The following is a 72,089-nucleotide window of genomic DNA, read 5'->3' on the forward strand; positions in this document are numbered from 1 at the left end:
CTTTAGTCCTCCTGCTATTCTAATATTCCCCACCGAAGTAAAAGTGAAATGTAAAAACCCCTGTGAGTCACATTTCACATGTATTACTGAATTTGCTGTTGTAATTTAACCAATTTTATTCACCGTTGGGTAGTTAAATCTGTAAAAGTGCATCATAATTTATAATCCCATCATGTTTTATGAATAAAAGTAACTAGTCACTCATTAACGCAGCGGTGTAAAAGGTACAATATTGTCTTTTCAACTGTAACAGAGAAGAAATACAAAGCAGCATGAAATGGAAAGACTATGTACAAGTACTTAGCCTTCTTGTAATAGTTAAGTAAATGTTCTTAGTTGCATTCAACAACTTTCTATCCCATTAAAAAATAATGCTGGGTCAGTGGTCAACAGCCTGCAAAGCAATTTCCACATAGTTCAGAAATTAATGGAAACCAATGGCTACCTAGAACTGCAAGAAACCCCCCCACTCTCCAGCCTGAAACTGCACAGCCTGGTTCACAACATGGTTAGCTATGATGTAGAATAAGTGATTAAAACTCAAGCTCATGCTGATCCCAAGGCCAAGAACGAAGCTCCATGCTCAGTAAATGCTTTGTGTATCGGAAATGGATTCGAACGTGTAAAACCCCCGGCATGGTGCTTTAAAAACAGGTTTCTGGAAAACAACGGGCCATTTAACGCTTCACACTTTGTTGTTCTCCCTCCAGAGAAGCATTTCCACTGTTCACCTGAAAGCAGACCAAGCGGTCTCATATTTTTTCTGCTAAAAGCGATAACAAAACCTGATCTGAACATGCCTGGCGAGGCTGCACGCTGAGAGTCGTTTGACTAAAAACAGACCTCGTTCAGAGGTTGACGCCTCCGATGTTCAGCCACAGGGCAGCTACTTGTTTGTGGGAGACAAAGTGTCAGAGTGCATCATGTCCAAGGTCCTGGGGAGAGGGGGATACATCAGACACCCACTGTAATGGCCTGTAATTAGAGTGCTGATTAGTAGAACTAATGACCCAATAAATGATCCTTCTCTCATATCTCAAATGTCTTTGGAATGAGGCTGGAGCAGGAGATAGGGGACAAACAGCGTAGCTGGACGACGAGGACAGCCCCGCTCTCGTTAACTTAATTAACATCTCCACAGGTGAATAAGTGATGATGGAGGATGATGGGGCAGTCTGGAGGTGTTTGCGGAATTTCAGGTAACAGCCAGGTAGCTCCTGTTGTCATTTTTGATATTATATTTTGCACAAGGGGACCAAGATCCACATCTTCCTTTTTTTCTTTTTTGGTATTAAAGCCTCTGCACTCCCTCCTTGCCGAGTGAAGATTTCGGGCCGTCACAAACACAGATCCCCGACTCTCTGTATTCAGCAGAGAGTGCTGCAGGCCACGGGGTAATGGGCTGCTCGGGGCACATCAGATGGGGAATAACAGTGGTGATTATCTTCTCTACCTCCTTGAAGTAATAGATGAAAGCATCGCCATCATGTAATAGGCTACTTAAGCCTGTCAAGGCGGGAGAAATTTTTACCCCGTCCTTATTTGCCTGGCTTCTTTCTTCCCTCTTTTGTGGTTAAATACACTTTGTCTGAATGCCCCTGATGAATAGCACAAGGCCTTTCTTCCCTGACATGATAATAAAAAACCACACGCGATGTGCTTTTAGTCCCCTCCGGGCTAAATCCCTGCAATCAAGAGTCATTTAAGATATGACACATCCAGGCGCTAGAGAGCAGTCTGGCCAGGCAGGAATAATCACACTGTTATCCGTACTTTGACATCATTAATGAGGTGGAAGAGAGGGACAAACCCTGAGGTGAGGAGGAGTAGAACAAGGCAGATAAATGGACTTATTTTTCAGGGGGATCATATACAGGATGTTTTTGCGTGATCATATCACTTAGCCCATGCGGCTGTCTCAGCAGGAGCTTTTGTTTAGCTGCTCTGGAAGTGACTGGGCTGGTTGTTAGCAACAAGCGACGACACCTTCAGTATCTCTGCAGCATTGATCTGATAGAGCATGTTATCTTGTTAAAAGCTCACCTCTAATGGCTGCTGTTGTCTCAGAGTTGGCTTTTAATTTGCATCAAGCTTCACTCACCCATATGGTAATCCTACAGCACCTGCTATATCTTTGCATAATTCTGCATAAAATCCTTATCTACCTCCTTCACAAGAAGTGGAAATGTCCTTTAATGTTCTTACTGGGAAGACAACCCGAACGCACAGGAATCAACTTTGCAGAGCAGATAAAACTATCTAAATGCAAATAAACAGCATAATCGTGTCGCACTTGTTTCAGAGTTCATCATGCCACAGCTCCTGCAGAGCACAGTGGTTTAAATCAGACATCCTCCTTTGCTTGTATGATCAAATCCTATTCTTCCATCTTTGTTTTTTTTTTTACACAGCACCATGCATGGTCAGTCCCAAGATGTAGCGTTTTAATGTGTCTTAGTGTCTGCAACTTTCTTTGGCTGTACTTTCTCAGCTGCTCTAATAAAATCGCTAATATCACAGTAAACTGGGATGCAAAAGTTATTAATTAATTAAGCTCAACAGCGACAGGCCAGTCTCTCAGTCTGGTCACCCGTAGGCAGACCTCCAACCAATCATGGACAAAAGCTTTAAGTTTGCTCTTCTTTTGGAGAAATCATACCGTTCAGTTTGTTTCATACTGGTGTGATAGCAGATCAATAGAATAAACATCTTGGTTGTTCATGAAAATGCCTCAGTGGTGCTCCTCAGAACAGTCATCGTCTCAAACCCGGCCCATATTAGATAAAAAAGTTGGTAAGAAGGGGAACCAGACGCATTTGCTGAAGTTCCCAGGTTTTAATGAATGAATAATAAGTTCACTGTGGTAAGAATATAAGCAGAGAAGAAGTGTTAATAGAATATTAAATGTGTGACATGATAATAATGGGGGAACATGATGGTTTCGTTTGTTTGTTCAAAGTGAATTCTCTGTCATTCCTGATGATAGAGATTGAAATTGTGACATTAAAGAGAACCAGATCAGTTTAGTTTAAGTTTAAGACTTCACTGTTTCCAGGCTGATGTGCGTCTTTATTGGAAAATAAATCTAAATCTAGATCGACTTAGACGTGACAGCGCTTCAGCTGACTCACTCACTTTTATTAACTGAACCATTACACCTTACATCAAAGACTTCATATCCACAGAAGCAGATTTACAAAAATTCAATCACAAAAGCACAAACAGGAATTGTTTGCAGTAGAAGTCACAAAGGTCCAGAAGACAATCGTAGCTATGGGGGCGGTCTCAGGTCAGTGTTGGTCTCAGGTGTACACAAGCTTTGCAGTGACAGCCGAGTGAAGCTTTCCTGCTGGCTTCTGTCAGGATCAGGTCAGATTCTCACCAGCACCATCTCAGTTGGTGTGATCAGATCTAAAGACAGTGTTTTCCAATGCTGTGTTGGCGTTATAGAGCTCAGCTCATAATTATTTATTTATTCAGAGCATCTCTGAAGGGAAGCGGCTTTAAAAACATACTGAAGCGCGACACATTCAGACAGCAGGGATTGGAAAATAAAGGCACAGACCTGAAATGGGTGAGAAGCTAATGTAACTGGCAGCGTTGTATTGTTTTCATGCACACAGAGATCTTTCCCTCACAATGGCCCTCCACATGTGGCCGAGGGAGCTCATCAGCAAGAAGTGACAGCATTAATTACCTGAATAAAGGCAGCCGGTGTGGCACCTTTTAAAAACGCACCTTTTTTCAATCTACTTGTGGAGATGAGAGAGAGAAAAGAAAGGATCTCAACGCTTACAGAGGAGGGAGCAATTTTACATAGCCTATAAAAGTTATTATTCTCCTCATAGTTGACAGAATTGCAAAATGATATGATTGAAAGAAGGAGACGGTGCTTCTTTCAACAATAACAGTTCCCAGTTTATTTCACCTAAATTACCTTTTAGCAATGCAAAGAAAATTTCCCTTGTTGCACTACTGAGGGGCAATTTTCAGTTGTTGCACATCATATTTATGCATTCTGACTTCATCACTTGTTCATAAGAGCTGCTTCTTGCTTCCTCCTGTTTATGACTTCTAGTGAAATTGGTTTTGCAGTGTTGCATAAAGTTTGTGTTCCAGAAGAATATAAAAGTTTTCATTCCAAAACGATCATCTGTTGAAGAAAAAAAAAAAAAAGGATATAAACTTAATTACAGATTTCATAAAAGGAATACGGCTGTAAGAAATAACTATTTTTCACCTTCACTTGCTTCAGATAGAGGATATCAACAGTGAGCTGTAGGAACAAAGCTCGTCCTGTTTTCCCAATTAGAGGAAGGACAACAGTGTCAACCCCCTACAACAATCCCCAACCCGTGCTGCATGCTGCTGTGTGAAATAAAGCGTACATCTCTGTCATGCTACTTTCTGTCCCGCTGTGTTGTGTAACCAATCATTACACGGCCTGGGTTTTGACAGGTACCTGTGGACAAGTCACGCTGCTGCGAGTGTGTGTCTTCAGAAGGGAAAAGTCACGGGCTTGTAATGGTGACAAATCTGGGAGAACACTGCTGCCTTTACACACGGCGGCTGCTACTTTAATAAAGTACATTTGAAAGTGGCAAAAAAATGGCCTTATATTGTCTTGACCATAAGTTCTTCAACGGTGTATTGTACTTAGTAGTTATGTTTAAAGCTCTGTGCTGTAGCCTACAGACAGCAGCTTAAGTGGAAGTGTTTTTTTTTCCATTTCCAAGACGAACCTCTCATCAAACATGGTGTTAGAAAAACCTTCTGACCGGTTAATGTCTGGCCTGGTGCCACGGATAATAACATAATATTGCGGTGGTGGAATATACAATTGAAAGTCTGCACGGCGGGTTTTATTTTGGAACCGATGAGGTTTAAAGGATGGACTAGAGTGGGCGCGACCAGCTCCGGCAGACACGACGCAGTGGGTTTTAGCCTTTATCCATAATGAGAATGATCATTAGGTGCAATCAAATACAAAATAGTTCAAAATGAGCTTCACCTCAACCAACTCCAACATTGAAAACCTGCTTTTACATGGGTGAATAATGATCTACTGATAGAATATATAATGGTACAACAGTCACTGGGGACTTTTCTCCTGATTGTACTTACGTTCATTTAAGTAAAATGTTCAATACATGCAATGCATTAGTACTTTAACTTAAGTGGGTCTAAATACTTCCTCCGCAAATCTGTCTGCTGCCTGATAAAAGATTTTTTGATCAGCTTATGTTATGCCCCCATCCATTTAATTTAGTTAATTATTTTGTTAATTTGTTTGTTTTTACAGAGAGTAAAGAAATGTCACTTCTGCCCAGCTGCACCAGGAATTATGGTCGCAACTTCAGAAGCAGATAAATAAGATAAGATCAGATAAAATGGACTTTATTGATCCGCCATCGGGGGAAATTTACATGTTACAGCAGCAACAAAGGCAGAAGGCAAGATAAGCAATAGTAGAAAAGTTATGCAGGACAAAAATACAACAACAATATTGATAACTATAATTATCATTTACACTAAGTAGCCCTTTAAAACAAAGACATTACCACAAAAAGACAGAATAAGAAAAATACAGTAGTAATATTTATAATAATAATAAATATTGGAAATGTTTGTTTGCATTGTTCACGCAATAAATAACTCGTTTCTATCTTACATTGTTGTTTGGATTAGAAGAAGAAGGTGCACTTTAGAAAGTGGTTTAAAAGACATCATATTAAACATTACAATGCTGCTTGCTGCTGAATAACTCGTAGAAGACTATTTTATGGGTCCAAAGCTATTAGCCGTCTTCAAAGTTCCTGTATCTTAGTTGAAGAGGAACTGTCCATTAGCCAAGCATACACGAAGCTGCTATGATACATGGTTTGCTTGTCGTTTTCCAAAGATATGGGATACTAACAGGGCACTGAACTAGACAACAGCGATGAGAGCGTGAATCATCCCAACTTCCTGTCACAGGCAGACTGGCATTAAAGCCTTGTTAGTGTCCATGTCATTACTCTGCATGTGCAATTAGGAGCGTTAAACGTAGTTAGCACAAGGATTGTTATTTTAGACGATGTTTGTGGTATTTTATAATTATATATATATGTGAAACCTATGTTATGTATGAAAAGGAGAGATCAGTGGAGCATGGACGTGACAAGTTAGGGTGATTAAACGGTGAGCGGGAGGCAGGCGGCTGCAGCGAGCCTACAATAAGGACTGTTGGGTTAAAAACAGATTGCTCCTGTTGCCCACTGGGAATCCAGATATTCTTACAAGACGTAGGACTTCATGAGACAGTGTGAGGGAGAGAGACAGTGCACAGCAGGAAAAAAGGTTATAGTCTCAAGTAAAGGTGGTGGACTATGAACTATGTTATACTACTCAGCACAATAAATTTGTAGTTAACAACCAGGCCAAACTCACCAATCTGAGAAAGTGTAGAAAAAAGTAAATCTCACACTCCAGTTGCTTCTACTTTTTTCCTCGTAAGATACTTAATTAAACTAAACACTTGGAGATGTTTGGCATTGAATGCTTAAGTGCATTTTGTTCAATGGCTGTTTGCCAACTGCCAGTGAAGAATAAAATAAGAAGAAGATGAAGAAGAAGAAGATTTGTGACATTTCACAAGATAGATTGAATCCGCTGGAGTCACTAGGACACTTAAACAAGGACGCAGAGGAGCGAGCTCTCAGGCGGAGACACAGGCCGTATGAGAAGTGACAATGGAGAGTCCTGTGATAAGTAAGTTGATGAGGAGACAAGCCAAGCGATGTTCTCTTCAGTCTGTGATCAACACACTTCGGATGCCAACAGGAGAACTTGTTGACATGCACGGTAGCCTATAGTGGAGCTGTGGTTTAAACTCAGTTTGAGGGATATTGGATTGCGTCCTAAAGACTTTTAATGTCACAGGAAGTGTTAACTTTCACTGAAAGAAGCTTGCCACTAAACAGAAATGACAACACAGAGCAGATTGGAATTAATCAGTGATTCAGAGCAGCGTTTCTGTTTTGAAAAAGGTTACTCCGAGAGTGTGGTGTTGGTTATGCCGCTGGTTAAAATTGTATCCTGAATTCATCAAGACCACAGGCAAACATTTATATTTGTATTAATATTAAACAGCTGTTAAAACATGGAGGTGTCTCACAAAAATACAATAAAACACATCTATAAAAATAAAATCCTAATCTAATATCTGTTCTAATAAATAACGGCCTCTGCAGCTGAAGTAAGTGGAGGCTTCCTCCATTGTTTGAGTATTTATTGAAACCTCAGTCTTAGAAAATGCATTCAAACAGCTACAGTGCAGCAACTGACTGAAAATCAGGGGTGAATTAATGCTTATTAAAGTTCCTTTGCAAACCCTGCAGACTCTCTAATGAGCCAGTAAACTTCAGATCAAGCTGAAGAACCACAGTCAAATGAGCATTCAGTGCAGGTCAAAGTCTAACTCAGTCTCAAGTGAGTTTGAGGCAGAAATCAGGCTTTAGTGGCAGCCTGTGTCCTCCCAATTCCAGTAATCAAAGCTCTGAAAATTACAATGGCTTGGGGGATAAACTGTTTTGAAACCTTGCCATGGATCAAATGGGCAATCTTGATTCAAGCCAACTACAAAATTAGCCAGCCAGTTTCTTTTTTTTGTTGTTTTTTTTTTCTTTTTTCTTTGTTTTTTTTTGTTCTTTCAAGAGAGGCGTCCAATTCAATTTCACCCCACGTGCACAGAGGGGTTGCTCAGACAGTGCGATCAATTGATAATAAGAATGTGGGCCAAGCAGGATAGAAGTTTCATTATTTTAATTCCTTTTGTAGCAGCCCTGAAGCACAGATTCCCATGAATTTATTTGTGGCCATATGAGAGGATTAGTGTATTGATTACAAACATGATTAAATGTAGCAACACTTATAATGAGGTCTTCTGGGAATCACAAATAACGTAACCTACAAAGTGAAACTTACTTCATGATGTCATCTATTTGGCCTCATATGAAATTTAATTGCCGGGTTTTGTCGTCCCGTTGTTTGTTTTTTACTTTCTCACTTTTATTGATATACAAGACCAATAAAAACCCACTGAAATGTATCTGTTTAGAATACATAAGCATACTGTAAGTTACTTATTTTATACTGTATGGTGATGATAACAAATCAGCAGTACACATTTTATCATCTAGTTCCCATATGAGTTCAAACTTTGTTTAAATGTGTAGCGACTTCCTGCAGGCTGATCTGTGTCATTTTAAAAATGCTGTAATGTACTGATGAGCGGCACGATTCCCTTTTGTTTCTTCAAAATTTGATCAGTGGTGTGATGAGAGAGAAAACAATCTAGTGCATTGATATGAGTTTTCCCCCCACTGGACAACAGGGGAAATAGATCGTCCCCGATGAAAACTAGTTTATATTAGCTTGTATCTTTATGAGGACGTTAGTGCGTCTTTGCCTTTAGCTCGCTTGATCAAGTTTAAACTCAACACCAACCAATTTCAGCGCTGCGCCGCCCTTCATCTGAAAAATAAAAGATAAGAAAAATAAAATCATCTTATATACTATATAGAGGGGAACATCAAGGCTAACAGCTGGCATCAGAATCAGCCAACTTGCTGATGTGATGAAGTTTACCAGATTCATTTTCTTAATGTGTTGGCATTCCTATCAGCAGTTAGTCATAAAACAAAGTTCTGGACGAATAAGAATTTTGATCTGATGATTGAGCAAATAGGATTGAGCACAATAGGAAATGTCATCAAAATCATAATGAATCATCATCTGGGGACGATGAATGTCTGTATAGAATTGTATTGCAGTCCATCTGATAGTTCCATACAGAGATGCTGTGGTGTGAGACACTGAAGTATATTTAAAAGGTGCACGTCTTTAGTATCACTCCAAATCTATACAAAGGTGATAGAGGTAGTAAGTTACCCTGATAAACATCATAGCTGAAAGTGTGTGGATCCATAAATATTCCAGAAACACTCATGCGATTGTTAAACTGAAACATCATATTTCAAAATGGACTAAAATAGCCTGCACTATTCTGGGAAGGCTTTCCACCACATTTTGGATTCTGGCTGCAGGAACTCTGCAGGGAAGGCTGCAGTTCGGGCGCTAAGGGAGTCAGTCATTAATGGTAGGGTCAAAGTATCCTTGAGCAAGACACTGAACTCTAAATTGCTTCCAAAGTGTGTGTGTGTGTGTGTGTGTGTGTGTGTGTGTGTGTGTGTGTGTGTGGAGGCAAAAATGCAAAACTTTAATTTAACACTTGAATGTGATGCTGTGTCATGTAATGGCTGCCGGTCAGCGTTCCAGCTCACTTCCTGATGGGGTCAGGGTCAGAGCACCGTGCAGGTCAGTCAAACTCTTCCACGCCAAACTAGGAAAACCTTCTGTACTTTCTGTACCATATAGAGTGTGTGTGTGATGCAGGCACATGTAATGCAAAGTAAAGTTAGCTCTCCTACTGCGAGGATGCTAACCATTTTAGCTTAAAGAAAATAAAGTTTTTTAACTGCAAACACTTTGACGCAATGCAGACATGACCACATTAAAAAAAAGTCACACATCAAAATGACTTTCAGCTTCTGGTGACCTTCGTTGTCGTCTGCAAAGCCTTTAACGGCAGCAGACTTTCTTCTGTTCTGCTCTCCTTTATATACCTTGTCCTAACAGCAAGCGAGCGTGTGATGGACGTATCGCGCTGCGTGACATCTCTGTCCACACTCAGTCTGTCAAATGAGCTCTTCTGCTGTTGTCATGTAAACAAACTACGTATCTACCAGCTTTGCACTCAAGATCAGACTGGACATGTTTGTACATTTTAATTTAAAACACACAATTCATATTTAACAATAATCATTTAGGCTGTTACTACCGTTATCATCAGCTCTCTGCCCATCAACACTCAGTCAGCTGCCGCCTTGTTTAGGTTTTTGGAGTGAAATGAGGACGTATCATCAAAGCGACTCTAACTTGGTGTTAGGACACGTTAGAGGTCAACATCCCAGTTCTGTAGAAGAAATCCCCTGCACTGTAATGTGCCACAGGTATTATGTCTGATGATAAAAAGCTAAGTGAAAGGAAATCTGTGGAAATGTTTCACTGTTTACACGGAGCCCAAATGTGAGGTGAAATAAAACCTTTTGCAGGCTGTTGAAATACTACAGGTATGACAGAATAAGAGTTTTCACTTGTTTTCCCCTTTAATAGGTTAAATTGAGAGATTTAAGAACACACACACACTCACACACACACACACACACACACACTTTGCTGTCTCAGACTGACAGCACTGGTGTAAACACTGCAGGTTACGGCTGAATTGTTTTTCAATCAACTCTTTTATGTGATATACCACCAGTGTTGGTATTTATTCCAAGTTGACTATATCTCTGATGTTGCTTTTGTTTTTAACTATGTTTTTTCTGTGAATAGTTTCCAATGTGTATTTACAATCGTGAAGAAGTAGATCTGATCACACTGACTGTGAAAAGGCTTCAAACATTACTTCAGGTACAGTTAAAACACTCATACGTTCAGTGGTATTTTCCCTGGCCAGAAAAGCTGTGCATTCCAGACGAACACGACTGAAGGGCATTCGGTTATTTTCATAATCCCACAAAGAGGCTGCAAAAGCTGTTTTAGGAGTGCTATTAATATTCCCATGAGACAGGTCCAAGTGTCTCTATAACCTGTGCATTAAATAACATAAAAGTCCTGACGAAAACAGAACCACAGCAAATGAATCTTTCAAATACTCCCTACCTCATGTTCCTATATTTTTACAAACTTCTTCTTAGTGTGAGGTTTTCGCAGTCATCACCGAGCACTTAAGCTGTTCATTTAGGCTGTTGTCAAATCCATCTCGGACCATTCAGACACAAGACAAGAAGGATACGAGACAAAATGAAGACCACACATAATTGTAAGTCAGCTAAAATTACTCTCACTTAGCAAAATGACTTTGTCACCCAATTTCACCCTGCTGGAAAACAGCCAGGGAACACTGAGGAATTAGTAGATGAAAAAGCATTAATGAAAGACAGTTATCATTTTCTGACTAATGTCACAATGAATACATTCGTCTAGAGACAGCAGCTAATCCGGGACTAACTTCATTACCACATAAAGTCTGCAGCCTCCAAGCACGTGATTTAAAAAGCCAGGTAACTCTGCTTTGTCTAAAATTGCATTGAATTGTCCCACAAGCAGCATCTTTCTGATATCAAGTGCAGTTCATTTCACAGGACAATGAGACTCAATCTTTGTATCAGAAAATGTATTGTGTGTGTGTCAGAGCTGGAGGGGATGACAACTCGGTGCAACAGGCTCGCGTGTAGTAACCAGTTTGGTATTGATTTTGTCTTTACATCATTTCAGAACGTATCAAAATATGCTTTTAGACTGACGTTTGTTAACAAACAGCGTACAGTGGAGGGTTCTTAACTGAGTTACTGATGGAGCTGCGCTCAATTGAGTTCTGTTGGGAAGTTAGGAACGGGGCTGCAGTAGCTTCAGGCTGTCAGTATGATATCATACATTAGTTCATGTTTTTTTCCACTATATGGATCATGTTAGTATTCTTTTTATATTCAATATATCTCACTGACAATTTAGAGGAGAAAAAGCTGTGGGCTACAAGTTTTTAGACAGCAGAGATAACAGCTGAAATGGTTTTTAAATGAGCTTTAGTGATGAATATCGATGAAACTTAATATGCTATAGTGACCTAAATACAACTAGATTTAGACGTTGATACTTTTATATTTTGTTGATTTGTCTGTGCTTACAAGGCAAAACTTTGAATGTACTAAAGGATCAGGATTATTCCACACCAACACTAAGCTCTAACGTCATCCCACCAGAGGGAGAAGGAAGTAAACTGTCCAAATCTTCATAAGTACTTTCCAACGCTGCAGTGGCACCATGTGACCCTCTCAAGTCCAATTCCATGGAGAGCCCCTTTAGGAGAATCAGACTCCGAGGTCACCTAAGACGCTAAGCTTGATGTTCATTGGCCATGCAAGAAGTGTTCGTCCCCAGAGAGCCTCCACCATCTTTGTTAATTACCCCTCGGCTTCCTTTTACATTCGAGAAGGCTCCCATCTCCTCAAGTCAAGATGAGGAGGGAGCAGTGCACACCTTTAAGTGGGTAATTATTCCTCACATTGTTCAAGCTTCAGCTACAGTCAGCTGAGGAAGAACAGAGGCTGAACTTAAAGTGACTACAGCAAAGTTGTTTGTTGTAGCTGTATTGGTTTTGCACTCAGTAAAGACTCTTGATCACTAAGTGCAGGAGCCGATTTCATACATCTGTTCTGGCTTTTGTATAGATCTTAATGAAAAGAGGTGTTCATTTGGACATTTATTAGATGTCTTCATAAGAGCTAATTGACTAAGTCAGTATCTAAAAGTTGATCAACACCAGTATGGACAGATAGCTGTTCAACCGTTCACTGCAAAACTGACCACTCCGAGAGATCAATTATTCAAATCTCAAAATGTTTTTATTAAACTTAAACATGTGTTGTGTGCGTATAAACTAAAAGGCAGTAAGCTCCCAAATGAAGACTATAAAACTGTTTGTAAAAAGAGCTGAAATGAAGAGTAAAAACAGCAGTGTGGCTTCTGCCAAGGCCCGGAGCAAGCTGTACCACCACTCTTCTGAGGGCACGTTTGAAATGGTCAGCACCTCCTCTTGTGATTTAGCCGTCTGTTGCAGACACATCCCATTTCATAGCAAAATGTAGAATGAATGAATACAGATGCCACTGTTAAGGCTCAGTTTGCATGAGACATGGAAATGAGTTATAGATGTAAATCAAGTCGCATTACATCAAGCCTAACATTTACCAACTTCCTGGTACATTCCCTTCCCTTCATGTTAATAAAGAGTGTCATTGATTTGTGAAGGGCTTAATCCAAGAGAAATCCAAAAAAAAGAAAAGATACTTCAGAGATTTGATCTCTCAGACTCAAAATGCAAACAAATTGGTGACACTAGACGATTAAAGCAGAGCTAGCCCACCATGATCAACTGTTCGGCTCCAATGGCCAAAGATTTGTTTGTCTTGTGAAGTATTATGAGTGAAGTGACAGACAAACAAGTTTTTTCATTGAATACAGCTGTGAACATGTCATAGTCAGGCTCAGCTGACACCTGACACGTCTCCTAGAAACACTAGAAACACAACTTTTCTGATACAACTAGCTAAAAACAGTTGGTGGCGTCTTGTTCACATTTACCAAACAAATAAAAAAGCGTTCTCTGTGCTAGGAGTGGGTCACCTCAAACAGATTAGAAGATATCTCTGGTCACGGCACGTGTAAAAGGATGAAAAATGTAACAAGAAAATGGCAAAAACGCTTGAATTACTCTTATTACTTGTCAATATTGGCAACGTTGGCAAACACAATGAATAAGAGCGCAAAGGCACAATTTCCCTCGTCCTTGATCCTGGACCATGGAGCGACCAAGAAGGCCATACTTAGATGACCTGAGGGGGTCACGGGATTGCAGAGGAGCTCTGACAGATAAACAGATGCTAAGCCACTTAAGGCTTTCAAAACAGACAGTAGAGTTTTAAAATTGATTCTGAAGTGCATGGGGAACCAGTGACGAGAGGCCAGATGGTCAGAAGCCTGGCAGCTGGGTTTTGGACTAGTAGTAATCGTGACATGGAAGATTTACTAATATCAAGGCAGTTACAGTAATAAGACAAAATAAAAGTATGGATGACTTTTTCAAGATCACAGAATGATATAAATTGTTTGATTTTGGCAATGTTTCTGAGACTTGTGGACGACAATATAAAATATAGGTAGCTGGGTTTAGTCTAGACACTACGTAGTACTCTATAATCGTCATTAATCCCAAACTAATCAACATTATACTCAGGAGTGCCGGATAGGTCATCATTTCATCTCTCCATTTGATTATCTTTGGTGGGACAAGAAAGGGGGTCTATTTTAGGATTTACATCTAAAGAACTTTCCATACACAGTCAATAAAAGCCACGAGTAACTTGTTTGTATCTCCATGTCTCTCTTCATTCTCCGCCTCGGCAATCATCTCCCCAAAATTATCAATTTCTTAGAATATTTAAACTTACATTTCAATTGCAACAACATGAATTCATTTCTTTTAATTAGTCCTCCACAGAAGATGTTACCTTGAACAAAATCATCTAATGTTCACTGATCTCATCTTCAGCCTTGTACTTCCTCAGCATCGCTGATTTGATCGTGTTTATCTCAGCCACAGACAATTGCTGCAAACACAGATTTCTTTTCACCAATGTAATGATTTTGAAAACAATATGTGAGCCTTGTCTTTGGTGACCTTACTGTAAATCTATGCATCCATCAGGGATGATCCACTCTGTTTCTTGTCTGTTTTCCCTCCAAACTGTATGACCTGCAACGAGATGGACATAGAAAATATCAAGTATGATGATTCAGGGGCGCAACGTATTAATCGTCATGGTCACTGATTTACACGAATATGAAATATAAACATTACATTTAAGCAAACATGGATAGCTTGCCAACCTTCGACATGCGTATGAACATGAACATGAATGTTTGTCACACAAAGGCAACAATATTGTATGTTCAAATGAGCTTCCATTCTTGATCTGGCATTATGACATGATAACTTTATGGTTTCCGGTGATATTGCAAGAACAGACAAGGAAAAATCCAACCACATCCCCTCTCTATATTTTTTTGTCTTTGCTGTTTTTATGAAACATGCTGGGATGGGCAAGACTTGCAGGAGGTGATTTCATCGATTCATACACCAACAGAAAGGAGGAACCAACGAACAAACCTAAAAAACCCATCACATTTCACTGCCCAGTTGTGCACTGGTGAAGTGAAGCTAACATAACAAGTAAAGAAAAGTCAGGGGATCACCAAAGTCAGATTCTGGAGAGTATGACTGTCTGCAAAATGATGATGTTTGATATGCAAATGAAACATGGAAACATACAGGGAGGATGTTTCCTAGAGCCTGTGTTGCCACTAACTCAGGTGTCTTTAATCTACAATGTGGCAACAACAATATTCCCAAAGTGCAAAGGCACTTACAATCACTTATACTGACTTCAGAACAATTATGTAACAGAAAAGGTTTAAGATATAATAAAAACCATGTTGTTAACACTCAACAGTTGGACACCAATTTGCTTAATGCATTGTTTGATTGCCTTGGGCGCAGTGTTTAATTGCATTTTTATTATTTTACACACCAACATTGAAAGTGACATAAGTCCACTATCAAATATAAAACTAAGCAAGCATTCCTCTTTGACGTCCACAGGAAAATACTAATTGTCAAAGTAATACGATTTTGCTGTTACAAATGTAGGAAACGCCACCTACAGCTGCTTTGTAGTTTGTTCAAGCTGCCTGACGTTAAACTGACAGCTGTGAAAATATGACAAATTCTTTCACATTTTGACTTATAAACAACACAAGTGTGACTCTCACACACACTTTAGTGTTAGTGTGGATGAGCAAACATCAGGATTTATTATAGTTTCCATATTACCGAACTTTGTGACAAATCACACTGCAGTTATTAACCACACTGTGTAAACACACACAAGTCCTGAGCCACGAGAGTCAGGAAGTAACTGCTTTGCTGGCATCATCGCTCATGCTTAAAGGTTTCCTCCAGACATTAGTTTTCCTTAAATGAGACATTTACTGGTCTCCATTTTGACCTCTGTTTTATTCAGGTCAATCGTTTTGTGATTCATTTTGTCAGCATACTGCTTACAATCCTACATAGTGGGGGCAGAGCTATCAAAATTAAATGCATGTTACAGTAGTTTAAATGATTGTTGCATGGCCGTCAGGAGCAACAAGAAACTCTTCTCACTCTCGTGAGGGCAAATCGATCTAAACTGCAGCTCCACACATAATACTCCAACAGAGTTTTGTTATGCTAACCCACCTTGAACATAAATGATTCTCTGAAATGGATACGAGGCGAATGATTACTTTGGGTTTTAAGGAACTTTAGATGAAAAAGATCTGCAGATGTCTGCACTGTGAATACTTAGCTTGAGCCAACAGTTCAATAGCATACCTTAGAGCAGTGTTTCCCCACCCTGGTCCTGACCTGCATGTTTTAGTTGTTTCCTATACACCTGATTCAAACGAATGGCTCGTTAACAGGCTTTTGCAGAGCTTGATGACAAGCTGATCATCTACACCAGGTATGTTGGAGCAGGGGAACATCTAAACATGCACAGGCAGTGGTCTCCCAGGACCCAGGAGCAGGACTGGGAATCACTTCCTTAAAGTCATTGTTACGCTTTGGTTTTTGGTGGGATTAAACAAGCGTAATATAAAATGTTAATTAGTGAGATTAACAGGTGCTGGCAGGCAGCTCTTACGCGTCCTTATGCTCAGATAAGCTAACTGTCTCCTCTCTGTAACTTCATACTTACTTCATACTTTCGGCAAGAAAACTAATGAAATGTCAGAATATTCCTCTACAGCATATTAAAACGCTGTGGTTTAAGTTATTTTATCAGAAATGAGCTGGTGGCATAAGGGTCGGAAGCAAGTTAAGCCAAATATATAATCAAAAATACCTACTGATTAGTTCAACTAAATGAGTCTCTTATCAGTGCTTTTATGTCCTATGTTATTTCCTGTGAACATAAAGTATTCTATTAAGCATTCAGGTGGTGAATTAGTGGAATAAAAAACTTTTATTTTATTCTCAAGTTTCTTAGAATGTCAGTTGTTAATTGTAGATGCTAAATAGTGTGATGTTTATACACTTTGTTTGAACCTTTGATAAGTAAATTCATAATTTAATAACTGCATTAATAAAATGCCATCAACCTCCAACCCTCAAGTTGTATATAAGACAAGTAAAGGTTGCAGATTTGTGGGAAAAAGCAAAAGCTGTTCTCTCTTTTTTTTATATATGATATGATATATGGACACTTCTCTGGACAATAGCACTATTTCTATAATGTGTACAGCCTGAACTGGCTGACTTGGTTGATTGATTAAGACTCCCAAAGGGACCCTGAACCAAACCCAAACATTCGGACGTTTGTGGGAACACACTAAGAGCAAATACCAGCTGAAAACACAGACAAATAGCTGATATTACTCTAAGAAATGAAAGAAAAAGAAAACTTCTTTCAGAAAAACTACCAAAGAAGAGTTTAAGCACCTTGGGGACTTTGGCTCTCTCTCTATTAAAAGGCAGAAAGATGAAACTTCAGCAGACCTGTACAATTATCATAACCAGCTGCCACATATATTTATGTATTTAATTGCTTGAATTTTAACCCAAAAAAATGCCTGGCAGAGAAGGTGTGACCTGTAAAGTTCCCTTGACTGTCTCTCTTTCCCCCTTTAGTGAATAAAGACATTTAGATTTTATAGTGGAAAGATGAATTGAATTTAAGCTTTTTATTTTGCAGTTTCAAACAAAAAAAAACATTTTTTTCAAAAGGTGCCGATGTTCTCAAAGTGTTCTTTTGAAGTGAATCTCATTCTGTGTACGTGTGGAAATTTGTATTTTCCGCTGCACACAAACATTTCACCCAGTCTGCGCTCACCGGAGGTTGGATCCGCTCTGCTAACAGCGCTCAGTGAGCTCCTGTGTTTGAAACATGATGGCTTTATTATGAAAATGTCCTTTCATCTCTGTTAGGACAAGAAATTTCACTAATGAGCCTATGGCTGAATCATAATTGACGACTGCCGAAGACCAGGTGTTTTCCAGCATTTGAATTTCAAAATTGTGCTGGATAGATGTTTGCTTAAAGCACGTATTCAAATGCTGAGTGTGTCAAGATGAAGGACCAGCTTTGGCACCAGCTGCCTGGCACTACGGAGGCCCTGATTATGGCACCGGGGGCGACATGTCAGCTTGAAATACTATGCCCTGGGTTAGCATGTTTTGAGGCCAACAGCTCTAGTAAAAACCCCAGCTGGATCATGACTTTACTCAGTGTGTGATGGAGAGTAGGCGAGAGAGGGCTGCAAAAGAAGCAATCCCAGGCGAGGGCATCTGCAAGGCCAATAAATAATGGGGTGTGTAAGAAGCTGGAGTGATGGCTAGCTGTATTTACACTCTGCTCATCTCGACAGCTCTGTGAATGTGGTGTTTTTCTTCTTTTTAAACTCTCTCGCCTGCAGAGGGACAATTAAAGAAGCCCACACTCGCTTCTAGACTGTGTGAATGATTATAGAATACTGATGAGAGGTGATGCCCAGCCAATCCTAACAGAGTTTCACTGCTGAGTTCTGTATTGATTGGTTTCTGTTCTACTTTTTTTTGCCAACTGGATGAGAAAAGGCTCCACCAGCTGACAGTCTGATAGAAAAAATAATAAATTTGTTTGGAGTCTGATGAGGTGGCCGAGTAAGAAATATACACAGATAAAGTGCTGGACTGAGGAAGTTTTTGCCCAGGAAACAGTGTATGAGACATTTCATTTACATTTCACATTACGTTTGTCCTGATAGTGCTCTTTATATTGAAATAAACATGTTTACTAGAGCTGGGAACAGACAAAAAGACTAATCCAGACTCAGCGCTCAGGGCTGGGACTCAAAGCATCACTTATTAAATCCAGTTTAGCTCCCCAAGGCCCATGCCTAACTGAAAATGCACCACACCCTAATGTCTATCCATGCTGGTGGTGGGTCCACATGGTAGTGGACTCATTTCATTTCATCAAGCTTGAAGCTGTGCGGTGTAAGCTTGGCCACCAGGACCTCAAGGTCTCCCTATTCATAGGATGCTACTTTAAAGACATCTTTAAATCACTCTAAATTTGGTCACACATCCTCAAACCACCCAGAAGACCCCAGGATCACACTGTATTGGACCAAGAAAATACTAGAGCTACCATGCTTATCCTGCTGACACCACAACCCAAATAAGCAGCAGAGAATAAATGGATGGTTGGCTTCAGTATTGAACTTGCTTCCCCAAATCAGAATCATTTTTAAACCCCTCATCAAATCTAGTTATAGTCGGTTCAACTCAATAATAACCAACATTTAAGACCTATAACCCTACAAGCACAACCTGAATGCTTTAGTCAATAAAAGATAGATAAATAAATAAAAAAGCTACTCTACTGTCGTTGGCTGTGCAGTGAGGCAGACAGTAAAAGTGGAGGGTGGTTTAGTAGTACTCTACTTTTCAGAATGAGAAGTGGAAGCTTCAATAAAGTGTGGCCATGGACAGCAGGGATGGTGAAAGGACCAGAAGGAACAAATGACAAGTCTTTTGTGAGCAACATGTCCCTGAGGGGATTCTCTTCAGAAGAATGGTTCAGCATTTTACTCAGAATTCAATCAATGTAAGTATTCAATACTTAATAACCTAAACATATTTTGTTCTAACGTGGCTGTCAGTATTTGTCTCTGGTTGACCTGGACCACTACAAGTCACACACCGCTGGTCTGGCACACATCTGGCCCATTTAAGTGGTGGTTAATTACTCTGGCCTAGATTTGGACACTTACATGTATTATACACCTAACAGGACCTTTTACGTTGGACCTGTGGTTGAGTTGATACAGCCAGGCTCACTCTCAGTCGATACCATCATTCAAGGCCAAAAGTGGGCGATAAGAGACCTGCCACATTTGAGAAAACATTCATTGCTATGTGAGACACATCAGCCTTGTTCTACCTGTGAATTCACGTATTGCCTTCATCAAGGCAGCGTGTGGTAGTTTGGAAATTAAGTTTGCACGTCCCTGGTCACAGCACAGCTTCAGAGGACACATATAATGTGCTTCTAGTGTACTGAGAAGTAGCTGTATGCCCTTTTTTGTGTTAGTGTTTGTGTTTTGTAGCTGTTCTTAGCCTAAACAAACCTCTGTATGGGCCTCACCTGCCTCAGTTCTGCCCCAATTCAAACTGTAATTGGCGTCGTCTGTCTTGGAAGCTCAGGTAGGTGCAGTTATTTATCGTGTCCTGCCACAAACACAATTAGCTAATATTTCTGTTTGCTTGTCTATTGCCATTTATAAATCAACAGATTATTTGCTGGCTAATAAGAACCAGTCATCCAACCGTTAGTGTCCCTGTTTGTTAAAATACAATCACTGACCTTGATCACAGTATTTGATCAAGTATTTGCAAGATCACTCATTTTCCCGCAGGTAATCAGGTACGACGGGTCAGGGGCTGTGTGAATCAGCTGTCTATGAGTCTATGAGAACTTTGAATGTTGTGTTTAAGAACTACAACCAACACATTTTAACTTATTCTGCCTTTAGCCAAGAGTTTTAGCTGCCAAACCCTAACTGTATTTTAACCAAAGGTTAATTGCCATATGGGCAACAGGAAGAGTAAACACTGCAGAGCAAAGTTTTAGTGAGTGAACTTTACAAGCTTGAGCTGAAGTTCAGCTCTGCACTGAAACCTTGATGAACTGGATTATAGAATAATACTCTCTCACTCATGGCACAGTGCAATATCTCTCTGTTTGCTCTCTGTTTTTAGACAGGTTTTATTGTTATTGTTATTATTCTTATTATTTCTCCCACGCTCACTTGTAATGTCTGCTGTTATAAGTTCAGTCCTAAAAAATGTTAGAAATAATCCACAAGGAAACAAATGCAGCAAACAGACTGAGGTAGAAAATCAGAATGTGCAAACAGACTATGATTTTATCTCCTGACCATCAACAACAAACTGGACTCCCGCTTGGTCTGATCAGTCATAACGTCCAGGTATAGCTTCTGGATCACGTGGCGGTAGAACGTTCCATCGAAGGCGATAGAAAATAAAATCTGTCAAGCTGGTTTATGAGCTGCGTGTCTCCCTCTGCTTTTCAACAGCAGGGAAAAAACTCTGTGCTGCAGACTAAACCAGGGATCAAACAACAGGAGTTCTCAAATCCTACCTGCAAAGGGCAGTGCAGACGGGGGACTTAGCTGTTTACAGTTGGCTGATAGGGCAACGATGGCTTTAGCACACACAAAAGCAAAAGGATTACATACATTACTAATTTCATTCATTCAAAAATATTCTTTGTTTAACAACTTTCACTGCGAATTCAGTTATAGGACCTGTCCTGCTTGTTTCGTCTGAGATATTCAACTTACAATCATTTGAAACACAGAAAAGCAGCAAAACATCAGTTGAGAAGCAGGAACCAGGAAATATTTGTGAGTTTTGGTTGATAAATGACACATTTTCTATTAATCAACTAATAATTTCTTCTCTGTCAGTCTAAAATTGACTTCTCTTCGAGTTACTTTTCTTTGTTTTCCTCCCAGTCTCACGTTAGCGTCTGCCAGTATCACTCTCAGAACTTTGTGAGTCTTGGACTGCCTCACTCAGCGTGAGCCCGGACAGACTGGGCTTGTCAAAATCAAACAAGACTATTGTTGGAATTCAGCTGCTCTGGACTTATAATAACCCAAACTCTGGTTATGGAGCTGTTAGTGCCACAGGAAAACCTCCAGACCAGACTTGATGGTCAGGACGGGCTTAGAAAAACTTTCTGCGTGACTTCTGTATTAGTTTAATAGAACCAATCCTCCAGGAGCGTCGTCCTGGTTTGGTCATTGGGCCAGCCTCTCTATTGTCATGTTTAATGATACGCCTCTCATCTAATCTACACAAAAGCACAAGAGTGTTGTGCTGATTACGGTTGACCCAAAAGTAATTGGCAGGCTGCTTGCCAAAGCAGGGAATTAATCTAATGTTTGGAAGCAATGATGAATCAAAAGCATTCAGAGGAGATAAATCACAAGAGGCCTAACAAACAAATGACAGTGACTGTAATTATCAAGAGGACTTTGTTTTGCAGCTTCACCTAAGAACTCAGTGAGAGAAAGGCAATAAACCTCTCTGAGACTGAGGACGCAGTCTCAGCAGACTGCTGAGCAATTGTGTAAGCTGCTGCCCAGTCAGGGGAGGCTGCAGATTACCAATATCTGCTGAGAGGTGTGAACACAGGGTTGCTGGTTCAAATGCTGAGCCATCTGGGAAAATGTGGGCGTAGAAAGTTCATATGAAATGCCCTCCCCTTCCTGAGCAGTGAGGGAAGACGTATTCGTAGGCTTCACTTAAGTGCTAATACCACACTGTGAAAATACTGTGCTACAAGTGGAAGTCCTGCTTTCAAAACCTCACTAAAGTAAAAGCATGCTAAGTATTAGTAGTAGTATTTTTAGTAAGATCATACTGCATGTATATGTATATATGTGGATATGTTCACATGTATATATCCTGTTCCCACAAAGGAACATTTCAGTTTATCAGAAAAATTCAAATTCAAAATCAACATCTCTGGAGATTTGTGGTTTTCACCGGACAGGAATAGGATATAAAACTGTAATCTGTAAAGTAAATGGTAAATGATGTCTCAAAGTGCTTTTACACACCATTCATACAGGAGGCATCTAAAAGCAAGTAACTAAAGCTGTCAGATAAATGTAGTGGAGTAAACAGAACAACATTTGCCTGTCAGGTAGAAATACTCAGGAACAGCACAAGTATGTTCTTCCTGAATCTTCATCTTGACTATGTACTTAAGAGCAGCACTTGAGTAAATGCACTTAGTCCCAAACTAGAAACTAATTGTACACAGCAGTGGTTTCTAATCTAAGGATCAGGACCCACAAAAGGGGTTGTGAGATGAATAGGGGCCACAAGATGATTACATTTTACCTCTTCAGGCCTTAGGGCAAATTAAAACAGACTGATAAGGAAAAACCACTCTCACATCTCATAGATGTGCACCCGAAGAAGAGGATGTCAAGGCACTGCATTGTATTGTACTTTGTCATATACTGTTTCAGCTGTTGGTATAGAAAAAATTAGAGTACGCACTGTTGTTTCCACACCGGAAACCCTCTTAGAACTAGTATGTAATTTGGAATTTGAACACAGCTTGGGAGATGTTCCTTCTTTGATAGAAATGCAAAGAAAGAAGTCTATTTTTGGTGTCCAGCGTGTCAAGTAATAAGCGCTGTTCATACTGTCAGAAGACAATGTGGGGACACAGACAGTCGGAGCACAATAAGGCTCGGATGGATGGACGATGGATAAACCTCCCAACTGAATCATTAATGCAAAAAATGAGTGGCTGCGTTAGAACATCTGGTTCTTTGATAAAAACTGAAAGGTGCAAGCTTTATATGTGAGAGTATAAGAGAGAGAAGAGAGAAGTTAAGGTTATGGACCAAAGAAACAGTAATAGCTATTTACTTACAGGTAGACATGCCCAAACCTAATAAAACATTTAAGCAGTGATGTAGAAAAGCAATCTGACAGAAGAATACAGATATTTGTTGAAATAAATACAATTGAAGGCAATAACGTAAGCTTTTATTGAGAAACACTGATCAGTAAAATAAAACAATCACACTAATCAACAGTGGAGAAAAATACTTCAGCAGCGTCTCCCTCTTCTATTTCACATACAAATAAATGTGAACACGGACGTATTGAATGGTTTTGTTTCCGTGCAACCTCTTTTTAATCAACATCATTTCTTTTGTGTTTTATTATCTCTGAGTGTCACCAATTGGTTAATGCAAATCAGATTTAAATGGGTGGTTGTAAAATCAAACAGCATTGATTTGTCTCTGAATGTAACAATAAAAATCATTGTGAATCAAATTACCAATCATGTCTAATAAATTATGAAAATATCTCAGCAGGAAAAAGCCAAAAGCTGGCCCGGTGGCACGTTGTGATGTTCTGTTTGATGTGGTACGCTGTTCTTTCCGAGGACGCCTCAGTGAGAAGTGCTTTCTGTACAGATGAGGTTCTGAAGGTGCTCCTTCTGGATCTTTTGAAGGAGCGTAAACATGGTCATTTACAGGACTCTGGTGCACTTTCTGAATGGTGCAGAACTCCCGTTCGCCGTGGCTGAGATGGCCACAAAATACCTCAAATTAAAGGATGTTGGGCAAACACTCGAGCGGGAAGAGAGAGGGGAGGAGGGGGCAGATAGGAAAAAGCGAGCAGGAAAGACAGGCGAGCGAGGATGCAAGCCAGTGCTTTCATGTCCTTCCAGTCCTTCCTCTCACATAAGGGTTTACTCAGAGAAATCTGCCGCCTGTGGTTCCTCATAGAGTCCTGAATTGGCCCTATCGGTGGGATTTGTTTGCACAAAAGGGAGACATTTGGACTGGGATTATCACAGGCCCAGACCTCCATGTCTCAGCTCAGTGCAGCAGCCTGCCAAAGATGCTCCTTGTTGCCAAACCAAGTCGGTGTGCAAAGGGTTGTAAGAGCGATACAAAAGAGTTTGGTGGGTGGTGTCTTTTTTACAGGCTTCCCAAAACACAAAAGCACAAGTGTAAGGAATGGATCAAACAATATGTTTATCTGCTGTAATGTAAGCTACAATGGTGAGCTTGTCAGAATAACATGCTCACTACCTACAGTAGCATCACAGCAGCTCAAAGACGGCTGAATTAGGTTGGTTTTAAAGGTTACATTAAAAATCGTGTAGAAGCTTTAAGAATGGAGGCTAACGTTCGCAGCACTTACTAAAGTTCTCCTCACTGTGTCACTCTAGATTAAAGCATCTGTCTGATCCATGCACTGTATAAAACACAAAGCTTCTTGGTCTAAAAGGTGAAGCCAACGCTGACGACTCCACTGGCTCCAATAATAAGTCCACCACTCTGTAAACGTGTTTCTCAATGAGTTTATGGAATCAGTCGCTAGAGTCAACTTCTCTTCAGTGCAGTATCATGTTCATTTAGTAAATTATGGTCCCATTTTTAGTACAATAGACGATAAAGCAGGGTTAAAGCATGCTTTATTGTCACCAGAGGTGGGTCACGCCGAACCCTGACCAATCAGACAAGAAGGCCTTCAAGTCTCAAGTCTTCCTCACAAGAGGACGAAGGCAACAGATACCTATGAACGCTCCAGCTCAGGGGATGACGTCACTGTGGCTACATCCAGAACTTATCTAGTCCATGGTCTGATCTACTAATAGGACTACAGTAACTAGCTCAATGCTGTAGCATCATTATGTCTTTATTTATATATGTCTTCTCTATGGAATTATTTCCTCTGATCTGTTAACATCAGTATTTTAGCATGATATCATGCTTTTATCTGTGTGTCACCAAGAACCCATTGTGCAAAAAATCTATTATTTCCAGGCCTAAACATGCCACCAGTAAATAACAACTAATGACAAAATCTAATGAAGCGGCTGCTCAGGAACTGCAGAAGAAAATGTGCAATAACTCGTTATTCTCTGTACCTGCTGAGAGAATAAATAAATAAAAGTTTAAGTTAAGGATGTGCCCAGGAGCTTCTCTGAATGCCCATTTCCACTTGTTCATTACCATCCTTTCCCCTGGCTTCTTCTACCCTTAAATTAATTCTCAGCATCACACCATATCTTTATTACTTACTGAGAAAAGAATAGATATTTGCTAAAGGAAGTTGAAACCATCAGTGTTTTAATTAGATAACTGGTGCCATTAATTGCAAGATTACAGTGTCAGCATCTTCTTTTGCAGTTGTATCTCAGCCATCTGCGGCGCATCATGAAGTGCGCTGCGTACAAGAAAACAAGCAGGGAAAGGCAATGATTAAAGTAAATTCAGTAAAAAGTGGTTCTCATTAATTTGAAGCATTAGCAGAGAACCCTGTGTTTCCCCACTGAACATCAAAACGATGCAGCTGCTTGTTCAGCTCAACCCCCACCCCTCCCCAAAAAACAAAGATTTTTCTTGGGAGATCATTTCAATGAGATTTCCATTCAAACAGATAAAATGGCGCCGCATCACATCTCTTAGAGAAGCATGAAAACCATGATTCTCTGTGTTGATGTGTACTCTGGGCTAAACACACAGCAGCGTCATGGTTTGGCAGGGTAACGATCTCTTACACTGAGAGCCACAACAAGAATAAATAAATGGATAAAATGTTGGGATGCTCAAGGGAAGAGAGAGACAAAAGTGAGTCATGGAGGATTTGCAAAGTGAGAAGAAAATGCACATTACAGCTGGTTTTGCGGCACGGCTGCATCTCATCGGCAGAGCTTGATCCCAGGAATCTTTTCCCTGCCCTTTTCCATGCAGATGCGACTTCTGCCTCTCCTGCTTTTTTATCTCCCCTTCATCTTCATCACCCTCTTCTTGCTGCTCCACTTCTGAGCAATGCTATTGTGGGCCTAATGGCCTCAGAAGTACAAAAACAGAGATTTAAAAACACATAAGAGGGAGGGTGGAGAACGAGAGAGAAGCTCCAGAGGCGGCGGTGGCATTGAGTATATTTTTGTTAAGCTTCCTTACTGCAGGCCCCACAGACATACAAGGGGAGATAGCTACCATGGAGCAAAGACCTGGAGAATATCATGTTTGCCTCATTAAAGACAATTCTCTCAGTGAGGTGAGTGCAAACAAACAGACAATAGGAATAATAAGATGCCCTGCAGCCCTTCACAAATTCAAATGAGTGGGACACATGCAGATTTGCACTTCATTATTTAAAAATGTTCCGTCCGTGCTCACTAAATAGGACCAGCCATCAGGATAAAACAAAAGAGGGGTGGAAAACCAATCATTTCTAGAGTAGTTCATAGCTAGGAAACCCATTAGTCAGTAGACAATTAGGGCACACATATTCTGCAGAGTGTCATGTGAAATGTGAGGCAGGACACGTCGAATACAGCAGGTGACTGAATCAGCTAATTAATCAAGAGGCTTTTCATTGAAGTACACACAAAAGTTTCACCAACTCAAAGGGGATGAAAAGAGACATGAGAAGAGGAGTCTGAGTCCCCTTGATATCGTTGCATGTGCATGTTCATTCTACATAAGGAGTGGTAGGAACAGACAGGCACACCAAAAATACGTTCATTAAAAGTTTACTCCCAGGAGTAATTATTTAAAATGCACATTGTTATGGAGTCTACAAGTTAATTTGCATTATACCATAGTGACTGAAAATGCATTTATAACCACAGAGATAAACGCAGAGATGATTTTCACTCCATCGGTATCAAATAAAGAAATTAAGAATTAATCAGATATGGTTTTAAAAAAAAAGGGTTCCTGTAAAAGCTTCTTACCACTGCTACTCTTGATGTTGTTTTTATTTCAAGCGTTGATTAAATTGATAAAATATTCAACCGACAGAAAAACGTTCACACAAGGTTTAGGCAGAACAGTCCAAAAAAATAAATGCCACTAAACATAGCCATTTGATTCGTTGTTCATATAAAACATGGCTTCGGTTTGAGTGCAGTAAAGATTGTTTCAGAAGAAGGTCAGTTTGTCCAAATAACAGAAATAGAATACAAAAACATATTAGTCAGCTTCCTGTAGTGGTATTTAGTCATTCAGATATTTTTAGTTTATTGTGCCCATGTTTACTACTCAGGTCTCTGAAATGTCTTTTCTTTCAGAAAACCAGCACATATTCATTGAATCCAACATAAAACCAAACCATTTGCAGAAGTATTTACCACGAAAAAATAAGTTTTTCTATTAATTTCGGTGAAACAAACTTCTAAAAATGATAATGCAGACATTAATTCACTTCCTACAGTGTTACAGATTGGCAAAATGTAGATTTATGTAGATCATAATGTGGATTATTACTTCAACTAAGGGATCCCCTCTTCTGCTACATGACTTAATGAAGGCAGCCTGAACCTAATTACAGTCCTCAGGTTCATTTATTCCTTCAAAGAGTCACGATGAGAGGCTGGTGGGTTTTATGTCCTGCCACGAGGACACATGGTATGCAATGATGGTAGCATCTGCCTGCGCACACACAGATTCCTGTAAACACTATAACTTAGTACTGATTCATGAGAAGAAACATCCCACTTATACCTGCACAGGCACAAGAAGCTCTTGATCGAACCCAAAACTTCTAGGACTCTTTAGTCCTGACGGTACATTGTCCTTATGATAAACAAGGAGTGGGCTGACTTACCAAATGGGCTGATTAGGGAGTGAATTGGTTTAATTAATGAACAAATTAGTATGACACATTATTGTAATTATGGAATGGGGACTGTAAACATTCATTTCACTGGTCAACAACCCCCTGGGGGGGCTACAGTCGAGGTTTAGTATCACTGCGGTCCTCAATTTACGACTCAATGATTTATCTCAACGACTGGACGGACTTCTATGGAATTTGATACATACATTCATAGTCCCCCGAGGATGAATCCTGCTGACTATCTCGATCCCTTGACATTTCCTGTAGCGCCACCAACAGGCCGCAATTTTCACTTATTTGATTTAAATAGTTTGAAATCTCGATAGATTCGGAGACACTTTTGGTCGGTCACTCGTGGTCCCCAGAGGATGAATCCTACTGACTTTAGTGATTCCTTGACTTTTCCTGTAGCACCAACATCAGGTTCACACGTGTGGCTGTGAGTGAAATGTCTCAATTGCTATATGACTGATTACAATGACACTGAATGCTGACGTTCATGTTGTCCAGCGGATGAATTGTAATCACTTTGATTATCCTCTGACTTCCATCTAGCGCCACCATCAGGTAAAAATGATTTATGACCAAATACCTGAAACTATTGACATTCCCATCTACTTCAGCTGTACTTTATATTCAAGGCCAGTCAGCTAATGTTAGCATGCTAACAGGTTAAGGTAAGATGATGAACATAGTTCTTGGTTCTTGGTGCAAGACACTAAACCCCCACTTGACCAACGTGTGACCATTTTCTTTGAACAAGTATATCTAATAAATACAAAAATACTTAAATATATAGAAGCACATACCTGACAGCCATTTTGGGGTTGGAGGGCTACATCTTAAAGTAAAAGTCTGTGTATTCATTGATCAATATCCTTACAAATTGCTTGATTTTGACTTAATTGTTCCCCCTGTTAGCTACAAAGCAACGCTCAGACAGCGGCTGTGCTGTTTGCTCTGGGTCCAGGTTCGTAATGTGTATACCTTTTTAGACTTTTTTTTTTTGTTACATTCCTGTTTAATTCTCCCAATCAAAAACATCAATATGTTTTGTGTTAGGGAATAAAGTAAAATATATGTTTGAATTGTGCATATATGAGGGAAGTGCTGTGATTAGAAAGAGCATTAGAAACAGGTCCTCAAATATTCAATGTTATAATAGAATTCCACTCAATATGCAAATTTTGTCGATGTTTTCAAGGCAATCACTAGTAGCCTCAACCATTTTCCTTTTGCTCTCATGGATATTGTCTATTTTCGTATTGAGTGGAAACTTTCCTGCTCATCGCAGTTTACAACATCCAGGCTGAGGAAGTGGATGCATTTTTTCATGGCACAGACAAACACTAATAGCTATTTGAGGAAATAAAAGTTGTTGCATTTTAAATTGATTATGTCTCTGTTACATTTCTTTATAACCCAGTTTCCCTTCCTTCCAGTCTTGTGTTTGTTGTCAATTGAGGAGTTGCAGGCCCTGCACACTGACAGCACGAACACACACACTGCACTATCCAAAGCAGAAGGAGCAACATGGATATTTGTCAAATCATTTTTGTTTTATTAGGCAGCTCTTCTGAACTTGTGACAGTCCTCTGAACACCCCAGTGGATGTGGAGGAGTCTCACCAAAGGGTGTCATTAGACTGACGGGAGAAATGAATGGTCAGATTCAAAGCTTCCTTTGTGTGTAATTAAGGGAAATTATCCTTCACCGTTTTGGCAGGGCAACGGGCTGATAAAAAATGTGCCTCCACTGCGGTCAGATTGACTGCAAAAAGGACAGTGAATAGCTCCTCCACTGGAAAATGTGTCAGAATGACTTCCCAGACCACCTAATGTTTTAAATTGAGGCTTTCCTTTCAGTTAAAGTGACTTTGAGTCCTGTGGCACAAATGGACTGTCTGATCGCACATTTACTTCAAACCTTTTGCAAAAACCAGTTCAATGAAACTGACAGATGTTCTGAACCCCTAAAAAACCCCATAAAACTTTGAAATATCATTTTTAATAACTTACTTTGAAGTTAATATTTGACTGAGAAGTTACAAGCTCATTAAAACAGCTTGGTTTACATTGGCAAAACAGGAAATTATTATTTTTTTTATTATAAAACAGTCTAATTTAATGAATTTTTAAGCAGTATGTTTTGTTTAGCCAGTAACCATCTGTCCGATGTAATGATGAATAATTCTTTTTTGTTGCTGTCCAAGTACCACTAAAGCTTCACTATAGGCAGCATCTCTTTGTACATTGGCACAAATAGAGTCAGAAGAAACATTTCATGTTCTCTGACCTCACAAAGCTCAGCCATGTTTACCAGCCTGCCTTTATATTTTCATGCCAAAGGGTCTAGACCAGAGGTGTAGTGGTGCATATAAACAAGTGAACAGCATGTGCTCATCCCTGAGTAGGTGGATGCACCACATACCTTCTCCAAAATAGCCCAAAATATGTCAGTGTATATCTCGGCTGTAGCTGAACCGGTTCTAACCTTCAGTACTGTCATTCGTCTGTGGCCTGCATGTTTAAGGGCCATGTCACCTACCTCCTCTCTCCTGTCAACTCTCTAATGAAGGCATAAAAAGACCAAAAACTATTGAAAATGACAAATACTGACATGCAACATCCTGCTGCAGCAAATACTCACGAGAACAAACCAAATGTGGATTAATCCGCAGTTGAAAATAGTCCCCAACAAATGCACTGTATACACGTCTTTGTGAAAGCTAAACTGACTGTCTCTTGGTTATTTTAATGAAACTGTATATTTGTTAGCTGTTTTTTAAAGGGCTTGGGGCTGCGACAGGTAAGGTAGGAAACACATTTGGTTTTTCTTTTCATGAGATTTCGCAAGAGTAACTTTCTTTCTGACATTTTTGGGTCCTCTGTGTGGTTCTGTCAAGGCAGTGGACCTGGAAAGACACTGTCCTCACCTAAACCAAATAAAAGAAGCCAAACAAAACCGATTTTGAGTGAACTGTTCTAATTATTCCCGTGTGATGAACCAAATCCTTCACCTTGGCTGTGAGGATCCTCATCAACACCATGATTCCTCAGTGGAGAAACTTTGGCTGCTTTCATTATTAGCCTACACACTAAATAATAGCAGCCGAAAACTTCAGGAGAACCTTTTCAGACTTTATGTGCTCTCACCGGAAATCACCCACAAATCCAGCTGTCTGTTACAGAGAAAAACTATTGTTGTGTTACATTTAATTCCACATATTGCTTCCTTTATTGTCTTACTCTGAGGCTGGCAGAGGTGCTTTTTTCTCCATTGCTTAATTTTTTTTTTTTTTTAATGAACACACAGGTCTGCCGTATCCCCCACACCAGCGCCACCGCCGCTCCTCCTCCCTCCCCGAGTCCTTTTGTCTTGCCAGTCTTGCCGCCTCTGGCATTGTGATCGCAGCTTCAAGGTCCCCGACGCCTGAGCTTAAGTTGAAAGCAGCAAGAGAAAGGAACTCCAATTAGGTTTTTCCTCCTCTCATAATTTATTTTCAATCAAAACAAAGAATCACAGTGTCTTAAAAAGAGAAAGGGACAACATCTGTGCTGGTTTGTGAGCTCTGGAGGTACTATTAGTAAAATGACATGAATTTGACTATTTCCTCCCACTCTATAGGAATTAAAATGACAAACATTAACAGAGCGCTGTGCAGCTTTCTTGGCATTCTTGCCTATTAGTTGCGGTTTGTATTTTACCGTCCTACTGTTTAGCAGGGGGACTTTTCCACAGGGAGCCCAGGGATTCCCAAACCCAATCAAATTACAGTAAAGCACTGATTATTCTGGCTAATACTTGTAAATATAGACTGCAGAGAGAATATCCATCGCTGTAGTTCTGCAGGGAACTCAAATTTAACCCAAACCCAATTGTAATGTCAAAACACGCACTCTTAGTCTGCTGCCATAATCCTGCGGCGTGAGATGGAAGGTAGCAATTGGGCAGATTCCCAAAAGAATAATTTGTTGTATGATTGTGGAGTTGTTTGTGAGGATTAAACATACTGTGCACTGGCACCACGGCAATATATCCATTAAATTACATTTTAATTACCTTGAACAATGGAATGTGTTATTTGCCTGTTTTTTTCCAGGCACTTTGTAATATTAAGGCCCAGCTCGGGTATATGAGGGCTTTTAGACAACATTTGAGTTTTGAGTAGCGATAACGACTTGGATGTTGACGTGAATGATATTCAAAAGATATAAACCGGCAATTGCAGCTGCCGTGTGACATATGTGGCACAAGTTATGGCTAATCAATCACGATGAAGTGAATGGATGTATTAAGGCCATCAGTATGTTTGTATAGCAGCAGACGAGTTTAGGCTATAAATGCCGTGATCTATTCTACATCCTTGTCCCTCCGGCCTCTGAGGTGATTGACAGGCTCAATCATTTTTATGTTCTATAATCACAGTGTGATAAAAGCTAAAAAGATCACTTGGATCTCTCTGCAAAGGAACGAAACAATTTAATTAATGAGTTCAGTTTTTTAGCAAAACACAGGAATGATGGCAGGACCTAACAACCTGCCAACCCTCTTTGAGCATTAAACCTGCACTTATCAATCACATTGTATTATTATCCACATCTGCATTTACACTCTACACAGCATTTTAGCAACTTTCAGCTTATTATTTTGCTTTCATGGCCAAAACTCTGCTGCTTTGCTTTGGCAGGAAGCTGTTTTTACATCGAACAGGCAGTGATAAATCTGCCTAGCACCACAGGCAAAGTTAACAACTGCGTTTTTTTTTTTTTTTTCCAAGAGTTGGTGGAGAGCAAAGAGTATAAGCTAATTACATGTCAGTGTTGTGTTCACAGCTTGTTCTGCTGCTCCCAAGTGGTCCAAAAAAAACAATCAATTCTGCTTTATCTCCTCCGTAGAACACTAACTAACCCTAGAACTGGCATCAAGACTCAGATTTGAAGAAGTGAAAATAATTGTCGATACCATTCTCACTGCTTATGGAAAACCAGTACCTCTGGAATACCCTGTAAAGTATATAGTCTGGAATATCATTAAGATCTATAGCATCTGGTGGCCAATATCAGAGCTGCATCTTCAACATTTAGAGTGAAAATGAACAAATGTATGTGTTTTTATTCTACATTTTAAATTACTCAGTAAGACAGAATCACAAAGCCTTGCTCTCATGTCTTCATGGAGGTAAAGCCTTCTTCTTTTCCACTTACCACAGCATTTCTTACACTCACTGGCCAGCAGACATCATCCTCTCCAATTTCTCAGCCGTCCTCTACACTCATAGTGCATTTTTCTTGTGATGCTTGGAGAGAGAGAAAGATAACGGGCTGAGAAGTCTGAGCCAGACAGGGTTACTCAGCTCCTTCCTGGATGATCAGAACAAGGTAGCCCTGGAAAGCTGACAGGGCCAATCATCACCAAAAGGCCATACATACCCCCAGAACCTCCCCCTCCCATCCTCGGCACCTCGTCATGTCATATTAACCTCCCCCTGCACAGTGAAAGACATGCGTGCATCCCACTAACCTGGAGTCATCTAGAATCTAGCATCATCTGAGAATAAGCCTTCGTCAGCGGGATCATCGTGTCATCGCTCCTCAGCTCTCGGGGGGGAAAATACAGTTCTGCATCTTCTCCGAATGACTTTATCAGACACTAACCGGCTTCACAACAGGTGATGTCACTCATGGGATCGTGTTTCATCTCATCACTTTTTATTTTCTATTTGAAATACACAGAATTTAGAGGAATGGGAGATTTTTTTTTCCCCTCTAAATTTGCGGAATATTCAAAAGGTTGAATCATAGATTTAAAATCGCCACTTTTTTATTTACATTTGGATTTATCACGCCTTTAACAGTTCTGCAATAAACTTAAGAGCTGTTTTGGAAATACAGTGAGGGTTTATTGATCTTCGAGGCCCGATTACGTTGCTGTAATAGCACGAGCAGAAGGGTTCTGCAGGCGGCAGAGAAGACATAATGCTGTGTTTAGCCTGACATTAACACTGCATGAAAACTGCAGCCTCATTCATTTAAATGAGACCCCTACGTTTGCACAACATGAGTGGGTAGACTCTCAAGCAGCCACTACAACCTGCAAAGCAAGAGCCTGGACTGATAAAGGTGACCAGGCTGGCGCTATCACTCATGTACTGAAATATTAAAATGACTATTTTTGTCTTTTTTACCACATTGGCATTGAGCTGTGCCCTTTTTATTATCTGATATTCTCCAGCCAGACATTCTGAACAGAATTAATTATTTGTTAGAAGGATTATTCAGTTTATTGAATATAGTAAGTCATCACGGATCTACACTAATATCCAAATTGGCCTTCCAGGATTGTGAATGTACTTGAGGCAACACACTAGCTGACGCTTACACAGCTACAGCATGAGGGATGAAGCAGCAAACATCGATTGATAAAATTTGAGGTGATATGATTTTATATAAAATGCACATGAGTTTTAATTAAGCAGGTTATGTGAAATGAAAAATGGTATGATAGATTATCAGGTGATTTGATTTATTCAAAGAAAACTTGATTAAAACAGTCGTGATGTGATAAAAACAGAGCTGTGTTTCATCGGTTGGCACGTTTTACATTCATCATTAACTGCACAAAATTACCATCTATCACTTAAGGAAAACAGCCTCAAGGGTGAGAAAGGGTAAGAAAAAGTAATTGAAAAAATTGGAGGTGATGCAAATGCTTACGAATTAATAATCTAAGTGATTATGTGCATGTGGACTGAAAAATAGCGTGATGAATTGTCAATTAAATTGATAAACTTGATTGAAATTTTCTATGAAGAAGTGTCGCTTTGACAATCAGCTGGGCTGTGTGAGTGTCCACCATCCATCAATCACAACATCCTACTGACATTTAGTATTTACAACAAGCAATTTCTGTTACTTACACCCTAAATGTCAATCAAAAACCTCTCCACCGACTAACGCCGGGGTCAGACAGGAGGCGGAAGTGCCTCGCAGCACCACCATATGTCAATTCTCAAGCGAGCAGACGTCTGGCTGCTCACACCAGAAGCATGTTTCTGTGCGTCAGTCAACAAGCAGTTCTGTTCCTATGCTCTTTTCAAACCACACGTAGAGATGCTCTTCTCTGTGTCTGTGTGTGTGTGTGTGTGTGTGTGTGTGTGTGTGTGTACTTTTGCTTGCTAGATAGTGAGACAGTGAGTTTTTAACCAAAAGAGTGAGGACATTTTTGGGAAGTGAGACAGTTCAAAGGATTTATTTAAGGTTAATACTTGGGTTTAACCCTTTCATGCATCAATCATGATAACCTCAGTCAGGATTTTTTGTGTTTTTATTCATCTTTAGGCATGAAAAACTAGATTTTAACTTTATTTTCTTTCAACCCATATTTTATAAAGATATATTTACATGTCCAGTAGTTAAAATATAGCCAGGGATGCATGATGTACACTTCAGTGGACATGTGATTAATCATAATTTCCTCCCAATATAAAATCAAAACTTGGAAAATTTAGCAATTGCATGACTCCTTAGATAGATTTGAATGACCATCTTGGTTTCACTCTTTTTTTTTTCACTTGCAATGGCTTCCCACTGGGTAGCAGCATGGTATGATGCAATAGCTTCCACTATAGTGGCTGATGTGCAACTGTGCCATCCAAACTCCATACATATACAAGAAAACAGCTTTTGAATAGCTGTACACTGTAGTGACCTCTATGCATGAAAGGGTTTTAAGGTTAGCGTTAGAGTAGGTTTAGGTTAGGGTAACGGTTAGTTACAGCAGCAGGGAGTGGGACAGGGAAATCAGAAGGGCAGGCAAGCATGTGGTGCATATGTTATCATTAATCAGAATCACATAATCTATGTAGTTCATGTTATTTATATCGTTAATAATAGATTAATAATAGTTTTCTTGCCAGATTCGGTGCAGCGAGCGTAGAAAATAGACTGGACACCCAAACCATTGATGCAGATCTTTCTTTTCATGTTGTTAACTGTTTTAATCAAATCCCTTCATTCATCACTTCAGCTTTCTCTATTTTTCATGTCACATCCGTTTTTACCACAACAGCTCCTGCATTACCGCCACGTTACACGGTTGACGTAACCTTGAACCTCTAGCAAATCGTACACGACGTGCCGTGTTGTAACCACAAGCTCATGAAGGCAGCACTGTCCAAAGGCCTGAGAGGACTTTGAATCAGCCAGCTGAGCTTTACTGTTGATGTGAACAGGTTTTACATTACCTTAAATGAGAATGGCTGATCTGAAGCATCTCCGTGTTGGTTTTTCAGACATATAGCAGAGGTTATAAGAATTTGAGTTTCCCAGATGTCATTCAAGTCGAGATGCAGTTTGCATCCATGTGTGTCCAGACCCCAGAGTAGTGTCACCATCCCAGCATCCAGCCAAACGTGAAATATAGTCAGAATGTCTGCTTCACTTCCTGAGTTATGTCCTTGAATAATAGCCAGGAAAGTGTTTTCTAAGAAGACAATAACATCACAGTGGAGCTGACCTTTGACCTTTGGGATATAACATGTCATCATTTTATCTTATTAGACATTTGTGTGAAATGTTGAGTTGTTGAGTTATGACCAAAAACATTTAGTGAGCTTTGACCTTTGACAACCAAAATCGAATGGGTTCATCCCTCCGAGTGGATGTTTGTGCCACATTTGGAAAAATCCCTTTAATCAACAACATGCAACATGTGCTCTCAGTGAAAGAAAGACAACCTTAATGTTTTTATGCTTTGTTTTAACAAGACCTGCTCCTCTTAAATGTTTTAATCTTGTTAAGATTATGAATTCCAAGCAAGCATCATTACAAAATGGATGTAAAACATGTTTGTTGTGTTGTACAGTTTGTTTCTGTGTGCTCTATTTTTTTTTTTTATCAGTTCTGTAATTCTTTTTTGAATCCCTGAGGAAGAGCTGTGTTTCTCAGACAAATGTTTCCTCTTCAAGAAGTCTGTTTGAAATGGGTTTCCCTCGGCTCAAGTCGAAGGTTGTTTTTCCTCTGAATCTATAGTTTCTGTGATGCTCTCTTTACTAAAAAGAGCCAAAAGCGTTAAAAAGTACAGGGGAACTTCCAGAACCTCACCAGTGTGTCACCAGTGTGTATATGTTCTTGTACTTCCACCTTTGTGAGGTCTGATCTTTTTCAGACTTTCAGACCTCAGGGTTACTTAAGAGCCAAGAATCGGTTAAGGTCAGAATTAGGTTTTTGGGTTATGTTTAGGTCTTCTGACATTTTCCTCAGGGGTTTAGCATTCAAACCTTGGTCCCCTCACACTCTTAGGCTCCTGTAAGACAACACATTCTTATAGACAGCGCAAATGTCTTTCTCTATAGAACAATCGAAAGCTTCCATACTTTATGTGTAAAACGGTAATGCTAAAACTTTAAATTTTTTATTTTTAGGTGGTGAAAAACTGAAAAATAAAGGTCAAAGTATCCCAACCACACCTAAATTACAACACCTTTACTGTCTGCCGCACTAGTTTATTTCCAGACATGTTTCCTTCAGTGTGAAATCTTATTTTTTCAAAGCACGTAGAGACAAGGCTCCAAATGCAAGGGTCTTATCCATCTCTGTAAACAGCCTAAACAAATACATGTTTTTGTTCTCATTTTCCTGAAGTATGTGTTAATAAGTAACACAAGCAACTGGGTAACAGAAACTGCCTCTGTTTCTTCTTTTGTTTGTTTTAGAGAAACATTGTTATTATGATGTCTCTACAGTGAATTGCGAAACTCTGCCACAGACAGGTCACAGCTCTCCTTGTATTTGCACATTAAAAAGCCTCACAGATTCCTCTCCTTATTATTATTCATTTTCTCTCTACAACAGTGAAAAAGGTCCCTGCAGATGTTCCCTTGGCTTTTATGTCAAAAGCTATCTGACTGATACGAGGAAATGTCAGCCGAATCCAAATGTAAAAAACAACCTGATTATTCCTTTCCGTGAAAGGTCACCTGTGACACAGTATCTCGAGAATGTAAGATAAATTTGTACAACATTAGGTGTACCCAGCCATGCCCAGGCTGCTCAGATGCGCCTGTCTCTGCTCAGCCTAAAAAAAGAAACAATTGGCGGTAGACACACTCAACTTAAGCCGCGGAGTTGCACGTGCTTTCATTTGTTTATGTAACCTATGTGTTTCTGATAAACGCCATGTAATTCCACAGTGACTGCAACTCATCACAGGACTTGCCGTCTTTGCCTTCACAGTGAGTGTACACAGTTTATAGCAGCTGACAATGGTGTGTGCTTGCACCACGAAATCTGATGTCTCCATCAAGCTGATGCGCATGCAGTCATTTTGTTTTCTTCCACAGGTGACTGCCTTGTTCACTCATACAGGCAATGGAAGATGTAAGAAGATTGCTTTTTATGGATTGCATTTTTTAACAGTTGGGAGAGATGCTTTTCTCCAGCTGGCCGGGGGGCTCTGTACAAAAACACAGTGGGTGATGGAGACGCTTTGCATTGTGCATTGGTGCAGCACCTCGTGAAAAGGTTCTCCTTGCAATTTCAAGTTTCACACACATCTATCTTTGCAGGAAAATTGCTAAACTGAGGTAATATTGTGCTGCACGTCTTTTGGTGATTTACTGTATATTGTAGGTAATATAAAGCTCAATCTGGGACCAGAGCGGATGGATGAGAATAAAATACACTCTGGTGGTGTTTCATGTGGCCCCCTGCTGAAGATGGCACAAATTTCCATTGGCACTGACAGTGAACGCAGCACAGCATGCCTTTTCTCTTGCCTAATGAAGCAAATTATTAAAATGATTTCCCTCTGCAACCTGTTTCATGCATTTCCTTCCAGAAATAATTGAGGAATCTTTTTATGTTTTCAATTAGCTGCTTTTTTTCTCTTCTCCCTCCCCGGTTGACATTCATTCTAATTGCTAAAGATTCGTCGTTACTTGGAAATGTTGTGGGGGATCATAATAACAGGCACTTTATTTTCCCTGTCAATCTTCCACAATGGGAAGGCGAAGTGAGAGGAAGTTTACAAATAATTACTGGAAGAAAACATTACCATTATAATTATTAATATTATTATTTTGCCTTTCTGCTTCAGAAAAAACACACACTTATTCCTCTCGGGGAGTAATTACAGTCCATGTCGACTATTGCTACTATTGTAGAATTTTTGTTGTTTTCAGGAAATTTGCTGCACTCACGTCTGATACACAACCAAATCTAAACCTGCCTGGATTTAATCTTTTTTTTTCCTGTTGCCTATACATTAAACCTCTTGTATCACGTTCTTCTTCTTCTTATGGTGATTCATTGCTTAAGTAGAAGTTTGACATCTGTGCAATAGCCTGTGCTCCACTCTGGCAGGAGCTGTGATCAGTTTCAGTTGATGCAGTAGTTAAAATTGATGGTGACGTAGTTTCATAGAGAGAAAAGAACACTGCAATGTACAGCAATTCACTTCTCTAGTGTCCATTTGTGTGCCCAGTATGTTAGATGACTACCTATCGTTATTATAATTAATAGAAATGTATGTAAAAGCGGGAAATAAGACAATGTTGGAAGGAGGGGGGAGAAAAAAAACCTCAAAAGGACCCTGGATGGGAGTGAAAATCACTGATCATCAAATGCAATATTAAAATGACCCCCAAGGGAAGAAAATTACATCTGAATGGGACTTTTTACTGTATGTCCTTTCCAGCCCCACTTGATGAGAATAAACTCACCCTCCTGACTCTCCCTGTGTCCTGATGGAGGTGAAAACTAGGCTAACCTTCCTGGCTTTCTCCCTTGGGAGGAAGTGGCAGATGTACAGAACCATACTTGCCCTCCCCAGTACATATACAACACACACACACGCACACACACACATAGACACTCACTAAACTTGAAAGCTCTCCAGGGTTCTGTCTCAAGCCGAGCCAAAAACCCAAGCTGGGGTAATCCCACGGGAGCTCAACTCTACCACCGGCTCTCCCCTCAAATCCTATTGGGTCAGAAAATCCAGAGAGCAACTGCTCCACCACTGGAAGGAGAAGGGGGGCACTTGTCTCTGTGGAGAATGTGAGGATGGCAGAGGGAGCAACTCGGACACAGGGGCCTTTCGTGACTTTGTGAGGCCCCAGCTGAATATGGCCAGCTGTGAGCACGCTCTATACCATTGTAAAAACACACACACATGCTGTAGCTGCACTGACATCCCCCCCGGGGTTTAGCTGCACACATACCACATATATTTTGCACGACAGTTGAGATTCATCAGCCATGATTATGTGTTAAGAGAGGTGGAGGCAAAATCAACAGGGAAACATTTTCTTCCATCACTCAAAGCATTCTGGAAGCACAACAATCAATTTCAAACAAATCCGACAAAACGCCACGGTCATCTAATCAGGAGCGTGGCGGCGAGATTTGCCTTGAATCATGGCAGCGTCATGCCAGATGCCTGGCGCGAGCGGGGAAAATCAGGAAACACACCATACAGCCAAAACGTGCCAAAGGAGCGGCAGTTTGACAAGCCAGCATGTGGAAAAAAACATCAACTGAGCTGGGAAGTGTAGATAACAGATAGTGAAGGAGTTGTCAATAGAGCTGTTGGGAAAATTCAGTGAGCACTGTAGGAGCAGTCAGTGAAATATTAATAAGAAGCCACCTCCTAGGAATTTGTCATTTGAGGTTTTTCCCCACAAACAGAAAAATAAATGGCTGTACAATAGAAACAGTGACTACAGAATAAATTAAATTACCTGAAAAAAAAACATAAAACGTAAAATTTCAAGTTTATTGATTCATTTATTTATTATTATTAACTACAGCGTGTACATAGAAAGCACAGAAGGCAGCATCCTTGAAATGGCTGCAGATAAAAATGTACCTGACAAGTAAAACCCTTCATACAGTGCAAATTACCTCCCAATGTCGAAATATGCATGAATCAATAAACTTCGGGGATCCGTTATAGCAGACTGTGCAGACATGATTTACAGTCATGAAATATTTATTCCTAATATCCAAATACAATCTGTGAACTGATGGAGTGGCCTAATAACACCTCATTTCCCATCCCCCCTGTGCAAAGCAACCAAAGGTCAACATCTGCTCTCGCCAGTTTGGAAAACACCGGGAGGCAGAGGATGAGTGGGAGGGGGCAATGGTGTCATTAATTGGCAATCAGAAGAGGAATCTCAATCACTTTATTTGCTCTGTAAGTTAAGTGAACAGAGATTTGTCTAGATGGTAATGATGGGGGGGATATAAGAGCAGCAAATAGAGTAATATGTGTGCAACAGGAGCACAAACATGTCGACAGATGCACATACTGTATCGCTCTCCACTGGGGGGGAATAAAGAGGCTGTGAGGCTAAGTAGGATGAAATCATTGCACCCAGTTTGAAGCACCAAATCCTGGTAGGCCCTGTGTGCAATTTTAGCCTCATCGCCTTTAAAGTCATCCTTTAATACAATATTTCCTTCAGTGGCTGCAGTCAGATCCATTTCTCCTCTTTCCATATCAATGCTCTGTATTTTATTTTATTTCATAGTATTTAACAGGGTAGATTAGCCGAGCATATATGGTCCTTTTACAGCAACACCGAGTTCACAGTTGCACTGAGATATTTAATAAAATGGACAAACAAACAAAGCAGAATAACCGACAATAACAAAGCTACAAGCTTAAAGCGGTTATTGTCCAGGCAGGTAGAGGTTAATCGTTGAGAGCTGTTATTGAGTTACACAGAGGCAGCAAAGTAGAGAGATTTATTGTTGGTTATTTTTCCCCAAAGGCGACTGGTGGATGTGAATCTCTCCTGGTTGAATCATCACCAGAGTATTGTCAAACATCTGGCAGCTCCACTGCCTCCACCACCTCTGCTGTAGGTTCGCTAACCTAACATCAAGGTGAAGTTAGAATGACTCTGAACCACCATCTTGTCTGCTGCTAAAGGTGAGAGACTGCAGAAGTCTGTGATCCCATTTCACTTTTATCCGTCATCAATATTCTCTATGCTGCATCACATGGAGACACACATATACAGACGGTCTCCGCTCAGACCACCTGTTTCAGTTATTGTTTTTCAGTTATATTCATTTTGTCAAAGCCAGTGATTCTAAATATTAAGATACCCATGAGCTTCAGTTGCCTTTGCCGTGTAGAAGAATTGCCGTCAGCGGTGTATATGACAGAATTTTAAGCTTCCTTTTAAGCAGCTTGGGAGTCTCAGTTAACTTCTCCTCTGAAATGTTGATATACACAAGCGTGTATCTTCTACTTTCTATCATAGAATCAGATATTTTGTGACACAGCATCTGTGTTGATCAGTGGTAATCTCCATAAATCTCTATAAATCTATCAGATATCTAAATATTAACACAGAAACTGTAGGCAAGGGGCAACATTTCAAGGGGAAGCATTCGAGTTTGTGTTTGTAATCTGAGTAGTCCTGACCAATCATGACTGGGCGAGCAGCCCATGTGAATAACTTACCTGCGTTCATATGTAGATAGCTGTTTACAGAGATTAGCCACAATGTTGAAGAGAGGAAAGAGAAAGTCTTGTCTGGGATGTCCCACTATGATATAAACTGGAAGCCCCAAAACATTAACCTTTGCTTCCAGATGCTAAATCGATGTCATATGATAGCGGACAGATTGGTCTTCATCTGAATGTTGAAGTTTTATCGTCTGTAGTTGTCATTCTTTGTTTCTTTGCAATGGTAACCATCTGCTTGCAACTCAGCAGAGTCCAGAGAAAACAATATGCTTCTGCTTCTGTCTAAACTCCCCGGTGCTGAATGATGGACGCTGAACGTTGACTTAAAACCTTATTTTCTATATCAAAGAATACTGCAAATGCAAAAGCTTTCATCAGTCACCGTTGTGTTACTTCATTTGGCAATGATTGATTTGACTGAAAAATCTTTGAGATTCTAACTTTAACCAGAAGACTTTCAAGAGAAGCTCAAACTGTGAGTCACGTAATATTTTCTTTGGGAAAAGTGAAGGGACTTTTTCTTACTGAACCACAAACGCCCAAAATTGCTCCTCCCACTTTGCAGCTCATCGGGATTTTAAATCAGTTTGCTTTCAGATTTATGTTGATGAATAAATAGTTTAGACATACCAAACTGAAAAAACAACAACAACAACTCAGCACAGATAAAATTATTAAAGCTGCTGGTTATAATATAATCATATAGTCTAGTTACACCATCCAAGAAACTCCCTTACTGCTATTTAGGGGGAATTTTAAATCATTTAATGAAAAAGCTGAAATGGGAAAATATTTTCTAAACCAGCTGCTCCTTGAAATTCACAGCTCTTTTCTTAAATTATGGCTAAATACACTTCTGCTGTCTCAATTCTCATGCACAGCCCTGTCAGGCGTGCAAGCATGATGTTAAAGTAACAGTTATGACAGTAACAGCTCTGCTAGTGCTCTTAATGGCTTGCCAGACATACATCATTGCTGTAAATTGACTTTGCATTTCCAGTTGTAGTGTACTAATAAGCTCCGAGGTGCATCGCTCAAATAATCACTTTCCTGTCAAACAAAACACCACAGTCGTGAAAACCAGCACAGCCAGAGCAAAGCCAGCACCTACCGACGAGCTCAGCAAGGTTATGCGTGAGACTCAAATGCATTAAGCCACATTTTGGCAGAAATATGAGTGTCTGGACAGAGGACAGAGGACAGAGGACAGAGGACAGAGGACAGAGGACAGAGGACAGAGGACAGAGGACGCAGCTGCAGCAGTGGTTTACGACAAGTTTAAAAATAAACTTTTCTTTACAGAAATTTTGCAAGAATGCAAGATGTTCCCTGTGAAGGAGCAATCTATAAAGTTTTACTAGACACCTTTAGGACACTGAGGGCTTAAACAATGATTGGTTACACGACAGGCGTTGGTAATACATGCTTTAAAAAGGTTAGCATGAGAGAGACGATCAGTCCATGCAGAAAGGTGGCATAATGTAAGCTGCAGTGGACATATTTGCATATTCATGGCCATGAATAACAACAAGCAGTTCTAGCTCTTCCGTATCTAGATGTCAGTAAGCCTCACACATCACTCTCATGTTCAGCTTGGACAGTCTGTGATGCTTTATATCAAAGGAACCCACAGGGAGAAGAGGGGAAAAGATACTGTCTTTTCTAAGACTTTTTTTCCCCATCTGCCGTAGTTGGCTGTTACATTCAGTATATCTGATCCACCATGCAACATTCATTCCAATAAAATTTTAGATATTGGGTTTGATTTGTGTCCTCATGTGCACAGCATGTATGGATCCCTCTGCACGGCAGCTCGCATTTCACACATCTCATCACTGCAGAGGAGTGAGACGGTCCCCGCAGTGAGGCGCAGCAGCTTCTGCCAGGGGTCCATCATATAAATAAGTACACAAACACACTGAAGCACAAACACACATTTGCTCGGTCATGCTGAGATACTTTGAGCAGACTGACAGAACTTGGCTGAGGAAAAAAAGGCAATCCAGTTTTATTTGCTTGTTGACTGGCAGGTTATTGCATATCAGGTTTGTGAGACAGAAGGCAGAACATCAGCTGACTAACTGCAGAATCAGGTCATGATCACCCAGCAAACTTCAGCTTGCATTACATCAAGTCAGATTTTCTCTGATCCTCCTCAAAGTCGTCCAAACCTTCACCTCCGGGACGGTGCAGAACTCTCTTGCAGTGTACTACTCTATTTTTTCAGCATGCAAGTGAACAGCTCTCCATCCAAATTATTCATCAGGCCAGGACTATACAATCCATTGGAACATAGGAGCAGGGAGAATGGTAACCAACTGTCAGGAAAGCAGTTGGTCGAGCCCTTTTCTTCTCTCCTCTGCTGGCTTGAGATGGCGAAAAACCAAAAACACATCAATCTTGCATGTTGTTGACAGATTTCGGACACATTTCCAGCAAGATTTGTTTTGTCATTTGAATAATTTCAGCCATTGTTGTTTAAGCACCTGGACCATATCAACAATTTACAGCAGCTGGCCGCGGCGTCTTGTTTGGGATTTCAAAATATGACAAACTTTATGTGACAGTTGTGTTTGCAGTGTAACACTGATTCAGTATAGAGAAATTCAATTGTGTCCTGTGCTGCACAGCCTTTCTGATTCATCTTCTCACTGCATGGCCGTGATTTACTTTTCACCTCAAATTCCCTTTAGCTGTGTGTAAAATAGTAATAAATCAGAGAATGTGTTGTTAAATTAATAAGATAATAAGCATTTTATGGTCAGAGGAGTATTTTACTGTGGCATTGATCCTGTTGCTCTCATTTTAAGCTTTTTCTGATGCATAAAGTCAACGAGAAAAATGCCCTTATAGTGACTTAAATTACTTTTCATTAAAATAATTTGTTTTAAAACTTTTTAATGCGTATCTAGTAACTGGAGCACATGCCGAGCCGGCTTTGACAGGTCCGCTCCTTGTTCCTTACAGTAACAAGGAGCTGAATGGTGAATCAGACAGCCAGGACCAACAGCCACTGCACATGTCCATCACAGTGCAAATGGCAGTTTGCATGACTGCAGTCCAAAAGCCACTGTCAGACCACCAGCCAGTCACAAAACAGGCAACTGTCACAAGGAAGAGATACAGCTGACAATTAGGAGGCTGGTGTTGTCGTTCACTCCCATGTGAGACAGACCAGTGGTCCAGAATGGGAGGATAGTCTTCATCCACTGTTTTTCTTCCGTCTTTTTTTGCCCCGCTGTTTTCTATCATTATACTGTTGATGCTTCACAGAGACTTTATCCACATGTCAGTTCTTGCTCGCCATCCAGCCATCAACTACAGCGCGCAGGGGGCATCTGGGCCGTTCCAACTTTTCCGCTCATATGACTTGAATGAATTAATAAAAAATAAAAAAAACTGAGTGAGCAGGATGGGGTGTCATTTAACAACCTCCTGCTCTTTCCACATGTGCAGGAAAAGATTAATCGTTTGAATGATCGGCTCTGAAGATTTTCTGATCTTGTTGGTCGGGCGACTTAATCATGTGCCTTTAAACATGAATGAGATGAATGAACTTCAAATGCAACCCTAGACTGAAAGGGTGTCTGACAGGAAATCCCGTGTTTTGACCCGGACTTTGTGTTTATCAGTAATGATATTTTTAACTTCTGAAGTCTGGGGATGTTGGAACGCCTGAGAAAAAAAAACTTTGCAATGAAGGATATTAAGAAGAAGACCAGAGTAGTTTTAGTCAGGCTGATTTTCATTTCATTACTTAGTCTGTTCATGCAGACATCATTATCAGTCAACACAGAAGCTGCAGAAGTGGTTGCCAGGAGCTAAGTTAAACTTTCAGAGTCAATCAAAGAAATATGTCAATGTTACTTCTGTGCGGCGGTGTTGATCTCATCCATCATCTCCATTTTCATTTGGAGTCTGGCTCTGATACAGGGCGATGACATCCCCATTCTTAATAATGATATACTCTTTTCCTTCTGTCCGTTCTGACACCAGACCTATTCTTTTCCTGGGACAGCCACATATCTCCAAAAAGCCAGCTTTTCGTGTGCATCAGCGAAACAGCATATTTTCAGCTTTGCAGTGATGCATTTTCCAGTCGATCCAAGAGGCTTTGAATGGTTTATTTAGATTAAGAAGTGGATCTGGAGATGTATGGTTTTCAATATAATCTAAAAAGTAACTAAAACTGTCAGACATAAAACTTTGACATATAGTGGAATGAAATTACAGAATACAATAAAATGGAAATGCTCATATTAGTTACACATTACTGAGTAAATGTACTTAGTTACATTCCACCAGTGGTGTTAACCTATATTATCACTATATTAGCATAACTATTTTAATTTGTATAATGATTCAGTGTTTATTTATGTTTACAGGCTTCAAGTTAAAGGCCTGGTTCCCTCTACCCTCTGGTCTCAGCCACTACCTGAGAATTTATAGTTTGTTATTTCACAGAGAACGTGTATATCAAGACATACACACACTACTCACTAAAAGTTAGGGATATTCGACTTTCAGGTGAATTTTATGGAAAATATAAAAAGTTATTGCTGCAGTGATATTATATCATGAAAGTAGGGCATTTAAGTAGAAGCATGCACTGGTAGTTTTATTCATTTTAAACAATTTATTAACAGTGGTAGGTAAACCACAACAAAACATTTTCAGTGTCTCAATAAATTGGGACGTGGCCAAAGGACGTCCACTCCTCTCCTTTCTGTGACTCTTCCAGTCTCTGTATCACTGTTCCAACCTCCTGATGACACTCTGTGACCCTCTAAGCTCAGTGAACACTTCGATTCACGGATCAAACCTGTTGTGAATGTTGCTGTTAAGCTTCTTGTTAGAGAACAGCAACTTGTGCAGAAAGTACTGAAACACTGAACAGTTGGACATGTGCATTCAAAGGTTTAGAGAAGGTCACATTAAGTTCACCTGGAAAGGTTAGAATGCATTTTAGGTTCATCCTGAAACTTCACCCGAAAGCTGAATATCCCAAACTTTTTGTGAGTAGTGTAGATATATATATATATATATATATATATATATATGTATAGAAAGTAGCTCTGATTTGTTTAGGTAATAATACTAATGTAATAATGTATGATTTTCTTTGGTTTAGATCAGTGGGTCTAGAAGATGTTATAAAAACTGGGCCAAATAGATCCATTTTTAAATCTATTTCAGCCTGGATGAGGTTGGTGTTGTCCTATATTGTCCTGACTGTCAACAATATATATGAAAAAACAATACTGACATTTCCAAAAATGTCTGTAGCACAAAAAAACACGTACAGTTTTTTAAGAGCTCTCCCTTAAACAGCTGGTCACTGTAGTTTTTAACAACGGCTATTCAAACAGGAGTGAATAGTACATTTGTTTGGGAATGATTTCAGTAGCAGATGAATTCGTATTTGGTGCTCTAATGAGTATTTGGGGCAGCAGGATCATGAATGTGGGAGTCAAAATAAATTACAGTTTGTCTGTGTTCATGGTAATGAAGGCCCATGTCACCCAGTGCAGCAGTGTGTGTGTGTGTGTGTGTGTGTGCTTTATGTTTTTTGAGCTCTGCTGCACAGAAGAGGAAGATACATCAAAATCTGGATACACACACAATAATTGTTAGTCGGGTCAAATACCTGTTCGTTTTGGCAATAATAACTTTAAGTGAGTATTAGTTAAACTTTATCCTTAAACTTTCTTTTCACTGTATATCGTTAGTGCTAACTAGGCAGTGTCACCACGGCCCTACAGTACATCAGTCAATTACCAAACTGTAAAGGGCTGCTAAAACTGCAAAAACACAAATATTCATTAACGACTTGTCAGAAAAAGGTCATTTAAAAATGCACTATTTATCATTTACTTTATGCTTTTTAAATTCTGATCTTATAGAGAGTGAAAACTGAGTATGATCCTATTATATCCTATCCAGAATATAGTAGGCTGAAATGACTGTAGCAGATCTGTATCAAAGATCAAAATAAGGAGGGCATGGTTACCAAAAAATGTCAGCAATGGTATGGGAAAGATAAATATGAGGGAAAATACTTGCTCTGCCCTATATTTAATGATCTCCCTCCTTGACACTTTCTGTTTTTGCACCTGTGACGGTTCATATAAGCATCATCCTCATTTTGCCTTTTTTCGTTTTTTGCCTTTATGTTTTTATTGCCTATCTATCTAGGTCTTACTTTTGTTTCATCTCTGTCTCAGTGCCTGTGCAGGTTTACCATGCTCCTCTAATTGTTTTCTCATCTCTCTCTCTCTGGGGATGTGTAGGCATGGCCTTATTATCCCGGCTGATCGATGTGATTTATAGGTTTAGCGAGTGAGACATGCAAACTTTTCTCATCTCCTGGGGATAAACCGAAGAAATCAATCACATGCACTTGCTTTGTGTGTGGGCCAATCCAGACCTGAAAACTACTTTCTCCAAAGACCATCGTGGAAGCAGTGGCATTCTTCAAATCGAGCTTCTGTGCCTAAGTTGTTCTTTTTGTCTCACAAATACTTGATTTAATCTTCACACCAGCAAAGTGCCATGTGCTAAAAATATGCACTATCTTGATATTACTCAGCTGAAACACCTGGAAACACATTTTGTTGTAATGACTTTGTGATTTTCATTCATTTGTTTGCGGCATTGCAGAGTGCAGTAACTTGCCGTGATGCAGATGGCCTCCTTGTTAACATAATCACGTTGGCCCTCATGAGGACAGCAGGAAATCATATAGCTGTGGAGATAATTCCCACCAAGAGTTGATGGTAATTGCTGTAATTTTTTTTTTCAAAGATTCGTGTTTCTTAATGGCATTCAGCTTCATTACAGAAGAAACAGCATCAGGCATAGCGACAATAAGAGTGTTTCAAAGACTGCATTAGATTAAAATTTGGCTGTTTTTTTATTTCTCTCTCATCTTTAATGATGCATACAGTGCACCTGCCAGACAGGTTGTGTGGCCTTAAATCAACATACGGCAAGCTGGGTTCATCACAGCGTGACTACCACAGGATCAATACCACTCACTTTAGAATTAGCCTTTGGGCTGAGAAGACGATGTGTGATGTGTAACACATGGAAAACATCCAGCGCAGTCAGGTTTCTTTGCTCCCTTTAGCACTAGCCTTAAGCTACTGCCACTTACCACTTGTATTTTGAAAGTTGAGCGACAGGCTACGACAGGTTGATCTGCTGCAATCAATGTCTTTAAATTAAAAATGGTGTCATCATATGTATGTGAAAGACACTTGTAGTGTTGAACCCACAGACGATATCCAACCCAACTACAGAGTGCTGCAGGAATTAAACCTTTCTGCACTTCCAGTTCCCTCGTCTTGGAGTCAATGTGTGTTTGAATGGGTTTTTGGTTAAAAACGTAAAATCAGGTCTGTGGTTTACACAAGTTTACATTTTCTCTCACAACATAAAATACGCCAGCCTAAATGAGACTATTACACCAAACATGAACTCTTAAGTCTGCTTTTACAGCCTCTGTTTAGGTACTTGTGCTCTTGCAAACTAAAACTTTCCAAATTGCAGATCTATTACAGCTCCACTCTGATTTATGGAGCTTTGCAGCTGTATCATTCAGCTCATTGTTTTCTTTTATCTGGTCCACATCTTTATTGTTTTAGTTCACGGCCTGTTTCTGGCAGCAGTAGGCAGCTGTTCTTGGCAAAAAACACTGTGCCAGCACCAAATGACAGACAAAAAAAAGTTAGTGACTAGCTGACAAGTTTGATTAAGAATTGGTGGAGACCAAAGCAGAGCTAATTTCAGGTCTTACATTTGTTAAGTCACCAGAAACACACCTCCAAATGAATGTAAACATTTCTCTGTGTCTGTTGGATGTATTAATAAGAAATTGTTTGCTAACACGTGAGCTTTAAACAATGATAATATGTAATATTTTCATCTCCACGGTATCAAATACCGATGACCAAGGCACCCTTTGGCGTCTGTATGAGACGCCCTTTCAACATCTGTACAAGACAGAAACAGAAGGGAAGATGGCTGAGGGCTGGTTGAAAGATGTAAATACAGGCCTTTCACCCGCGTTTGTGTCCCGTGTGAAACTTATGTAGCTAACAAACTTATTTAGACCCGAACTATTATCTTTTCCGGCCAGAACACTTGCCTGAGTGTCTAATATTGCTGCAGGGGGTGTGTGTTGTTGTAAGACACCACAGGGGGTGAGAAGGTAGCGGTATTTCATGCCCTGGGAATGAGAACACATTGTAATATATCACTGTTGTGTTTGTAGTTTGTTCCACTGCCTCAAAGTGGCCAAAAAAATCTAATAAATCTAAATCTTTTTCCAAAACTAGTTTGTCATGTGGTGTTCCACCAATTTTCCCAGTTGTTGTGCTATTCGTTGGTACATTTCCTAATTTCTAACAGCCTTCTCTCCAAATGCTCATCGGCGCTTAGGATGTCATTGATTATCCAACATGAACTTTTCTCTTTGCTCCCGTTTGTTAGTCCCATCTGCAGTAGTAAAAATGTGGTTTTGGGTTTGCTGTAATAACTCTTGATGTGATAAGATGACACATTTGCTAGATCAATCACAAGCAAGAGCAGTGCCAGCAGCTTGTGAAAGTATCTGGAACTTGGATTTATGCCACCTTCACATCATGTGCGATGAATGGTAGAGATGGGAAAGATTCAAATGTTGACAAGTTGCAAGCGTTTTCATCATGAGGCAACTTAAGATGATTGTATGCAGAGTTTGTGTGTGTTTTTAAAGGATATAGTGCATTAGGATTAGGATATTATGCACATGCTGTTGTAGATATGTGTTTAACGACCTTACATGGCAGACTTTAGCCGACATGAAGCACACAGGCTTGTTTAGTTTTCAGCTGGATACACTGAAGGAAAAATTGTGGTCGTGTGGTTTCCTGATTGTCATTACGACAGATGATGATGATGATGATGATGTTTACAAGTCAGAAATTGTTAATTATAAGCATCAATATCACCTGCAGAGAAAAATGCAATTAATAGCGTAACAGCAGCGAAGCATTAAACAATGCCTGAATGTTATGTTCCACCTTTTTAGATAATGTTTAGGTGTACCTATTGGCAACCAAATTCCCTTTGTGTGTGTGTTCACATATTTGTCCAATAAAATAGATTTGTATTGTGTTACTGTAGAGAGGAAGAAATAATGTAGTAATGAAGTGCAGACTAATTAGAGACTTTAAACTGCAGTTTGCACTTTTTCTTCTGAGACTTGACATGAACTGAGGTGAGTCTCCACTGAGATTCTGACTCAGAGACTTGAGCCTTGACTCTGACTTTGATTCGGTGACGTGAACGTCTCTGGGTTCATGTGACACCAGCCGCTGAGCTCATCGGAAACACTCCTCAGCCTGCAGGGACACAACCACTTTACTGTTGCTGGATGATTTTTATCTGCTTCCCAATGACTCAGTATCTTCAATTAACTCCAATTAGACTTGTTTAAGGACAATTAATCATTAATTAACCAAGGGAGGAGGGTGGTAAATATTTACTTATTCATCATACATATTTCTTGTTTCGCTCATGATTATTTTATCAGCCAATTTTCTCATAATGTGTGCTCATGTGTGCAGAACTGGCACCCTGATTGCACATTTATCATGGATGTTAGACCATAATCTTTTATCCCTCCTTCAGACAGTCTGTTGATAAAATCCAGTGGGGAGTAGAGACCACAAAGTTAATAGACTATCACTCCCCCTACAAAGAACTGATTGTACTATTCAGGAGGGTCACATACACAGTGAGAGAGGTCGCTGCAAAAGCGAGGACAAAAGAAAAACTGGGGAAAAGTGAGTGAAGGGAAAGAGTGTTTTGAGTCCTGTGGGTTAATTCAGTGCCTTTCAGCTACAATTGCCGTGTCTAAACATTCATGAGCCATGGAGGGATGGAGGGAGTGAGGGAGGGAAGCAGGGAGGGAGAGGGAGGCAGAGCAACGAGAGAAATGGATGGAGCAACAGCACAGCGCTCAGACACAAGAGGGAGAGCTGGAGAGGAAGCTGCTGTGTGAGCTCGTCCACAACGCTGTGAGCAGGTAGAGCGAGCACGGGCAACAGAGGGAGAGGTGGAGAGAGAGAGAGAGAGAGAGAGAGAGAGAGAGAGAGAGAGAGCAGGAGGTAAAGAGGGAGGGAGGGAGAAAGTCTGTCTTTTCACCTGAAGATTACTTTGTCTCACACTTCTCTCGCCCTGAGCGCTGGAAGGAGCAGCGAGAAAGGAGCCGAGTTGATCAGGAGGTGCCAGCTCTTGCTCCCTGTCTTTTTTTTTTTCCTCCATCCTCTGCACGGGGGTCAGCTGGACTTCTCTGCAAAACCCCCGGTGATCAGCCACCACTGGAAAGAGAGATAGAAAACTGGCACGTCAAAGAGAGAAGACTAAAAAAAAAGTGAGAAAACTGCAGTAAAGGGCACTGGCTGCACAGAAAAAGAAGTTTCACAGAAATCCTACAGCCGAGAGCTTCTACAGGTAGGATCTGAATTCAGCTGTTTGATGTTGCTCTGCTCGTATGCATCTGATAAAACTGCATCACCTCAACTGGCTGTGACTGAATGTGACTACTTATATCTGGAATAATACAAATCAGATTTTGATCTGTTGTATGTAATGATCACAGCAACCTGTTACAAGGTAAGTCTTTAAATGCTGCATGTGTGAGGAGATGAATGCCATTCATTGACTTTGTGGGGAGCAGCAGCAGCAATTTTGACCTGTTTCACTGAAATAAGCCACATGTGGTTAAGCAACGGTGTGACAACAATGTGAAGTACAATAGAGTGGTTATAGTTTGTGACGAAAAGATAACCTACTACAGAGCAGAGAATAAAAAGAAAAATCGGGTCAGAAGGAGAGATAGTGGGAGAAAAGGGGAGTTAGAGTGAGCAGGGAGGAGGTGGAGAAAGAAATACATGAGTGTGAAGGAGAGTTGGACTGAGAAAGACAGATAGAGTAAAAGAGGAATGGGAGGAGGAGGGACGGAGGGCTGGAGTAGCGGGGGCTCTCTGGCAGCCAACTCAGTAACCAAGGCAGCTGACATGAGGGAGCGCCAACAGGGGACAGTGGGATTTCTATTTTTCACCCTTGCCGAGATACGCCGGGGCTCTGCCAAGTCCCCTGCCTCATCCCCCACGGATAAAGATTTCATTGTGCTGCGCTGTGACCGAATTCATTAAGCATCTACATGTACTCTCCTTTGGCCGCACTTACTCTCCGTCGCTCTCTATCTCTTTTCTCCCCAAACTCCTTCTCGGCTCACACTCTCCAGCCGATACTCAATCTCCCTGTCTGCTCCTCCCCCCTCTCGCTTTCATTATAGTCTCAATTGGCCGTACAATCAACTCAGCTCGTGTTGCATCAACAGTTGCACTTTGTGAAGCTCTGCAGTGAATGATACACACATATGGTGGGATTCTTGAGGGAGGATTTCTATCAAAAGGGCCACTCTTGGCGAGGCTGGCCCCGGACCCAAAGTTTGTCAACCTTGGTTTTCGGGATGCCACATGGGGTCGCTCTGAATGCAGCTGGGGGTCTCGGGAGATTTAATAGATAGAAGCTTAGCAACTCAGCGTGGGAATTTAGGGAATTTTAGCCCAGTAAAGGGACATTTAGCTGTTTTAATGTCAGACTGAAATGCTGTAAATGCAAAAGAAATAGCAAAATTGTGTATTTAGTATTTATCTTACATTTTTTATTTATAACTACAGAAGTATATGATGGCATAAAAGGGACTGTGATAACTCAACTGGGTCACGCTTAGTGACAAGCCACAGAGAATTATCACCAAAGTCTGCAGTTCCCCTTAGCGCCAAGGTGCTTTTTAGCGTCTTTGAGTTTATTGTTTTGGTTTTGCAGGCCACAATTTTACTGTTTTGCCCACTAACTTGTCATCCAGCAGCAGCAGGCAGCTGTTTTCAATTAAAAAGCTCTGCTAAAGTCACTGTAAGCTACCAGCCCAGCTCCAAACAGCAGAGTTAGTGACCAGCTGGTGAACATTATTGAGTATTTAGAAGCTAGAGATCCAGATATTTCCATCCAGAGTTGGAGGGAGAGAGAAACTGGGCTTTCTCCAGGTAGCCAGCACGTGTCTCCAAGTGAATGCCAACATTATTCTGTTTCTTTTTGATGTGCAAATAAGCAGCTGTTTACTAGCATGTCAGTGTTGTGTCTGCTGCCCCCAAGCGGCCAAAAAAAACTGTCATTGCAGATTTAACCTTGACAAAATTCAAATTCTAGTCCTGAGTAAGCTCTTGTGTTACCTGTTTTTGCCCTGACAAAAGGCCTGACTGGGATTGTTTGTCTATTTAATTAAATATGTGGTTTGGAGTCAGTGTCCATGCATTGTTCTTTCCTTTGAGGAGTCTTGCAGCTGCATGTTATGTGCATAATATTAATACATTTACTGTCCTTTGTTGCCTCAGCTTCTATGCCAAATCAACCACTGTTCGAGCTACATTTAGGAAATTACCACCTGTGACAGGTAGTAGTTTCAAAAAACATTTTTGTGACTTACGTCTGAACATTCACACTGGAATTCATGCCACCTTCACGTCGCTCTGGATTGACATTCGTCTTGCCACAAGAGTCTCGTGGAGCGGAGCTGACAGATGTAGTTAAAAGCAGCCCTTGGCATCCTGAAATTTTGGATGAAATCTGCTTCTGTGAAGCTACTCACATCATGATCCCACCGCTCCGGGCTTCGACTACACATCCACACACACACCTCCGTACAGAGGTCGCATTCACCGCTCTACAAAGAGCCATGATGAAAAATGTGTCTCTCTTTCTCCTCATCCTTGTTATCATCAGCTCACGAATTTGCTGGCTTCCACCCTACATCAACTTATAAATGAAACCTTATAATGACAAGTGGGCCTTCATGTTCACTTCCGTGCTCGCGTGACGTCGTCATTATTGTTCTTATGTGTGACCTGACCTGTTCACCCTGAAGTCTGATATTGGCCACATTTGAAAAATAAAGCGACCAGTCAAACAAAAAATTGGATCTGAGAGCAATAAATCCAAAGCTTTCTTATTTAGAGGTCACAGTGAACAAAAAGGTGTCATTACCTCATAGAGGGGAATGACTAAAGTTGGAGAAAGGTGGATTAAATGGTTTGTTCACTGTATCATACATCAGTCTTTTCATGCCCTTCACATTGAAGACCAAGTGATAATCCTTGAAGGTAAAAGGCTGGTAAAAGGCTCCTTATTGTTTCCAAGATGTGAGACACTTCGCTTGTGGTGAAATCAATAGCCCAGTAAATTCTTAATTGAATGACTGCAGGGCTTGGGGCCTGATGGTGCTTTATGGGCTACCAGAAGGCGCCTTTGAGAGCATGCAGAATAACAAGGACCCTGCTGGCATTGTTGTGGTCTGGGAAACAACATCATGTCAATCAGCCAGTGTTGGCAGGCGACAGCGGCGGTGAGAGTGTGTTAGTCCTTATACACCTGCCATGTTATGCTTGACCAAAAGGCTTGTGTCATATTACCTCCGATTAGCTTTTGTTCCTTTGAAAGACTTTTTTTTGGCTCATTTGATCATCACGCACGTTTTCCCAGTGTTATTTGACACCGGGGAGTGGTATCGTAAATGTCATCATGGTGATTGAAGAAAGAAAACCTCCTCAAGGGTGTCAGAGTAGAAAGGCAGTTGTTGGGAAATGGACACTGGGTGTCAAACTGAGATGTATGTTTCTCTTTACATGAAGCAACCTCACAGTATTTTGTCGCAGAGTGAATTCTTTTGTTGGAGCTGTAACTCATCTGTCTGAGCTATTGATGGACTGACTGACCTTGGGGCACTTGTTGCCACTTCAACAGAAGCGTAAGACTGCAATGCATACTTTTGGTCAACGTCATGCTTGTTTCACGCTGCAGAATCTTTGTTAAGCAGTTTGCCCAGAAAGGAAAGTGTGTAGATGCTTTGTAGTGGAAACTGTACACTGAATTTGTACACGTGTAGTATTAGAATCTGTGAGCTGCCTTGAAAAGCAATACTTTATTCATCTGTACTAGGATTATTTCTGCTCACTAGCCAAGAATAATATTTTTGTAATATTTCTCTAATGTCACATTTGGAGAGTGACTTCTCAAAAAAAAAAAAAAAAAAGCATGTACAACTTGTCCTTGTACATTTTTCTAAAATGCAGAAGACATCGTTCTGAGCATATTTTGACCCAAACTGCAGCAAAGATTTGAAAAATTCAATTTCAGCAAAAGATTTTGTCTGATTATGTACGGTGGAAAAACCAAAGTCAAATTCCTTGAATGTGTTCACCATTAAAAGCTGATTCTGATTATTATTCTGATTCTGTTCACCAAGTTAAAGAAAAGGCACTTGGTGGACAAATGAACCGAGGTGGCTAAAAATACAATTGTAATTTACAGTGTTAGTACTAACACAGCTGATACGACTCCACAACCTTAAAGAACACCTACAGCAAGTAATAAGTTATGTCTTTGTGGCGTTCTCAAAGTTTTAAACACTTCCCCTGTTTCCTTCAGTGAATGTACAGTGCAATAATGTTCATCTGTGTGTAATTCATGTGTGGGCATGGGGCAATTGCGTGTGTGTGTTAGTTAGAATAAATTCCTCAATGTCCAAGCCTGATCACGCACCAGAAGATGCAGGTTTTCATTTCATTAAGCTGCTCCTGGAACTCCCTCAGATAGTGAATTATTCCATCCCCTCTTGGGTTTAAGAAAGCAATCATGTTTTCACTTCATTTCTTTTTTCAGGGACTGACTCTCCGGCAATGAATCTATTGAAAATGAAAGTTGCTTTAAGTAATAGACAGAAACACCTCATCTCTGAAATTAATTTTAATTGATTCTCCCTAGTCTCTCTCCCCCTGCTTTGACAAGGTTTTGAGGAGGAAATTTGAAACTTTCAAGGCCACATGTAAAAATCAATTTCTAAATGAAGCTAATCTGAGAGATGAGTTGTCTCTCTCAGTAGTCCTCACTGTAGCAGCTGAGCAGACTGAGCACACGCCAAACTCGCCTTAACGAGTTCGTAGAGCTCATTTGTGTTCACCAAACAATTGGAACAAAAAGGCAGTGCAGCATGCGAACGCATCATCTTCCAATGACAAACAATGGTATCACTCCAATGGTGTTTTACAGCAAGACACAAACCTACAGGTTTACACTATGTACATGCAGCGTGAACAGCCACCTGTGTTTGTCGAAAGCTGCCAGAACTGGTGTCAAACTGGAACAACAAAGCTCGGTCTTGTCATAGACTGCATAGCAGAAGTGGACGTAGCGTCTGGGTCTGAAATTTGAAGCCAAAATGGAAGAGCCTTAGACCAGAATTCTCAAAAAGAAGTCCAATTGTATGAAAGTCTATGAGAAAATGACCCTAATTCCCACTTTATGTGTTAACTTAGTAAACAATTTGTTGATGACGTTATTGTTTCAGTCGCTAGTTTCTAGTCTTCTTCATGACATCTTCATGTCCAGCATCACTTCTGGTTCCAAAAAACTAACATGATGATGGTTTAAAAATGGTAGTCAACAAACACATAGGTGGAGTCACAGTGGCTACATCCAATTCTTCTTATGTTTCTTCTCTCTATGGGTCTTTTAGATACAGCTAACAAGCTAACATTGGTTATAAGCAAAACGTATGGTGAATTTTCTAATGTTAAATCTTCAAATGGATTCTTCCACGGCTCTGGTTGTTTGAATATGAGAGCATACATGCGGCCTTGATAGAAGTTGACGAAACTAAACCTTATATCTTGTTGTCCCTTCTTGTCCACAAATGTTAGCTTGACACATTTTAGCCATAACATTAATGCAATGAAATATCTCTAACACTACTTACATTCACTGGATATCTTATTCGAAGATGGCAACATATTCTTTCCACACAAAAAAAAAAGTTTCCCATCAGATGCATAGAACAAAAACATTTTCAGGTTTCTGAATTTTGGGGCTCCAAAAGCTTGAGCTTTAGAGAGCTGGCTGACTTTTCAAAAAATTGGGTTTTAAAGGACAGAAAATCATATGTATAGTCGCTGGACTGTTCTTTTGTAATGGTGGTGCACAAAAAAAATCTGTTAAGTCACCTGACCTTTTGGTGTGACTGCTGCCACGGCTCTATAATCACTACACCGGCCAGTGCTGGACCTCACAGCATGTTTGAGGGCCTGTACATGCAGTGCACTCTGAGATGGGATTGGAGGACCGCAAGTAAACAGGATGTCAAAATGTCTTACATCTGCCAACAGAGGAGACCGAGTATTTGAAATGTCACCAGCTTTGTTCATGCAACAGCAAATGTGCTCATTGGCAACCTGTTCAAACATCCTACTTACTCAGGTTTCACACTCTGGCTCACAGCAGCAGGCAAAGACCTAAAATATAACTACGATCTGCAATTACATCAAAACCAAACATCCCCTATTTAATTTTTTAACAATCAATCTCCCATGCGTAGTCGAAAAATAAACAGCCAATCAACCTTCAGCGAAGGCCAAAATAATCACCACAGTGCATAAGGAATACAGTGTGACCTTGGTCCTGGCAGATAGTGATTACGTTTTATTGGCCCAAAAAAAAGGAGCTCAATACTCACCAATGTACCTTGGCTGAATAAAATGGAGCGCAGTGGGGAATGAATTATGGTCTCTGGGGTCTGTGAGTTCCAGTCAACTTTTTCTCTCCTATTGCAATGGAGGGGATGAGCTGCCATAAATCTGACCCAGAGATCCATTAGGTTTCTGTACGGTGCAGCACACACTTCTCTCTCTCTCTTTCTTTCCAACTGTCCACTGCTCTTTGGAACAGGCCTGGCAATAACAATCTGCAATGGCAATGAATGTTATTCATTTGTTTTTTGTGTGTTTATGCATTGTCACATCAGTGTTACAAATTGATTACTTGAGTTGTTGCAAAGAAACCATTAAATTACTATCTTGAGCTCCCACCAGAGGTCTTCACAGATCCAAAATTTGGAACCATGTCCAAAACAGACCTGTGGTAAACCTACCCAAATATAGGAGGTATGCAGTTATTCATTATTCATTATCCATGCCTCTTATCCTTAAGTGTTGTGGGTGGACTGGAGCCAATCCCAGCTGACCCTGGGCGAGAGGCAGGGCAGACAACCATTCACACTAACACACCTACAGGCAATTTAGAGACGTAATTTAACGTAACCTGGCCTGTGGAAGGAAGCTGATGTGCCTGGAGCCCACGCAAATACAGGGAGAACATGCAAACTCAACACAGAGAGGCTCCAGATTCAAACTGCAAGCTGCAGGGTTGAACCTTGAACCTTCTTTCTGTGACGCAACAGTGTTAACCGCTGCACCACCATGCAGCCCAAGTAGGTATATAATTATCATCGGTCCAGAAGAGGCCTAAAGATAACCAGACCAGAAAATGTGACTAGTGTTTAATGACCTCTTCTGCCACGTTCCACTTCTATAATTCAACAACTGCACCTAACAGCCTCACTCAACTAGCACTACAAATGTTTCCCACATGGTTCAAGCATCGTCCAACCTTGTTCATCATGCAGGTTTGGCCCCGAAGGTAGAAATATAAGTCATCATTACAACATTTTTCACAAATACACGTCTACCACTAATTGAGAAGCAGCTGAATTCTTAAAGAGATGAATGTAGTTGCTTGACCGAAATGTTGATGCACAGGCCCAAGACCAGCAGCAACTGAACTGGATGTTTCCAGACGCGATTTGATATAATTTGGAGACCTACTGAGAAGCCAGAGGACGTGTTTTGACCTCTACCCACTCTACCCACTTATGGAAATGATCTATATTTATTGCTGATTGAACGATTTTAAGCATTTTCCTTTTACTAAAATGACAATGACTGTTTTTGGACAATGTCTTAATCCTACAATGTACCATTAAAGATTTTTATAATAAAGATTTGCATAACATTTTAGAAGACTGACTTAAAACCATACTTTGGCTGATTAAATGTATCGTGTTGCTAAAGTGCAATCTATAGGAAAATTGCGATCAAATTTTCCAGGCCTTTATTAGAACTACACAGAAATATGGAAAGATCTTAGATAATTAAATGAGAAATAATTTAATAATAATAATTCTGTTTTGCGGAAATGTGTGCAGCCTATGCTGATACGTTTGTATTGATCCAAGGAATTCAGATTAGAAATGCTGGAGTTCAGTAATAATAGAGAGTTCATTAAAAATGGTCTCTGTGAAAGGCAATTGGTTCCACTTTGGCTCATAGCCGGACTTTCCATTAAATAAAAAAAAAAAATTAAAAAAAGCTAATTTTTTTAGATCATCTGTGCCGTCATGCCGCAACTGCAGCCAGTTCCTTCTCCTTTTCATGTCCAGGCTTGATATGAAACCTGCTACTCGAGACCTGCGTCAGAATGTGTGTGTGTGTGTTTTCTTTGTTCCTAACCTGTGAATACATGTGGGTGTGGGGGAGGGCGGCGGGCATTTGCATCGGTGCAGATTGCTCATGAAATTTGACCTCTGGAAAAGTTTCCTGTCCGCATTCTCCTCCTTGAACTCCAATCCATTATCTTCAGGTATCGGATTCATCCCAACAGGTGTACTGTGTTAAATGATATGGGCCTATGGCAGCCTGCCACAGATGCAGGGATGAAAGAGAAGCACGAGATCAAGTGGCGAGTGCTGGCTCTGCTTATACACACAAACACACATACGCCGCCATACCTTACACATTTCACTGGGGCCTCATGCTGCAGTTATCACCCGCATCATCTGCAGCTGTGGGGGAAGCGAGAGCGTCATGCCATGACAGTCATCTGATGGAGGTTTAGGGAGTTTTCTTTCTCTTCTGTCTTGGAGGAGATGCGATTCATGTTTTGAAGACATATTGCCTTGTAAGATACAGTTTGCTCTCTGATTGGCTGGAAAGCTTTTATCCGAGTTTTCCTCAAACATCATTTTTCTTCCATATCCTGAAGCACCCGATCGATAGAGCGAGAGTCATGCAGACAAAGAAGACAAAGTCAGAAAAGCAAAGTCTCACATCTGTTTCTTCCCTGCTGTTTGCTGAGACAGGCAAGAATTGCTAGTTGTTTGAGGTGAAAAAATAAATCTTTAGCTACACTCTTTGCCTCAGAGTACTGGAAATGAAATAGTTGAGATTCTTGACACTGTATACACTAATACAACCACAAAAAGTACTTGATCATAACCTCCTTCAGACATAAATTCTGTACATCTCATTTGTAGTAATGGTTGGCTATAAGTGGCTATAATCAATATGACCATGTCTATGTGTGGAAGGGGTCACTCGTATGGATGAACCCACAATTATTCATAGCTCTATGGACCTTTATAGCCTCTTTAAGCTCACTGTTCTGGTTCACTCTCACCATTCTCGTAGCAGGCAGCTGTTTTCAGCTAAAAGACCTACAGAACCACATGATACACGACTTGCTCAGCACCATATGACAATACAGACAAAGCCAAAAAAACTAGGTGGAGCAGCTAAAGAGCCAGATGAGTCCCTCAATAGTTGGTGGAGACCAAAAATGAGCATAAAGGAGAGCCAGATAGATAGTGATGCTGCTCCATGCCTGCTAAATGTGTAAACAAGCATCTTTTTGCTAACATGTTTACCATATACATTTTATAAGGGACTGAAATGTCAGTCTTGTGTTTACAGCCTTGCACACTGCCCCCAAGTGACAAAAACACATCAAATCAGATAATGCAGGTTCAAGAAAGTGGTGATGGGTGGTGATTGATTGCTTATACAGAAGATCGAGCTCGAGTGTCAGCTTCAAAATAGGATTTAAGAAGAAATTACTTGTTTTTTTCTCGCAGTTCAATGATAGATGTTACCGAGCCGCCGTGAAAGAGCTCCAGTCGGAGCCTTTTTATTTGCTCACGCTAAGCCAGAATCCCTTGTGTTCACGCACGCTGTTTGATGGGCCCGACATCGTTGCAGTGATGGGTGGGAGTGGTGGGGCGGGACACCTACCACCAAGTCCCCGCTCTACACACAAACACAGATGAGCTGTTTGATCTCACTCTACCCCTCAACTGCAGTCATAACCCCCCTTCACACTTCAACACCCGTCCTCCCTCTCACCCCTCCTCCTGGTATCATTATACTTCCCTTTGAAATCATATTACCTGTGTCCTCTTTTTCAGCAGAGGAGTACACAGTAATAGATTAGACAGAATGGAAGATGTAGAGGAGGAGTGAAGTGAGAAAATAACCACAGCAAGAGTTCAGTATCAGCTGTCTACAGGAATTCGCGGTCAGATGGGGGGGGGGGTCCATTCCCCTGCTTTACTGTGCTCAGGGTGTCGCTTGTCTGCAGAGTTAGATTTAAAAGTCTCATTTGGTAGCCATGGAATCACTTAGTCAGAGCCATTATTAATACTGAAAGTGTACCATGAATGTTAAAAAATAAATATTCAATTGATATGTCATAAAATGAGAAGTTTCTTGTTAAAACTGAATTATTTGGTATTTAGTAATACAAAAAAATAAGTCATAATAACTAAAATATGTTGTTAGAATATGAAACAATCCTGTTGTAACATGGTGGCAGCAATACGCTGCTGTAGTAGCCCAGTTTGAACCTAGCCGCCTGGTTTACGTGTCAGATCCAGGAGTAGAGCTCCCAAAAAATAAATATATCTTTGCCAGGAAATGGAGCAATGTCAGTCAGGGACACAGGCACAATGGTTTAGCTTCCCTTCTTAACTTCAGCGGTGAGCTTTTGTGGCCATATGTTTGAGTAAGTGCCTGTCTTGTACAACAACGTACCCTGCCTTGTCAAGTGGGCCCTGGGATCCATGTTTGCAGTCACTTCAATTCTTAAGTCCTACCTTTAAATATTTGACGAGCCAGACACGAATTAAGAAGGAGAAAAGAGGCTGCACGGAGCACATGCAAGAATAGGAGAGCATTCATAATGAATCAGTTCCCTCTCTTGATTTATTTCAAGGCGAATGAGCATAATATGGGGAAGCAAGATTAACTTGTTTTACACACTTGGCATGTGATGAGATTGCTGATTATACTTGTGCAAGGATATGATGAGGATGATTTAATGGAAAGATACACATTTTCTTTGCCAGATATTAATTTGAGAAGTCCAGAGAATTCCAGGCGTGCTTTATTTTCAGGGTTAATACTCTCCCCGTCTATCCTCGGCTCTGTATGTCTTTTGTATGTCAAATTCAGTTTGTCATTTCTGACATTTCCCTGGGAATGTTTTTGAAAAGTGCCAGACAACATGCTGTATGCAGCTGTGGGTTACATGTGAGCAACAGTCAAGAAATAATGGGAGTCATGTGGTGTTGAGGTATCGCGGTCTACTGAATCCGCTTTTGTTTGGAGAAATTGGTCTCTGTTTTGCAATGGATTTTTCGCTGTGTGATGCTTCACGTGGCTGAAAATGTTGGGATATTTTTTCTTATGAATCCCATCATCAACATTGATCTGCATGAATAAAAAAAAAAAAAATCACACAATCCCAGATAGATGTTCAGCAGAGAGGTTTAAGTGTGTGAGGATGGAATTTTTCTGTAGTTGACAACATATTATTTCAAAGATTAGATGTAATCAGAGAAATGGCTGCAGGCAGAGAACTGACAGGGTGAATTTTAAGATTCGAAACTACACTTCAGCAAAAGACTGAATCCCTTCTTGTTCATTCTCTGGTGGGCAAAGCAGTGAAAAACTGCAAAAATAATAATAGCAATTTTCCCTTTTTATTTTGTTAGTTTGTTTTGTAATGGGAACTGTAAGCAGACATATTCAGCAGACAGCCCCTATTTGAAAAAGCAGTTCAAACCTTCAGAGTCGTGTTTTATTTGCTTAGTGGACACTCTAATCTGTCATTTCAACACCGACAGCTTTACAATTTGGCGTTGCTGTATGGATTTGTTTTTATAGCCGAATGTTTATTAGAGCAACTGAAGTAAATAAGTCCCCTTGAGGAAAACGCTGGAGTGCAGTTTATTCCCTGTTCCAACAATTACACAGCTCCATATAATACAACACTTAAAACATTCACCGAATTTTTTCGTTTACTCCAGTCTCGAAATCATAATTTGCAAGTTTATAGTGTGGTGTTCTGTCTTGGAAGAGCATCATTAGTATTCAAACACAAAAGGAAGACAGAGAGTGTGCGCTGCTCGGTTTGTAGACAATCCATGCGAATGTGCCAAGCTGAAACGAGAAAGAAAAAAAAGGCAGAACATTGATATGGTGAGAGTAAGAAAGAGAAAGCGAGACAGAGACAGACATATGTAAACAAAGCAGGCAGAGAAAAGGCGAGGTGGAAGCCTGCTGAGTGTTGGACTGTGGATTTGTCTCCTCAGCTGCTGGCTAAGTCTGTCATCTGTTCAACGGTTGAATCAACATCTGGTGAAAGCACAACTGTCTGAGCCACCAACAGAGAGGCAGTGAGGGAGAGGGAGAAGCTTATACACTCGACTGGGTGTCACAGTTGTAATATGCCTATGGAGAAAAACCCGAATGAGGAGGAGAAGTTAGTGATACAGCATCTGTGGTCAATTCTGATGGAAGTCATGCATTAGAAGGGAGGTTACCTACTGTAATCACATTACTGTTTCCTGTAATAGAGCAATGCTTGATGTTAATGCTCTAATTTTAGCCATCACATCACATCTACTAATCTTATCAACAGGTCATGACTCATATTACATATACAGCATTATACATAACTCTGAAATATTATACCTATTTAAGTCTTATTTATTTAGCTTTCCATGCTCCTGCTTCTGATTTACAACAATGAGAGCACAGAGGTAGAGGATGCAAGAAAGACCAGAGGCAGCGAGATGAGAAACAGATCAGACACAATAGAGGAAGCTTCTAATAGCCAGAAGAACAGATTTAGTCTTACTTTATGAGATTTTCACGCTGGGCTTGTTTATTTGAGTCCAAACCCTCATTTAATGGTCCAGCCTTCTTCATAACACACGGTGCTGCATTTATATAATGCAGGGTCAGTGCTGACTGCTATAGGTGTTGGTTAGAGGTGAAATATTGTGCAAAAAGGCCAGTTTGATTAACACATCCACCAGTTTAAAGGCTTACGAAATACCAAAACACTGAAAAGCAGTTTATGTTACAAAGGGGAAGTTATCATAGAAACAATCATGTTATCTTCCATCTGTGGAACAGCTTCTGTCCCAGTATGTTAGATACCAGGCTCGCATGTAATGTAATGTGATGCCTGGCATTGTGTCATGACTGTTCAATAATTGGGGGTACAGCTTTTTTTCACCCAACGCTGTCAGTCTGCTGTCACACTCATCTTTGGCACATTAACAGAAAACTGTGTGAGATCTGCGACTTCTCTCTTCGACTGTTCTGCGTCCTTGAATGCTTTACACAAACTGTTCATGTTGCCAAATTACTACTTTTGTCCAAAGCGACACACAATGAACTGAACCTCTCAACGAAGAAGAGCCTTTTCTTGCCTCTTCTGACAATTTGCATGCATGCTGTATGTTGTAGAATAACAAAAATGTATTTAAACGTTCTTTAATAAGCATTTTAAGTGTCACTGGCTGGAGTCAGGTTAAGTTCAGACGGTGATGAATGTGTTTTACCCTTTTGGCAGCAGCAACAGCAGTTTGGAATAAACAGAAGAATTGCATATTCAGCATGACAGGTGAAGATCTATCTGTCTACAGACGCTAAATCTTTATCAACAAGAAATTCAAGAGCACTGATACCACAATGCCCTTAATACTGTTTGACAAATGATCACTGGAAAGAACAGCCTACAGACACATCAGCGATAGAAACACACCACCAAGGATGGCGCCAAAGTTAAACAAAAACAATTCACAGATTACCACTTTAAACGAGTGTGCGGACAGTGTTTCAGTCAGCCATCACAGGCCATCCTCAATGCATCAAGCTGTCGTTCTATTTCTGGGCAGTGGGAGAGACACGTCCTATATCAGCGCCTGTCCAGGCTCGCTTTATGGGAGACCTCCTCCTCTTGCAGTTCAAGTCAATTGTCAACATGATTTATGGAGACGTGAGCTATCTCTAGACTGGCTCCTCAATCTTCCCCTGATGAATTGGTACCATCGGCCCATGTAACCGTCGTTTGTTTTCTTCACTGGCCAATTTTCATCTGCGCCAACAAATTAAATCTGCCATGTTTTTGTGGAAGCAATTTTTTCCCTCCCTCCTCCTTTTTCCATATATGACCTGCTCGACAGTTAGCGGAGATATGAGAATGAACTCCACACAAGAGTTGAACGCGTGTCTTCTTTTTTTTTCCTCCTCCAAGGCTCTCATATGAGTAATATCCAGAGTTTTAATGGCGATATGGTGTCATAACATTTAATGGTTGGGAACTTGGTTTGGATGAGACGTTCTGAGTCTCGCATCTCTGAAAGACACGCACCACTTAGTGTCCCAATCATCTCATATAGCTCACCAACACCAATACAACTTGATTAATGTGACTGGCTTTTATGAGCGGGATAAAAGGCTCTGCATATTACCAAGGTAATTATAATACCCCAGAAAACCCCTCTAAAAACAATGGAAAGCTAATGCAATCAACATAAGTGGTGGTAAGTTTTTAAAGTTGGCTATTTAAGTTTATAATTGACTCCTCTCCACCATCACTAAAAAGAAATGAGGGTTCAGTGAACAATCAGCTGTATCTTTATCCAGTAGCTTTGTTGCCCTGTTCTGCCCTGACCTGCCTGCAGATTAAGGGAAATTAACTGCCAGTGGCAAGGTGGCTGAAAGGTGGGAGAAAACTAAAAAGGCAGCAGGTTTCAGCCATGCAATGGCCAGCATGTCCTACTGCCTGTGAAAGTGCCTGCAATGAAAATGCAGCATGCCGATGTCGTCTAAATGCTTAAAATGGCAGCACAGTTAACAGGTTATGATGTAGAGCCTCATCAATAATAAATAGGATTCTTCAACTGTTATCCAGTTGCAATGCTGACCATGTTTACCATCTTAACTTTAGCGTGTTGGCATCTGCTAATTAGCAGTATATCAAAGTGAATGTCATTAGTTTTGCAATTAGTCAGTTGAAAACCAACGTATTTGGGGGAAATAAACTTGGTGCAGGATGAAAAGATCACAATTCATCCTGAGGGGATTTCATGGACATCCAACCAATAGTTAAGATGAGATATTTAACTCCAAACCACAAATGTTAACCTCATGACGGTGAAAGAGGAAAAGTCAGGGGACCAGCAGCATGAATGGCTGCATCAAATCCAACTGACCGACCAAACAACGCTGCTATTCGTAGCATTAGATTGCAAGTGGGATTAAAAAAGTGGCAAGCATGCATTAATATATGGAAGCATGAGAATTAGGGTGAAGAAAAGATACCAAAGAACAACAAAACATTAAATTCATATCAAATTCAATGCAACCACATCAACAACTTGTCAGTGTTTAACAAGAGAAACATTTACCCACATTAAAAAGTAAAAATAAAAATTCAAACAAGTACAAAGTAGTACTTGAGAAATGGAGTATCAGATTATCACATTTGGAATTGACAAGCTTAATTTGGACTTTCTTGCATGAGGCATATTTTAAAAGCAACATCCCTTCATCTGCCAGAACAAACTCATTGGAGATTCTTGTGAGCCCAAAACTGCAAACAGAATTACTGACAAAGACATGATGAGTAGGAATGAAGAGTAATCCCACTGCCCATGACTCCAATATTAATAAGAGTTTTATCCACCAGCAAATATTGTCAAACAAAAAAAGACAACAAGTTGGTAATTGTCAAAATTTTCTAGTTATATTTGTTATTTTTCCACCGACCACCAGCATAAACTGAGGGAATTGAATGAGCTGTGGAGCACTGATAGAAATTGGGCTAAAAACAGCAGCGATGGTGATTCATGGGACTGGTGGATTTCGGAAGACAGGAAGCAAAGCTTAAGGCTTTAAAGACTCTTCATCAACCTCCACTCCCCCCTCTCCCCCCTGCGCCCCCCGTTTCTTTCCACTTCCACACAACACAAACACACACATGCACGGCAATCACACTCTGGAGTATCACCGCATACACTGCCAGCTGAGAGAGATGGATGGGGCGGCAGTGGTTTCTGATTTAGTCCGCACAATGAGGCTGGGTGATTTTCTCTGTGGAGCATGTCTTGCCTCTCTTAACACCCGCCCTCTTCCCCCACCCCTATCCCTCCCCCCCTACCCTTGCTTCTCAGAAGATTGCCTCCCTTTTCCTGGTGTGATTGGGCTGATAACCACTAATGGATGGAGCCCTGGGCGCATTTAGAGAGGAAAAATGTTGGTGAATCTGGCTTTACCTCCGTAATAAGCAGGAAATGCTGGAAAAGAAAATCCAGGGCTATGTGGTCTGTATCAGGAAGGCAAAATTAAAAGGAAAAAGCCGTTGAGCATTGATTTTCTGTTAGTGTAGAAACTGTAAAGGATTCTTTTCCTCCCATTCATAGATATCATTGTCAAGACTTTGGAGGAAGTTGGAGTATAATTTTCCTACTTCACATTTCTGTACAAAACCTTTAAATGAGCGGGATGAACAACAGCTCAGCAAAGGCAAACCTAAAGCTATATGATCATAAATTCATATATGCAGGCACAAACACAAATAAATGTGTACAAACATTGGACACGAAATCTGTGTACAGGCATCTCTCAGCTTGCCTTGGGGGTTGGCAACCCTCATTGTCATGTTGAACAAATGTGCCGTCAAAGCTGCACTTTAAAGATGGGATGTGTCACAGGGGGCATGTGAGAAGCCCACTCGCCTGGAGGCAACACGGACCAACAGTCTGAAACAGAAGGAAGGGAGGAGGAAGTAAACACAACAGGCGGCAGCGACAATCCTTGACATTTCGCTACGAGCACTCGTCTTAACGGCTGCTGAATGCATTCTCTGAGCAGAAGAATGATAAATATCCTGACACATGAGGATGGAGAACTTTAGCCAGAGCTCCAGAGGGGGTGGGGGAGTTATTGGGTTTGAGGTGAGGAGCCCGAGACACATGGGGAGTCCATTAGACTTTTGTTCAAACAGAGCCAAATCAGATGATGGCTTTGTGCTCTGGGGCCACAAAACTCCTCGCTTCATAAACTCAAAACAACCTTACTCATGGTGCATTCAGTGAGCTCTCATTATGTGTGAGTGTTGTTATGTTGAACAAATTTAAAGAACTTTAAAGGGGAATTTTTTAAAAAGTGCGTGAAAATGTTAAAGTACTACAAACGGACACATGCAAACAGAAATGGGCTTTTTTGATCTTGTGTTTTTTTTTAGCTTGAGAATCAAATCTGTGTGACATTTGTTGTGGTACATTGTGCCCGACTATTTCACTGAACACGAGAATACTAGTGTGCTGGTGGGGAGTCACATTAGTCAGCACCTGGCAAAGTGTCATTTTGTGAAATCAGACTAAAATTGTACAGTATCACTTGAAAATAAGTCTGTTAGTGGTTTGAAGACATTTTAAAGTGCACTGTTGTTTTCGCGAAACGAGTGACATTATCTCCGCTGTGGCATCGAGATCGCAGCATTTTGGTTCTCCTCTAACAAAAAAACACTGATATTATCTCGTCCTTATGGCAGAATATTTCACTTGTGAGGAAAGTTTGAAGACTGTGCTGCTAGATTGAACTGTTTGTTGAGATGGGTATTTTTTTCCCAGGTCTCCTTCTGTTCGTCTCCTACTGTTATCCTATTCGTATGCCCCCGTTGCACCTCTCTCTATTCCATCTGTCTAACACGCTGCCTCAGAGGGCTTTCATGCTTCAGTAGGTGTACATGCACCTAGATAGAGCTTCTTAAATGGGCAGATAGGTCAAACACTAACAGAAGCGGTAGTGGACTCGACACAGGGCTTAGAGCTTAGAAGCATGGCCAGTGTGGCCAATTATTTTCTTCCTCCGCTCAGTGTCCACTTCTTTTCCTTTTTTCTTTTACACATGCACAAACACACTGATGAGTCCTGCGTCTGAGTGAAAAGTACCCTTCTCATGTTAAGGACTTCAAAAAAGAAGTGTTGAAGGGAGCGGAAAAGGTGTGGGTGGACAGCTTTACATGTCTTCTTATCAGTTTTATTCATTCTGACAAGTTTTCTGGCTATTCTGTGAAATGCTTTGGCATCAGAGGAAGAAACGAACCCATCCTAGCCTCTGTAAGAACGTGTGAAAATCAGTCATGTTTGGATAAGCTCGCTATCAATCCTGATGTCTGCTCTCCCTCCTCTTCACAACAACAAGAAAAACATTGTGCTTTGCGTGCGTGCATGCACATGACGGATTGGAGAGTGTTGGAGCGAGAGGCGGGTAGTTTGAGGACAGAGGGAAGCTAAATATTGGAGAAATTTGTGGGGATCACTTTCTCTAATCCATGTTAATTTCACCCAGATCCTGAGCTTCACATTAGCAGCGGCGGTGAGAAGTATAACAGACCTGTGACTTACTTTGTATTTATTTTATTCTTATTGTTTTTTTCTTTGTATTTCACGTATAATTTATTTAGTCTGTTTTTCTATACACGTACTTTTCATTTATTCATGTAGTGAAAAACCAAAAATATTTTTTTTAGCTAGTTTTTTGTTATTTGTTTTAGATTTTCCTTCTCATTTATTTAATATTATCTGCAGGGTTACAAAGAAGGTTTATTAACAAAAGAAGAATAAACCAAAAAATCACCACAATGGGGAAAATGAAGCACTGGCAAGTAAATAAAAACCAAAAATCACCGAGAGGGGAAAAACAGCTAGGGCAGGTGAAGCGTGGCAGGAAGCCGGAGACCGATCGGTAGCATTCACAAGAAACATGTGGGAAGAGTGTGACACAGGAGTCAAAGGGAGGCCAGCTTAAAAAGGGGAGTGTTAATGGGGATGATTAGGATCAGGTGTGTCTGAGGAGGTCGGCTCCACCCTGCCACACTCCAGCACTGCAACACAAGAGCAGGAAAAACACAACCACGACATTATCAGTTGTATATTCATCCTTATATTCCTCTTTTACTTCATTATTTTATTTCTAGCGTGATACGGCGACGTCCCTCTTAAACCAAAGATGAGCCATGTCTGCTGTTTGTAAAACTGAGCTTCCTTTTTATCTATTTGCTCTCGCTTCAGCTTTACTTGATATCGCTCGTGCTGTGAAGGGATTGAGACCCAATATTCTCTCACCCCCACCTCTCCATCCACCTCTCTCCTCTGCTTACAGAGGCTAACATGAGACACTGCGGGAGGCAGGGGATGGAAGATTCGGCTCCTCTGCAGCAGAGTAAGCCTCAAATTACCAGGTAGATTAGAACCAGCGTCAGGGGGGCACAACAGGACTCTCAGAGACAGGAAATACCTGGCGAGAAGAGGTCCAGGTCAACATTAGACTGCATCCTTGAGCGGCCGTATATAGACCCCGTTGCCAGTAGCACCTGGCATGTGGAATTACACGTAATGAGGGATGAGAAGTACTTGGTGCTGGCTGGAAGGTCGGCTCTGGGGTTAGGGTGAAGGATCGCAACCGGAGAGCAAGGCAGCGTTCTCATGCCTAATTTAGGAAGCTCAGTGAAACACGGAGATAAGTTTGTGGTTGGGAGATGGTGTCTGTTCTTTTCAACATGGAGGATGCAG

The sequence above is a fragment of the Pempheris klunzingeri genome, chromosome 21 (assembly GCF_042242105.1).
Source record: "Pempheris klunzingeri isolate RE-2024b chromosome 21, fPemKlu1.hap1, whole genome shotgun sequence".
In the NCBI taxonomy this organism is placed as follows: domain Eukaryota; kingdom Metazoa; phylum Chordata; class Actinopteri; order Acropomatiformes; family Pempheridae; genus Pempheris; species Pempheris klunzingeri.